This window comes from Podarcis raffonei, chromosome 2 (assembly GCF_027172205.1).
Source record: "Podarcis raffonei isolate rPodRaf1 chromosome 2, rPodRaf1.pri, whole genome shotgun sequence".
Taxonomy (NCBI): domain Eukaryota; kingdom Metazoa; phylum Chordata; class Lepidosauria; order Squamata; family Lacertidae; genus Podarcis; species Podarcis raffonei.
Genome location: NC_070603.1, coordinates 120,280,682 through 120,343,822, shown reverse-complemented (window position 1 = coordinate 120,343,822; position 63,141 = coordinate 120,280,682). Strand labels below are relative to the sequence as shown.

Below are 63,141 nucleotides of genomic sequence, written 5' to 3'. Positions count from 1 at the left end.
TCGGCCCAGTTATACGTGTTTAGGGTTGATGCATTAACGTTCCGTATTTACAGGCTGGATTCTGTATATCAGGCAGCAAATGGGGTGTCCTCTGGATAATGCTGGACTCCAACTCCCCTCTGACCCATCCAGCATGGCCAGGGGTCAGAGAGGATGGGAGCTGCAGTCCGGCAGCTTCCGGAGGAGGCCCCATGGGCTGTGCTGCCCTATACATTTCGCAGGACACCTTCCCTGTGTTCCTCAGCCCCACCCCAAATGCACAATGCTCCCCCAAGGAGGGTCTTTTCAGCACCAGCTGCATCTGATTTCTCTCCTGGGATACTAAGAGCTAGAACAACAAATGCCTGTGGAATTGACCTCTCTCAAAGATCAGGCAGGACTCTCCCTGACTCCACTATCAGGGCCGCCGACTACTGACCGGTGCAGCCTGCTCTCCTTTTCCTGCATTTCCCATGGGGTGGTGGCACATGCCTGAGGGCCACCTTCCCCCCCGCCTGAGGGCCACCTCCCTTTGCTCCATCCCCTATATTATGTTGGCGATGTTTGTGTGTCATCATACGTTTCCCTGTGAGTTTCCACTCACCCCATGGAAGGACACAAAAGTGGCCCATTTGGTCCAGCGCCCAAGAGGGGCCACCCAGATGCCTGTGGGACACCTGCAAGCAGAACCAGAGAGCAAAACCAGCCTCCCTCCCCTCCTTGCAGTTTCCAGCAACTGAGATTTAGAAGTCTTCTGCCTCTTTACTGTGGAGGCAGAGCAGAACCGTTGTGCTTCACAGCCTAGTGCTCCATGAATTTGTCCCCTTGTCTTGTCCCCAGCTCAATGGGTGGAGCATGATAGTCTTAATCTAAGGGTCACTGCCTTGAGCACCATGTTGGGCAAAAGATTCCTGCATTGCAGAGATCTGGACTAGGTGACCCTTGTTGTACCGTTCAGCTCTGCAATTCCATGATTTTAAGTTGGTTGCCGTCTCTGCCTCCAGTGGCAGTGAGTTCCATAGTTCATTTACACGCTCCACAACGAAATGCTTTTTTCTGTCCTGGATCTCCCAACATTCAGCTTTGTTTGGGGGCCACGACTTCTAGTGCTATGAGAATCTGCAACGTGGATATAATGTGTCTCTGCCTCCCTGCCTCCATCGTAGGGACCAGAGCAGAGGGTGGGCAGTTTTGTTTGTCCCCTCCTGGGGCAGGAAGCCTCAACAGAGAACTTTCTTGAATTAACAACAACAACTGGACATCCGCCTATGTCTTGTGACATAGAAAAGGTGTGTGTTCTCCACTGCAAATCGGGTTGTAACCAACATTTCTCCCTCTTTTTTTCTGTGGAATGTGGCACTTTTCAAGAATATTAGCTGGACATGTTCCCTAAATGAATTATCTGGTGTCCAATTAATCCCTTCCTCTGCATGAAGCTTTTTCCGCACTCGGGGCATTCATTAGGTTTCTCCTCCGCGTGGGTCCTTTGGTGTTTGATCAGCGTATCTCATGGAGAAAAGTTTTTCCTGCACTCAGGGCATTTGTGAGGCCTCTCTCCCGTGTGGATTTGCAGGTGACTCACCAAACTGGTCCTCTGGCTGAAGCTTTCCCCACAGTGGGAGCACCTGTGTGGTTTCTCTTCCATGAGGCCTCTCTGATGGCTCACCCAGATCTCTCACTGGGGAAAGGGTTTCTCGTCCTCAGACTATTCGTACGCTTCCTCTCTCATGTGCATCCTCTGCTGCTGAGTCAGGGCGGATCCTCGCTGGAAGCTCTCCCCACACATGGAGCATTCATGAGGATGTCCTTCGGCATTCAGCCTCCCCAGACGCAAACTGTGCTGGCCGTTCCTCCTTTGGGCTTTCTGCTCCAAAGTGCACTGGGCTTTCACGAAAGGGAACTGGACTTCTGGGTGATGGCTGCGTTCATTTACTCCCTGGTGTCCTGTTATGTACTGAGTGGAATAGGATCCAAACTGCAGCAGTCTGATTGGTCCTAGAACAATAGGATCCAAATTGCAGCAGTCTGATTGGTCCTAGAACAATAGGATTCAGAATGCAGCAGTCTGATTGGTCCTAGAACAATGCAGCAGTATGATTGGTTGGCAGGAACCACCCAATCATACTCCAGATATAAGTGAATCCACAACCTGATTGGCTTACAGTAGAATTCCAGAATTAGCCAATCATGTGCAGCCCATTGTGCAGCTTTTCGCCGTTCTACCCAGCATCGGGAGACTGGGAAGCGTACGCCTCCCGTTTCACCTTCCTCCTAGAAGCCAAAGGGGTCACCGATGAAGAAGACGCCAAGAAGAGGGCGATATTCTTCAGCGTCTGTGGAGAGGAGACGTTTGAAATCGCCCGGGATCTCCTTGCACCTGAAGACGTCGCTACTGTTCCATACAAAACAATAATGGAACAGCTGAAGGGGCACTTTTCGCCGCAGCCCTCAGTGGTGGCTCGCCCAAATGCCTTCTACGCAAAGCGGCAAGCCCCTGGGGAAACCATAACTGGGTTTGTGACCTCTCTCCGCCAAGCTGCCCGGTTCTGCAACTTCTCAGAGCTGGAGAACATGCTTCGTGACCGCCTCATCGGTGGCCTGAAGGATGAGAAGCTGCAACGACGCCTCTACGCTAAGAAGGACCTAACGTTCCAGGTCGCTCTGGAGGAGGCCCTGGCAACGGAAGCTGCCAAGAGGTCGATGCAAGAGGCACGGCCAAGCCTGCCATCCCAACCGAGGGTCCACCACGAAGACCTCACCGACGACCCAGGATCTGACAGGGAGGAGGTGCACCGAGTACAGCAGCGCAATCAAGCAGCCCACATACCACAGCTGCCTCGACGAGAAGGAGGGAACTGCCGTTTCCGCAACGCAGAGTGCAGGCAGTGCAGAGAATCGGGACACATCGCCCGGGTGTGTCGAGCTCGGCCCACCCGATGCCAGGCATCAGATGACCAATCCAAGAGCCCCAGGTCCCGGGGCCCAATGCACCAAGGCAACACGACAGAGCTCACGGACTTCCAGGTATACCAGTTGCCCCACCCCAACATAGAGAAAATTTATGTAGAGGTACAGATAGAGGGGGCCCCATGCCGCATGGAGCTTGACACGGGTTCAACTCTATCCATAATCTCGGCAAGGACCTTAAGGAAACTGTGTCCTACTGGGGGTCCCAAACTCAGGCCGGCCCCATTCACCCTCCGGGACTTCCCTACAATAGCTTACTGGGATTGGCATGTGTCAGCGCTGCCCAAGGTCCCAGCTCACACAAGACCAACGCTGCTTCTTTCTCAAGTTAAAAGGTCTTTATTGAAGTTCAGTTTCATTTCCAGACGCGCAGCGCGCAACGCTACGTCTATGCCCTAGACCGTAGAAGTCCCATCTGAATCTCCTCCCCCCTGACACCAGCTGAAGATTCTAGCCTTACTCCACCTCTTCCTCTGTTCCTTCTTTCTCTGGGTCCTCCTGCTAGTCGGAGTCTCAGCCCTCCTAGACTCCTCTGACGCTGAGTCCCCTGACTCTTCCCCCCCCTCCTTCGGGCTTTCGGACCTGGCTCCCAATCCGGGTTTTCTGCTGTCCCGCGCTCCTCCACATTTGAACTTGGCGCGCGCGCGCAGCCTCCCACTTTCCTTCTGACCGTTACACTTGTGTCACTGCTCCCTCTTTTGGGGAGGCTAGCTGGACCTGGCCTTCCCTCCGTTTCCCCACTTCCCGATGGGGGCGTGGTTACCCCTGACTCATCTTCTCTCCCCGCTGGAGGAGAAGCTGGTCCTGACTCATGTGACTCTTCCCCCCCACAGTGCTCTGGTGGGGGAACTGGTCCTGATCCTCCGCTGCTCCCTTGGGAGTCCCCTCTGGTCCCTTGTTTATGGAGCGTCCCCCCTGGGACCCCCCTCGCCCTTACCATAGGCGCCCCCTTCTGGGAATCTTCTGATTCGCTGGAGAAGCTCATGGAATCTCTCGGGTCACTGTCATATTCCCCTACACTCCCCTCTGATTCCTCTCCTCAGCTCTCTATTTGCTCTCTCCCCTGCTCTTCTGCTCCTGAGCCTCTGACATCCATCCCCCCCTCGAAGCCCCCCCTTCCCCCCTCCCCCTCTTCGGGTGTGGGTTCCGGGTGCTCCAGCGCTGGGGGTGTGAGTGCTGGCTTCCGTTCTCTCCCCCTGGTGTGCAACCGGCCAGCGGGATCAGGCCCCCCCACGATGGGTTCATCGACGTCGACTTCCTCTGCTTCCATTTCTCTGCTGTCGTGCTCAAAACCAGGATCCTCCCCCCACACGTCCATGTCCTCCTCTCCACCCGGTCCCTCGGGTGAGGCTGTGTGCAAGGGCCCCCTCAGCAGTTCCCTGCTCCACCCCACTTCTGGTTGAGTGTCCCACCAATAGGAGCGGTCCGTGACAAACCCCGAGAGCGACCCCTCCTGGGAGCTCGTCCCAGGCGTCGGCTCCTCATCTGATGAGAAACCCTGGAACGTGCTGGCTGACAGTGTGGGTGTGAAAAGCCAGTTGTCGAAATACTCCGCCGGCATGGGTCTGTGTGGGAAGAGCGAATGGAACTCGTCTTTGAGGTAGTGCTCCTCCACGGCATAGCACGGCACCCACTCGTTGGCGCTGGCCGGAGTACCCTCCCTGGCGAGGTGATATTCAACTCCCTCTTCCCCCCATCTGGAGTCCAAAATCTCCGTGACCTCGTTGAGTGGCGTCGCCCTCTGTGGTCCCTCCCCTGTTGGCGATGTGCTACGTGGGGCTGGTGCGTTCCCTGGCGCCTGAAACCTGTGGGGTGCCTTGTAAGATGTGAGCACTGACCTGTGAAAGACTGGGTGCATTCTGGAGCCCTCCGGGAGTGTCAACCGGTAGGCCACTGGATTGATTTGTGCCGCGACCTGGTAAGGTCCCAGCTGCTTGTGTCCTAGCTTCTTCTTAGCTAGCGTTCTGGCCGGCACTGCCTGAGCTGCTAACCAGACCCAGTCCCCTACCTGTATGTCTTCCCCAACCCTCCTGTGCCTGTCTGCCTGCATCTTGTAGGCGTGTTTCGCGAGTTCCAAGTGCCTTCGGAGTTGCTCATGGACCTCCTGTAACTCTGCGGCTAAGTGCTCTGCCCCCCCGTGGCTCCCCCTCTGCCTCGGTCTCCAACCCCGGGAAGGTTCTGGGGTGGCGCCCATTGTTGGCGAAGAACGGTGTCACCCCTGTAGACCCGTGCTTCGTGTTGTTGTAGGCAAACTCGGCTAGCAGTAGGTAGTCCACCCAGGTCGAGGGCTGTTGATTGGCGTAGCATCGCAGGTACTGCTGCATGATGGCGTTGACCCTCTCCGCTTGTCCGTTGGTCTGCGGGTGTCGTGCCGACGCTAAGTTGATCTTGACGTTCAGGATGCCCAGCAGCTTCTGCCAGAAGTTCGAGATGAATTGGCGGCCCCGGTCGGACAGGATGGACCGCGGCAAGCCGTGAGCTTTGAACACGTGGTCTATGAACAGCTTGGCGGTCTGTTCCGCTGTGGCCACCTTCGCGCACGGAATGAAATGCGCCATCTTGGTGAAGAGGTCTACGACCACGAGTACCGCTGTTTTGCCGCGCGAGCTGGGCAGATCTGTAACAAAGTCCAGGGCCACTTTCTCCCATGGTTCGAGCAGCGTCTGCAGCGGTTCCAGCAGACCCGCTGGCTTCCTGTGTACTGGCTTGGCCCTTTGGCAGGTGTCACACCTGGAAACGTAATCCGCAACTTCTCCCCTCACCTTGGGCCACCAAAAGTCCCTGGTGACTAATTCCGCCGTCTTGTCCTTGCCGAAGTGCCCAGCGCTGGGCGCGTCGTGCAGCTGCTGCAAGACTCTCACGCGAAGGTCGTCTCCCGGTACGTAGAGAGCCCCTTTGCGGAGGAGTAGTCCGTCGCGTATCTGGAACTCGTCGTCCCTCACTGTGCCGTTTCGCACCTCCTCCATCTTGGATTGTGCAAACGAATCCGCCTGTAGCGCGCGACGCACTGCGTCCAGGTCCACGGCGGCTGAAGCGCACGCCCACACCTCTGGTGCGAAAATGTGTTTGGCCGCTGCCGGTGCCGCTTCCTCGAGATACTGCGGCTTCCTGGATAGCGCATCCGCCATGACGTTGTTGTCTCCCGGGATGTATTCTATCCGGAAATCGAAATCCGCAAAGAACTCCGCCCAGCGGATGTGTCTCTGGTTCAGGAACTTCGTCGTGCGCCAGTACTCCAGGTTCTTATGGTCCGTGCGGACCTGCACTGTATGTCTGGCTCCGACGAGGAAGTGCCGCCACGCCTTGAAGGCTGCATGAATGGCCAGCAACTCCCTGTCCCAGATGGTGTAGTTCTGCTCCGACGTGCTGAGCTTCCTGGAGTAGAATGCGCACGGTCTCCAGTCCCCTTGCGGATCTTGCTGCAACAGGACCGCCCCCACCGCTCTGTCCGAGGCGTCCGTTTCAACCCTCATCAGTTTGCTGGGGTTTACGTGTAGCAGCTGTTCTTCGGACACGAAGAGACGCTTGAGCCTCCGAAAGGACTGCTCCGCCTGGTCCGTCCAGGTGAACTTCTTCTTCTTGGAGCTGAGGGTGTCCGTGATGGCCGCCGTCTCCTTCGCGAACCCCTTGATGAACTTGCGATAAAAGTTGGCGAAACCGACGAACTTCTGGACCTCCTTCCGATTGCGCGGGCTCTTCCAGTCCAACACCGAGCGGACCTTGGCGCTGTCCATGGCAAGTCCCTTGTCGGACAGCTTGTAGCCCAGGAAATCCACCTCTGTCGTGTCGAACTGGCACTTCTCCAGCTTGGCGTAAAGTCTGTGCTCCCGTAGTCTCTGCAGGACCTCCTTGACGTCCTCCTCGTGCGCCTCCTGCGATTCCGAAAAGATCAGGATGTCATCTAAGAAGCAGACGCACTTCTTGTAGAGGAGTCCCGCTAGCACGTGGTGCATGAAAGCTTGGAAACAATGGGAGCCATTTTGGAGACCAAACGGCATGACTCGGTATTCATAGGTTCCTAAAGGCGTAAACATTGCTGTCTTCCACTCGTCGCCCTCCCGCATGCGTATAAGGTTGTACGCCCCTCGTAGATCCAACTTGGTGAAGATCCGTCCCTTCCTCACCATCGCGAGCAGGTCGTCAATTTTGGGCATGGGGAATGCTGTGGGCTTTGTCCTGGAATTGATGATTCTATAATCCACTATGAGCCTCCGTTCGGGCGTGTCCCTCTTCTTCACGAAAAACACGGGACTGCCCCCCACTGCTTTGGATTCCCGGATGAATCCCCGCTTCAAATTGCGATCTATGAACTCCCTGAGTTCTTGCATTTCGTCTTCAGACATGGAATACAGTCTCCCAGTCGGCAGCGTCGCCCCCGGCAGGAGGTCAATCTTGCAGTCGTAGGGCCTGTGGGGAGGCAGCTTGTCCGCTTCCTTCTCGCAGAAAACTTCCAAAAAGGCCTTGTACTTGTTGGGTACCGCTTGCACCATGCCTAGGTGTAGCTGCGGTTCATCCTCTTGCCCCTCTTCTTCCTGGCAGGTCTGGAAGCAGTGCGCTGCGCAGTAGGAAGAGCAGAAGGTCAATTGCCGCTGGTACCACGCTAATGCCGGGCTGTGCCTATCCAGCCAACTCATGCCCAACACTATGGGCGTGTCCGACAGGTGGGTGACGTTGAAACTGATGACTTCGCGGTGGTTCCCAATTTGCATCACCAGAGGCGGTGTCTGCTGTATCACCTCTCCTCCCAGTATCTTCCTGCCATCTACCGTGACAACATTTAGGGGCATCGTGGCTGGCAGGAGTGCTATGCGATGCTGCTTGACGAAGTCCACTCCTACAAAGTCTGCATTGCTACCAGAGTCAATGGTAATAGGGACCTCCAGGGTGAGCCCATCGGGCAGCTGGAGCGATGCGGTGAGTTGCACCACTGGTTTGGGTGGGAGGGGGTCTGTGGGCTGCAAAATCTCTGGGGGCTGCTTCACTGACTCGCCTGGTTGACCCCCAGTGCTGTTGTCTCCAACCAGGCTCCTCCGTTTCCCTGGGGTTGCTCCTCCTGCTGAATTGCTCCTTTTACAGTTGCTGAGGCTGCAGTGTGCTTCTGGAGCCTCTGGGGACACTCTTTGGCCATGTGCAGTGCACTGTCGCAGATGTAACACTTCCTGCTCCCTCTAGGAGCCTTCGCCTTGACTGCTCCTGGTGTTTGGGCTCTGCTTGCTGTCTGAGCCCTGGCACCTCCTATCTCCATCGGCTCTTCTCCTCTCCCCAGCGGAGGCGTGGATTGAGCGCGCTCTGTCTCTCTGGGTAGGAAGGGAGTTGTTCTAGCTAACGTGTTTGCTCTTCGCCCCTCCTCCCTGCTCCACGGGCGTTCTTCCAGGCGCACCCCAATTGCGAGCGCCCTTTGGACTACTTCTGTGGTGCTTTGGGGTCTCTCCCCCCTCGCCAGCTCATCTTTCACGGCTCCATTCAGCCCCTCCCAGAACAGATCCCTGACGGCAGCTGAGTCCTTCTGCCAGCCCAGCACATTTACTAACCCAAAAAAGCGGGAATGATACTGGCGCACCGTTGCTTTTCCTTGCCGCAATCCATGCATTTCCCTTCTAGCCACATCCACATCTACCGTTGATTTAAAGCAAGCGTCCATAGCTTCAATAAAGGCGCTTGAATCTTTGAGGGCGGGGTCATTTTCGCGTAATAAGGTTCGCAGCCTCGACTTAGCTTCCCCATGCAGATGAGTGATTATGAAGCCCACTTTCTCCTCCTCATCCCTAAAGTCTTTCCGAAGCAATTTGAGCGCGAAAACTACTTCTGCTCTGAAGTTAGGGTACTGCTGCAGGTTCCCGTCGAAGTGGGTTACTATACTGGCCCCCCTTTGCCCGAGGCCAACTCCCTCCGGCTTGGCTCCTAGCTGCCCCTCCTTTCCCCAACTGTCCCACCTGGCTTGCAGATCCTGGCAGAGCGCAGCTGTTTCTCCTTCCTTTTTCTTAGATGCGGCCAATTCTGCGTAAAGCGCTGAGACTGCCTCCTGCAGTTGCTTCACTTTCTCCTCTGTAGTCATCTTTGCCTATCTTCGTGAGCTTGCAGAAGAGAGATGGAACTTACTGTCAGCGCTGCCCAAGGTCCCAGCTCACACAAGACCAACGCTGCTTCTTCCTCAAGTAAAAAAGTCTTTATTGAAGTTCAGTTTCATTTCCAGACGCGCAGCGCGCAACGCTACGTCTATGCCTTAGACCGTCGAAGTTCCATCTGAATCTCCTCCCCCCTGACACCAGCTTAAGATTCTAGCCTTACTCCACCTCTTCCTCTGTTCCTTCTTTCTCTGGGTCCTCCTGCTAGTCGGAGTCTCAGCCCTCCTAGACTCCTCTGACGCTGAGTCCCCTGACTCTTCCTTCCCCCCCCTCCTTCGGGCTTTCGGACCTGGCTCCCAATCCGGGTTTTCTGCTGTCCCGCGCTCCTCCACATTTGAACTTGGCGTGCACGCGCAGCCTCCCACTTTCCTTCTGACCGTTACACTTGTGTCACTGCTCCCTCTTTTGGGGAGGCTAGCTGGACCTGGCCTTCCCTCCGTTTCCCCACTTCCCGATGGGGGCGTGGTCAGCCCTGACTCATCTTCTCTCCCCGCTGGAGGAGAAGCTGGTCCTGACTCATGTGACTCTTCCCCCCCACTGTGCTCTGGTGGGGGAACTGGTCCTGATCCTCCGCTGCTCCCTTGGGAGTCCCCTCTGGTCCCTTGTTTATGGAGCGTCCCCCCTGGGACCCCCCTCGCCCTTACCATAGGCGCCCCCTTCTGGGAATCTTCTGATTCGCTGGAGAAGCTCATGGAATCTCTCGGGTCACTGTCATATTCCCCTACGCTCCCCTCTGATTCCTCTCCTCCGCTCTCTATTTGCTCTCTCCCCTGCTCTTCTGCTCCTGAGCCTCTGACAGCATGGTTTGGACCACTGGGGCTAGCCATCACCGGGGTGAACCACACTAGCTTATAAGTGGACGTGGATGCCATATGCAAGGAATTTCCAGGGGTTTTCGATGGGAAATTGGGACAGTATACGCCCCCCCCCATTGCTCTACAGCTTGACCCCGCAGTACGACCGGTCAGGCTCAAGGCCCGCCGGGTCCCGTTCGCCCTGAAACCCCGTATAGACGAGGAATTGGACCGGCTCGTGGAGCAAGGAGTGCTGGAGCCGGTGCCTAATGCCCCCTGGGAAACCCCAATCGTCACACCCGTCAAGCCTAATGGTTCGGTCCGCATCTGCGCAGACTACAAATGTACCATAAACAAGGCCCTCACGGCTCATGCATACCCAGTGCCAGTGGTCAGCCATGTCCTTGCCACCCTGGCTGGGTTGAAAATTTTTGGCAAGCTGGACTTGGCCCAAGCATATCAACAGCTGCCAGTAGATGAGGCCACAGCAGAGGAACAGACGATTGTGACGCACAGAGGAGCGTTCAGGAAAAAGCGGCTGCAATTCGGTGTCAGTGTGGCACCAGGCATATTCCAGAATCTAATGGACTCGCTCCTTAAAGGAATTCCTGGCGTCACCCCCTTCTTTGATGATGTGTTGATTGCCGGGCCCACACCAGAGAAGTTTGAGGACCGCCTCCGCACTGTTCTGCACCGTTTCCAGACAGCGGGTCTCAAGGTGAAGCGGGAAAAATGTCTACTAGGAGTGCCTCAGGTGGACTTTCTGGGATTTATGGTGGATGCAGAAGGGGTCCACCCGACTGGGGACAAGGTACGGGCCATTTGTGATGCCCCAGCACCCAAGAGCAAGACTGAACTTCAGGCCTTCTTGGGACTATTGAACTTTTACCATTCCTTCCTTCCCCACAAGGCGGCAGTAGCGGAGCCCCTACACAGACTCCTGGACAAGCGGGCCCCTTGGGTGTGGGGCCAGCGCCAGGAGGCCGCATTCCAGGCAGTCAAGGACTTGCTTGTCTCAAACTCGGTCTTGGCACACTTCGACGAGAGGCTGCCGGTGGTGCTAGCATGCGACGCCTCACCCTATGGCATTGGCGCTGTCCTGGGACACCAACTCCCGGATGGAAGAGAGGTACCGGTGGCATACTTTTCCCAGACACTCAACGCAACCGAGCGGAACTACTCGCAAATCAACAAGGCGGGTCTGGCAATCGTGAAGGGAGTAAAAAAATTCCATGATTTCTTGTATGGGCGGCCCTTCACCGTGGTGATTGACCACAAGCCGTTGCTTGGCTTGTTTGCCCCCAAAAAGCAGACCCCCCAAGTGCTGTCTCCTCGCGTCCTCAGGTGGTCAATTTTCCTTGCCAGCTACCAGTATGCACTGATTCACCGCCCGGGGAAGGCGATGGGCCATGCGGACGCCCTCAGCAGGCTACCACTACCGGAAACAGGCCCCGACCCAGCACCTGCACAAGAGGTTATGAGCCTGGAGCTGCTTCCCAACCACCCCATTCAGGCACAAGAAGTGGCACACCATTCCAAGAAAGATAGGGTCATCTCCTGGGTCCTGGACTGGGTGTGGTGGGGATGGCCCAGCAGCAGCCCCGGGCCAGAATTCGCCGGCTACACAACCCGCAAACATGAACTGTCGGCCTACAAGGGGTGCCTGTTATGGGGAAGCAGGGTCGTTGTTCCCCAGCCCCTCCACAAAAGGGTCCTCACAGCCCTACACGAGACACACCCAGGGGTAGTAAGAATGAAGGCCCTTGCCAGGAGTTATGTGTGGTGGCCGGGGATCGACGCAGAGATAGAGGCCTGGGTCAAACACTGCCAGGCCTGCCAAGAATCCCGCCCAGATCCCCCAAGGGCCCCAGTCCAGTCCTGGGAGTCCGCCCGAGCACCATGGTCACGCTTGCATGTGGACTTCGCTGGCCCCTTTCAGGGGAAAACATTCTTCATAGTGGTAGACTCCTACACCAAATGGCTGGAAGTCGCACTGGTACCGTCCACTTCTACGTCCGCAGCCATCCGGGTACTACGCAGGCTGTTTGCAACCCACGGGCTCCCTGACACTCTCGTCTCAGACAACGGGACTGCATTTACGTCAGGAGAATTCCAAACCTTCACAGCGCAGAACGCCATCCGCCACATCCGTTCAGCGCCATTCCACCCTGCCACCAATGGCCAAGCAGAACGCATGGTGTGGACCACCAAGGACACCCTTCGCCGCATGACGCAAGGGGATTGGGAGTACCGCCTTGCCACATTCCTCCTAGCACAGCACAGCACCCCCAGCTCAACGACTGGCCAGAGCCCCGCTGAACTACTAATGGGTCGGCGCCTTGCAATCAGATTGGACCGCCTTCACCCCGATAGAGCTCAGGATGAGGTAGTGGTGGGGGAAGGCAGGAACCCCCGGACCTTCGAGGCCCAGGACCCAGTGTACGCAAAGAATTTTGGGGCAGGCCCAGTGTGGGTACCCGCCACAGTCACCAGGGTCACTGGCCCCGTGTCGTATGAGGTGCTAACGGATGGGGGGCAATGCTGGCGCCGCCACTGCGACCAGATACGGCGACGATTCCCGGGAGAAAACCAAGGGGGAGGAGGAAAGGGCAGAGGAGTCCCAAGGGAACAGAGGGGCAGTGAGGCCCATAGAACAGGATGGGCCAGCAGGAGAGGCAGAATCAGTAAATACAGAGAGGACCCGCGAGGCCGAAAGGACACCGGAACCAGAACCACGACTGAGCGAGCCGGTTGCGCCAGACCAAACAGCCCCATCACAGCCAGCATCCTTGGAACACGAGCCAGAACCTGAACCCCGGACCACGGAACACCCCAGGCCGCAACGCACAGGTAGGCCGCCAGCGTACCTCGAGGACTATGAATGTGACCTCCCGGGCAGGACTGGAACTTAGAGGGGAGGGGTGTTATGTACTGAGTGGAATAGGATCCAAACTGCAGAAGTCTGATTGGTCCTAGAACAATAGGATCCAAATTGCAGCAGTCTGATTGGTCCTAGAACAATAGGATTCAGAATGCAGCAGTCTGATTGGTCCTAGAACAATGCAGCAGTATGATTGGTTGGCAGGAACCACCCAATCATACTCCAGATATAAGTGAATCCACAACCTGATTGGCTTACAGTAGAATTCCAGAATAACCAATCATGTGCAGCCCATTGTGTAAATAATGTATATAAAGCAGATACTTTGTGGGGACATTGATTCATTCCTCCTCACCACTATGAGCTGAATAAAGAGCATGAAATCACTTTGCGACTCTGAGTATATTTCATGTCCTTTGGACTCACCCTTTTGCTCTGCAATCTCAGCTAACAAAGGAATGTTCCTCAGGGATATTCCCTCTGGCACAGCTTTCCCTTGGTGGGAAATCTCCATCTTGAGCTCTCTCCTTTTACCTGCAGGTGAAACCAAAAACATTTTTTAAACATTATGTGTATGGGAAACCCCCAAGCAGGACCTGGGAATAAGAGCCCCTCCTGGAGGCTCCAGCAACAGCTATTCAGGAGGATTACCGCTTCCATCCACAGAGGCAGAGCATATAACCATCCAAAGTCTTCAGGTAAAGGTAAAGGGACCCCTGACCATTAGGTCCAGTCGTGACCGACTCTGGGGTTGCGACACTCATCTTTCTTTATTGGCCGAGGGAGCCGGCGTGCAGCCCCCGGGCCAGCATGACGAAGCCGCTTCTGGCGAACCAGAGCAGTGCATGGAAACGCCATTTACCTTCCCGCCGGAGCGGTACCTATTTATCTACTTGCACTTTAGCGTGCTTTTGAACCGCTAGGTTGGCAGGAGCAGGGACTGAGCAACGGGAGCTCACCCCATCGCGGGGATTCAAACTGCCAACCTTCTGATCGGCAAGCCCTAGACCCTGTGGTTTAACCCACAGCGCCACCCGCGTCCCCTACCAAAGTCTTATCCTCCAGGAATTGTATCTAATCCCCTGCTAAAGCCCTCCAGGTTTTTCAGCCATTGGAAGGCAGCACACTTTATTAGGAATATAGGAAGACTTTACACTGTGTAGTAATATCGATTAATAATAATAGCCACGTCTCACCAGGCATTCATATCTAGGGAAGGAACGCCATAACTGGGCTGCCACCATGCAGATGGTGCCTTCTGCCAGGGCCATCGAGGTCAGTCTTGCCTCCACCGACTGGCAGTGGCTCTGCAAGGTCTTCCCAACCATACCTGCAGATGTCCTGGCCAGGGATGATGGGAGCTGTAGTCTTAAGGAAACAGAGGGCACCAGGTTGGCAAGGCTGAAAGCGTCTGTTTCAATCTGAAGTTCTTTGCCAGCATGCTAAAAGGGGATAAAGTTAGAACTAGCAACCAGATTTTTAGGAGTTCTCTTCATCGAATCAAGTCCCGCCTGCTATGAATAAAAAAACCTACGAATGAAAAATGTTGCAGTGTGAATACCACAACTTACTAGGTACATGTGTGTTTGTGTGTATGGGAGTGAATCCAAAAGCATTGGCTGCTACTTGAGAAAACATTCAGCAAATGCAAAGACCTAGAGAGATGTGTGTGTGTGTGTTTTTAAAAAAATAAAGATCACATGATCACCGAGTCATTTCCAGGAAGGGAAACTCCCAGTGACTGAAAACTGAAAAAGCGAAACTTAACTCGGGTCTTCAGCACGAGGGAGCCATGGCTGCTGCGGGGGGTCACATCCAGCGTCTCCGTGATGAAGCCACTTGCTCCATCTGCCTGGATTACTTCAAGGATCCAGTGACCATCCCAGAGTGTGGGCACAACTTCTGCCGATCCTGCCTGGTCCTGTTCTGGGGGGAATCGGAGGCAGAGGCTTCCTGCCCTCAGTGCAGAGAAAGAGTCCACAGAAGGAGCCTCGTCTCCAACAGGCAACTGGCTAATATGGTGGAAATAGTGAAGAATCTCAGCCTTCAAGAGGGAAAGGAGGAAGGAGGGAAAGGGAGAATCTGCGAGAAGCACCAGGAGCCCCTCAAGCTCTTCTGCAAAGTCCACGAAGCCCCCATCTGCCTGGTGTGTGACAAGTCAAAGGCACATGAAAATCACAAGGTGATTCCTCTGGAAGAGGCTTTGGAGGAATACAAGGTAGGAGATCTCTGGATCTGGAGGGGGAGAAATAGCTGTGGATTCTTCTTGGGAGGTTTTCTTTGTAATTCTGAAGTCCAAAGTAGGCATGGCATAAATTGGTCGTTGTTTATCACCTTGGAAGCAGCCCAGGGGAAGCCTGAGGGCTCCTGGGATGGCTGGAGGGGGGAGTTGAAGTCTTTCTCTCTGCCAGGGGGACAAGGGGATCTTGAAATACTCACAGCAGCTTCAAAGATTTGAACTGGGACCTTGGCAGGGAGAGAAAGGGTTAACCTTGTCCACATCCCCCAGAAAGGCTGCTTTGTACATATTTAGAACAGTACAAATGTAAATGGCACATAGACAGCTAAGTACATGTCTCCTTTGGTTACCAGGATTCCTCCTCAATGCCCTGCAAAGCAGAGAGCAGCAAGGGATCAGCTGGGGGTGGGGCAGGGACTGTTAGCCAGGAATTGACCAGATGGTGCCGGATCCCACCCTCCAAGTATTTGTTGGAAGCAGATTTGGGAGTGGGGAGTGGAAGCACCTACTGGTGGCTTATTCTGGGGGTGATGTGGAGCCTCTGCAATGAGGTTTTGGGGGGGCTGAGGATCTCCTCCCACCCCAAATTTTGAGGTGCTCTGGTCTATCCCTGCATCTCTCGCCTCTTGGGCTGACCTCACTAGTATCTCTTTGACGCTTGACTGGTACATCCCAGGTTGGATCCTGCCTTAGCCCTTCCTCCTCCTCCTCCTCCTCCTCCTCCTCCTCCTCCTCTTCCCACTTCTCCCTGAGACCTCAAGGTGAGAAGTCAGGCTGGGACCCCCAAGGAGAGGGGAGGAGGCTGAGAGATCACTCCACAAGGGAGGGTGTTTGAGAAAAGGTGAGGGGCTGCCAGCTCTGCAGGCAAGGGGGGACCTAACTGGGATCCTGAGCCCCACACGGTGGTTGATCCATGGAGCCGTGGACCCAAAAAGGCTGAAAACCTCTGTACTTTTATTTCCACCAGGAAACTACTTTGCTATTCTAGCAAGGCCACTGGGCGCAAGAAGCCATTATGATTTTAATTTCTCTGTGTGTCTCAGTCAAAGCTGAGTTTTTCCTTTTCTCTTTAGGGAGAGATCTGTCGCCGCCTGGAGATTCTGAGGAAAGAGAGAGAGGAAATTCTGGCCTATCAAGCAGATCTGGACAAGGAAAGCAAAGACCTCCTTGTAAGTGTCTCTGTTGTTACTAGACAGGGAACAAGCACTTGAGACCTCCAGGTATAGGGCAGTATATAAATTCAATAGAGAGGAAGAGGAAGAGGAAGAGGAAGAGGAGGAGGAGGAGGAGGAGGAGGAGGAGAAGAAGAAGAAGAAGAAGAAGAAGAAGAAGAAGAAGAAGAGAGTCAGGACTGAGGAGGGATGGAGAAATCTGCCTGTTTCAGCTTCTCCACATTTCTCCTTTTTCCATATCGGTCTGTTATGAATCAGATGTTAGGGTAGCTACCTCCTTGTATAAATATTCTGATCTGTACTTTACCCTCATAAATACATTTTTTGTGAATATTACCTGGCTGGGTCAAGCTTGAAAATATCAGAATTTTAAAGCTCTGTTTTGGTCTCCATATTTTTTCAGCAATAGCGAATTAGGTAAGTTCACCTTGGAATGCAGCTAAATTGAGTTTATTTCCCCTTGTCATTTATTATGTGAATAGCAGTCAAGGAGAAGCTTGAGGACTTGTGAGCTGAAAGGGTGGAAGCAATTTAATCCAAATCCTGATTTACCATAAATAGTACTAAAGAACTGAATTCTAAATGTGCTTTCTTGTTCATTTTTAGGAAACTCAGGCTTTTTAAAACCTTTAAAGAAAACAGGGGAGCTATGGGGATGAACTCTGCACTTTGTTCTCCTCTGTTTCTGTTCCTTCCTACACCTAAATGGCCCCAGTCTAAACTGAGGGGTGTTTTATGTCCCTGGATGTTCTCTGAACAGCTCTGAACTCTGGTTATGCCATGCCCCAAAACATGCAGGGAAAATCCATGGCTAGGAAAAAAGAGCTCCTTCCTTTAGGCTCTATCCGTCTGCAAAATAGAAGTCAACAGAAACAGCAATGGAGAGGGCCTCCCCTCAAAATATAGGTTTACTTCTTTAGCCACTGGAGGTTTCATGTCTATAGAAAAATCAGAAGTGTCCTCCCTGTGGAATTCTCATAATTTTCTTTCTGCTGTTTCGAGGCTAAGGACCAAACACACTCAGACCTCCTCTTTTCTTGCAGAAATTAACAGAAACAGAGAGGCTGAAGATTGTGGAGAAGTTCAGAGAACTGCGCCAGTTCCTGGAAGAACAAGAAAAAGGTCTGCTGAATCATGTGGAAGAGGTGGAGAAGGAGATTGCAGGGAGAAGGGATGAGCAGCTGGCCAGACTCTCCAGGAAACTCTCCTCTCTTGAGAGGATCATCCAGGAGATGGAGGAGAAGCGTCAGCAGCCAGCGAGTGAACTCCTGCAGGTAAGACGGTGGCAGGAAGAGCCCAAGGCTCCAGGAAAAGGCTGCCTCCCATCCTTTATGTGCCCCTTTCATGTATACAAGGAGTGCAGGGGCTCAGATGATGGAGCCTCTAGTCAGGTATCTAATGGACAGGAAGACCCAAGAGACCTGGGATGCTTAACTCACCTGAATGCAGACTAGAGATTCTTCTGTGTTCTTGATGGAACAGGAGGTGGTTTTCTGCTCTTTGCTGATGATTTGTCTCCAAATGCCTTCCTTCTTGGCAATGCTGCCTTCCTGCCCTGGGCTGGGCTTCAGCGAGGTTGAGTTCAGGCCTCCTTCTGACATGAGCCAGTCTCTTGACCAAACTTCTCTTCCTGTTCCCTCCACAACTTCTGGGTTGATCCCCTTCACAGTGGATCCAGATCAGCCCAAAATGGTGCTCAGTCACAGTGACGAAAGAGCAAGACAGAGGGACTCATCCAGTCTGCTGCTTGTCCCACCCCTTTCCTCCAGGAAAACCCGCTGTTTGCTGCTGAATGAGAGCAAACCTCAGCCAGGTTTTCTCCAGATTGACGTTTGCTTTGATTTTGAACTAAGGAGCAGGTTTTCCCTGAGGGAAAGCGGAAGGGCAAAGGCAAAACCACTTGGACTTGTGTTTTCTGGGCACGGGGAAAGCAGAAGTGTGGAGGAGCCCAAAGAAACACTGAGCTGTTTTATTACCCCTTTGGAGGCATTTTATGCTGCAGGTGCTTTTTTATTTCCAGTTGGAAAGTAGAATTTGAAATTTGGGGACATCTGTGGAAGACAACTTGGGACAGTTCCCTGGTAGGAATATCCTGTAGGCTTACTTACGTCTGAATTGCACAATGCAAATGGGATTAAAGTTAATAAATTATAATCTAAGACAAGAGATGGGATGGAATCTTCTCCTGAACCCACAAATATTAAATTTCCCTAAAATGCTGGTGGATTTTCATAAGGATTCTTAAAAAATAATTGTAAACAGATGTGGAAATGTGGAGAACTTGATACTGGAAAAATTAATAATTTCAGATTGGAGAAATAAAAGCTGTGAGAAACCAAAACTGGCTGATTCCACCATCCCTGCCCACAACCTTGCCATGTGCCAGGCAGACTGACATCCAAGGGCCAGGGTCTGAGGGGGTATTCCTAGTGTGGCCTGTGGTGTGCAGTGAATTCCCTTCTCTTTTCCCCTCTAGGATGTGAGAAGCACCTTGCAGAGGTAAGTGGATCTGGCTCATTTCCATTAGCATCCCTCCATGAGGCCGGGATGCAAGAACCTCAGACATGGCCCTCCAGGGGCTGCAGGGGGGAGACTGGAGGACTCACTCCCTGAGGCACCTCACAGGTAAAAGCAGGGCCCCCTCTTTTGAACTTGTAGCCCCCCAATTCTCCCTCCAAGGTTCAAGGTAAGCTGCCTCCTCCCTCCCTCCCCACATCACTTCACACAGGGAAGGGGGCTCTTTTCTTTCTCTTCCACCTTCTGTTCATTGACTTTGGTAATTTCAAACATGTAGAAGAGAAAGTGCCAAAGATCCCTGGGAACAGCTTAGGACGTACCAATATATTTCCACGTCCCAAAGGAAGCCCCCCAACTCAGCCCCCTTGAGGCACTGAGGGAGAAAAGGCCTGTTGGTCTAGAATGGGTTGGTTCTTTTTCTTGGGAGTGTTTCCAATGTGAGAGGCTGAAGGTGGTCTTGAGTGGGGGGTGAAAGTCAGGTTGTTTGATGCCTCTGGAGGGAGAGTCCCATGGGGCATGGGGTTGCGCACTTCCTGTGTGAGAGAGGGGATGCAGGGAGGGTGGAGGTTGTTCTCCTTGACCGCTTGGCAGCTTTTGACATCACTAACTAGCCAGCGTGGTGTAATGGTTAAGAGCGGTGGACTCGTAATCTGGGGAACCGGGTTCGCATCTCCGCTCCTCCACATGCAGCTGCTGGGTGACCTTGGGCCAGTCACACTTCTCTGAAGTCTCTCAGTCCCACTCACCTCACAGAGTGTTTGTTGTGGGGGAGGAAGGGAAAGGAGAATGTTAGCCGCTTTGAGACTCCTTAGGGTCATGATAAAGCGGGATATCAAATCCAAACTCCTCCTCCTCCTCTTCTTCTTCTTCTTCTTCTTCTTCCTCCTCCTCTTCTTCTTCACATCCTCTAAAGAGGCTCAGGGAGGGAGGGATTGCAGGCACTCCATTTCAGGGGTTTGGCCCTTGTGTCCTGGGATCTTTCCAGAAAGTTGTTATGGGGCAGCATTGTTTGAAGCCATGGGAGCCCTGCGGTGATGTTGCACAGGGTTGCTTCTTGTCCCTTGTGCTGTTTAGCATCCTTATGAAGCCATTGACCAGGGCTTGGAGGTGGGTGTCAACAGATCACGATGAATTACCTGTTGGGAAATAAACTTCAACTTTGTTCATGTTATTGAGATCTCCTGCAATAATTAGGGAGACGGTGCCACAATGGGGCCATTCATTGTTTTTCTTTTCACCAGGTATGAGAAAAGAGAGAGTCCAGAGAACCCACTGCCTTTCCCTCCAGAACTGAGGAACAGGATCTTGGAATCCTGTGATGTAAATCACCTTGTGGAGGATGCAATGAAACAATGGAAAGGTAATTAAAATTGGCTGCCAGGATTTCACACTGGGAACTCTATTATTTCTTCAGAACTGAACATGCCAGGCTCTTACTGCATGGAATTGAGTAACCCCAGGATACCTTCCTTCTTGGGGCTCCAGCCTTCATTTCCTGTCCCCCAGAATGGCCCATGTATATTGTGACGCTGGATCCTGTAAAGGAAGCCTGAACCAGAGCGTATCTGTTTTCAATTATATTGAAGCTCCTTTTCCTTTTGGTTACCAGTCTTCACAATCTGGGGTTGTCCTTTTGGAGGTTCTCCTGCTCTGAATGGAGTCAATTAAAGGATGCTACATTATGAAGTGTTACTTTTGTATGGAGATTTATCTCAGGTGGAAGAGTGTTGCCCTTACACGTTATATCTTTTTGCTTCCTCAGATGCTGTGTTATACAGAAAACAGATTCAGAAAGGTAAATTTCCAGGGGAGGAACAATTTGACAGGAGGGATGGGGACTGATATTTCATGGGTGTTGAACCGTCTGTTCTGCAGACTTTGGGACCCCCATCAATGGCGTCACTCTGGGAAACAGTCCTCTAGGGGGTTTGGGCTCTTTGTCTGTCCCATGAATGAACTGGGAGAGGGTTTGAAGGCTTGGACTGGGGGCAGAGCTTGTCCCTGTGAAGAACCTGCACACCAGTCTGAGTTCCATTCCTGCCTATAGACTAGTATCCTGGTTTCACCCTCGATTTTATAGATTTTGCTTTCTTTCATAAAATGTATATACTGCTCAATTGTGGGGGGAAAGCCTCAGAGCCTTACAATATCTTACAAAACCCTGAAGGAAAATCCTGCAGGGTCAGTCCAGTGTCCCTGTTTTCAAGTTCTCGTGTATAGGGAATCTCCCTTGCATTTTGTTTTCCCTCCACACAATCTGGAGAAGTTCTTTTGAGGCTTCTTGAGATTTGCTTGGATTTCTCCCTTGTGAGGTGTGTTAAAAGGGGAAACCGCAAGCACCCAGTCCCTCCTCCACCTCCTGCCCAGGCCGGTCTCCCAGCAGCAGAGCCACGGCCATTTCACCAGCCATTTCTCGTGCTTCAGCCATCCCCATCTCATGAGAGTTCCCACAGTTCTTATGAGATCAGCCCCATTCCATGAGGGAGGACTTCCCATTGCATGAGACCCTTTGACTTACAGGGTAAAGCTCTGCTGATTCTTCCTCTGCAATCTGCTTTGTCAGCATGCTTGGAAATTCCGGTTTCAACAGCTTTCCCCCACCAGTTCACTTGGCGCAGATGTTAACCTTCCTCCAGTCCTCCAGTACAGATCCCCATTTCATTCGTGGATTTTGAATGGTTGTATTCTGCCATTTTCTAGGATGGTTTACCATTTCTGATTTCCCCCTGGAATCATGGAATAGTAGAGTTTGAAAGGATCCCAAGGGTCATCTAGTCCATTGGTAGGCAAACTAAGGCCTGGGGGCTGGATCTGGCCCAATCTCCTTCTAAATCTGGTCCGCGGACTGTCCAGGAATCAGCGTGTTTTTACATGAGTAGAATGTGTCCTTTTATTTAAAATGCATCTCTGGGTTATTTGTGGGGCATAGGATTTTGTTCATTCCCCCCCCAAAAAAAATATAGTTCGGCCCCCCACAAGGTCTGAGGACAGTGGACCGGCCCCCTGCTGAAAAAGTTTGCTGACCCCTGATCTAGTCCAACCCCCTGCAATGCAGGAATAATAGCTAAACATGTTAGTTGTTTTAATTCCTTAGGCCTACAGTTGTTGTCTTTCAATTACTTGTTTTATGATGTCATCTTTTGCTTGAAATAAGGAAACAACAGGTGCTATGTTATGGTGATGTTTTGTAAAAAGATTTTCTTTGAACTATTGCAGTGTAGACCATTAAGCCTATCTTTTTGCTTCCTCAGATGTTCAGTCATTCAGAAATCTCCGCAGAGGTAAAATTCACATGGAGACCCGAATTCACAGGAGGGGTGGGGACTAGTGTTTCATGGGGGGTCAAGAGTCTCTTCTGTACAGTTGAGAACCATCCACCGCTTGACTTTAGCCCTGCTGTTTGTACCACAAAGGCAGAGAAGGTGGACTTGAAGGGGGGAGAGAAACTTCCCAGAAGGATCAGGCGGAGGAGGGAAGAGTTTTACTCCTGGCTAGAGAGAGTTGGGTTGCTTTTCCATCATGTGACCTTTTTCAGGCCTGGTTGCCATGTGTTATCTTTTTCCCAGCCATGTCTTCTATTTTCATGATCAAAATTTCTTAAAATTTGTATCGGGGCAGATTTTTAAAATTTGGCAAAATGTCCCCAAGGTTTTTTGTTCGGTTTTTTGGTTTACAAGAACTCATGAAAATTTTAATATTGCATTAGAGCAGGCATAGGCCACCTCGGCCCTCCAAATGTTTCGGTACTACAATTCCCATAATCCCTGACCACTGGTCCTGTTAGCTAGGGATCATGGGAGTTGTAGTCCCAAAACAGCTGGAGGGCCAAGGTTGTTGATGCCTGCATTAGAGTCAGATCTAAGGCACCCGGTTAGGCTAGTCTGCAGCAGAGAATCACAACAGAGCTGCATCTTAAGCTAGTGGCATACTGTAAAAATCCCTTCTCTTGTGGCTGAACTAAAAGGACGCTAGCTCAGCTATAAGATCTTGGAGGAGGAGTCCGGGAGGGCAAGAGTTAAGATCCCCCTGCCCTTAAGGAGAGTCCACATGCAGATGTTAACAGGTTAATAAATTGTTATGTGCGCACTTACGTTCAGAAAGATGTGAACATGTGCCCAAATATTTCATGTGGCAAGTGAGGGAGCTATATGTGTTCTTACTATTCTTTTGTTGAAAGTTAAGAGCATTGCTACTAGCAATATATCACACCTACTACAGCCTACATATAGTAGGGGTATTTAAAATGAGAGTCGTCATAGCGATCCATGGTTAAAAGTCAAAGTTGGCAAATGTGTCCTCTTTCTTGCTCTTCAAAATAGGGCAGCCCTACACTTGCCTATCATGACTGTCTCAGCCCCAAACTTGTAACCTTTTGAGTTATTCCCCGCTTCCCCCAGGGCACTAGTCTTATGGTATATATATGAAATCCCAAAGAGAAGCATGGAATAAGCAGTCCTTTGTAAAATTGGCCTGCCACCTGCAGGAATAAACAGGCTCCCCACTTAACGCCATTTTCACTTGTGGGCACGAGGGCCCAGAATGTGACCCCCGCGAAAGTGAGGGGAGGCCTATATGTGGTTTTATGTTGTAGTTTTATGCTGTGAACCACCCTGAGACCTATATATGAAGGGAGGTGCAAATGTTGATATTATTATTATTATTATTATTATTATTATTATTATTATTATTACAGGGGAGTTCTCATCTCCCAGCCCAACCCAGAGGTCCCCAAAGGCCAATTCCCACAGAGATTGTCAGAGGAAAGCAGCTTCTCTCCTCTCCTGCCTCCTCCAATTCTCCTCTCTTTCCTCTTAGATAACACAGAAGAGCTGAGTAAAAGGTTTACTGGGTGGTTTTTCCCCTTTGAAAATGCCTGGGTTGAGAGGAGGGCAGGCACAATGGACATTGAATATAAGAAAGTGAAGGAAACTGAGTTAAAAATCAACAAGGAAGTTATTTATTCTGATGAGAGTCTGCAAGAAGGAGTCTCAGTCTAGCATGCGAAGCAAATAAATCCCCTTGATCTGAAAGGGAATCTGGGTTTTTCGGGTGTTTCTTGGATTAGGATGTCCATCTCTCTATCTCTGCTGACTCTGCCTCTCTTCTCTTTCCCTCATCTTCTCCCCAACAGCAAATGTCACTCTGGATCCAGACACAGCCCATCCCCAACTCATCCTGTCCAAGGATCGGAAAAGCCTGAGATTGGGAGACAAACCTCAAGCCCTGCCTGACAATCCTGAGAGATTCAACTTCTATTTTTGTGTGTTGGGACGTGAGGGATTCACAGCAGGCAGACATTTCTGGGAAGTCACTGTGGAAAGTGGGGAATGGTGGTCTGTGGGGGTTGCCAGGAAGTCTGTGAAGAGAAAGGGCCGCTTCTCCTTTAGCCCTGAGGAGGGGATCTGGGCTGTGGGGAGGTCGAGAGGGGAGTACATGGCCTGGACATCCCCTAAATACTCTCTTCTGTCCCTGAGGAAGACGCCCAGGAGGATCCGGGTGACTCTGGACTATGAAGGGGGACGTGTGTCTTTTTCTGTCGCTGACTCAGGAGCCAAACTCTACACGTTCTCAGGAGCCTCGTTCTCGGGAGAGACCCTCCTCCCTTTCTTTCATCTGTGGGAAAATAAAACCCACCTCAGTATCTCCTGAGGAGACTAAATCTGCCTCTCAGGCCCAGCAGGAGTTTCTCTCCAGACCAGAGTGACTGACATAAAAATCATTTACCCACCAGGAGAACCTTGGGCAGTTTTTCAAGGGCCCTTTGAGAAGATTCATTTTCATTCCTTTCTCCAGAATTCCCTCTGCAGCTTGCTTCTTCTTAAAGAGACAGTCACACTTTTAACAGTCCCAATAAATCATCTTTTCCTCACCTTCAGTCTTGTTTTCCTTTTGAGATGTCTGATTTGGAAGAGCATGAGACTCTTAATCCCAGGGTTGTGGGTTGGAGCCCCAGATTGGGAAAGGTTTCCTGCACTGCAAGGGGTGGGACTAGATGACCCTCAGGATCCAGCACAACTCTGCCCACAATATCTTATACAGCTGTGAAAATGCATGCTTCATTGGATTACTAGAGGACTAAAAAATGAACCCCGTCCCCCGCATCAGATCCTTACTCTGGAGACCTCAGATGGGAAGAAAATTAAAAAAAAATTGAACAGGGTGTCAGCTTCAAATGCCCTCTGCAAATACAGCCTCCCCATCTCCACACGTTGCCAGAAATGAACCTCATTGCATTGAGTGGGGCTTCGGCCCAGTTATACGTGTTTAGGGTTGATGCATTAACGTTCCGTATTTACAGGCTGGATTCTGTATATCAGGCAGCAAATGGGGTGTCCTCTGGATAATGCTGGACTCCAACTCCCCTCTGACGCATCCAGCATGGCCAGGGGTCAGAGAGGATGGGAGCTGCAGTCCGGCAGCTTCTGGAGGGGGCCCCATGGGCTGTGCTGCCCTATACATTACGCAGGACACCTTCCCCGTGTTCCTCAGCCCCACCCCAAATGCACAATGCTCCCCCAAGGAGGGTCTTTTCAGCACCAGCTGCATCTGATTTCTCTCCTGGATACTAAGAGCTAGAACAACAAATGCCTGTGGAATTGACCCCTCAAAGATCTGGCAGGACTCTCCCTGGCTCCACTATCAGGGCCGCCGACTACTGACCGGTGCAGCCTGATCTCTTTTTCCTGCATTTCCCACTGGGTGGTGGCACATGTCAAAATAAAGACACCTCCCCCCCCCACCTGCCTGAGGGCCACCTCCCCTTGCTCCATCCCCCATATGATGTTGGTGATGTTTGTGTGTCATCATACATTTCCCTGTGAGTTTCCACTCACCCCGTGGGAGGACACAAAAGTGGCCCATTTGGTCCAGCGCCCAAGAGGGGCCACCCAGATGCCTGTGGGACACCTGCAAGCAGAACCAGAGAGCAAAACCAGCCTCCCGCCCCCCCTGCAGTTTCCAGCATCTGAGATCTGTGGATATTTCACCCCTCCCATTGCAAGAATCTGCTGACAATGTTTCAGAAAGGAGGGTGGGATTTGCTCATCGCTTCCTCAGCTCCAGCCTGTGGGTGTCTGAGTGTTATCTGTACAGTGGTACCTCGGGTTAAGTACTTAATTCATTCCAGAGGTCCGTTCTTAACCTGAAACTGTTCTTAACCTGAAGCACCTCTTTAGCAAATGGGTCCTCCTGCTGCTGCTGCGCCGCCGGAGCACGATTTCTGTTCTCATCTTGAAGCAAAGTTCTTAACCTGAAGCACTATTTCTGGGTTAGCGGAGTCTGTAACCTGAAGCGTATGTAACCCGAGGTACCACTGTATAGAGATAAGGTGACCGCTCAAGCAACTGTAACACTCATGCAGTCCAGCGTCTCCGATAGTCTTTAGTAGTTCACAGTGGTGCCCCGCAAGACGAATTCCTCGCAAGACGAAAAACCCGCTAGACGAAAGGGTTTTCCATTTTTCGATGCACTTCGCAAGACGATTTTCCCTATGGGCTTGCTTCGCAAGACGGAAACGTCTTGCGAGTCTTGCGTTTTTTTCCGCTCCCCCCCCCCTTTTTCTAAGCCGCTAATAGCCTTTTAGCCGCTAAGCCGCTAAGCCTTTAATAGCCGCTAAGCCGCTAGTAGCCTTTTAGCCGCTAAGCCGCTAAGCCTTTAATAGCTGCTAAACCGCTAATAGCGCTAATCCGCTAATAGGGTTGCTTCGCAAGACGAAAAAACCGCTAGACGAAGAGACTCGTGGAACGGATTATTTTCGTCTTGCGAGGCACCACTGTATTTTAGTTTTGCAGTAGCTGTAAAAGAATAAGTTATGCTTCAGAGCCGTCGTTCGTGTAATATATACTCTGCTGTGCTTTGGAACTGAGTTTGGTGCTCACAGCTCCGAGTTGTGAGTCCACAGCACTTAGACGTGCTCCCTGCAGTGGAAGGTCTCTGGGAGTGCTCTCCCAGCTCACCTGGCCCAGTCGGGGCTGAAGAGGTTGAGCCCAGTCGTTGGCACCGGCTCAAAGGCGAAGCTGACAAGATTTAGAAGCCTGCTGCCTCGACTGGAGGCAGAGCAGAGCCACTGTGCTTCACAGCCTAGTGCTCCATGAATTTGTCCCCTTGTCTTGTCCCCAGCTCGGTGGGTGGAGCACGATAGTCTTAATCTAAGAGTCACCGGCTTGAGCACCACGTTGGGCAAAAGATTCCTGCGTTGCAGAGATCTGGACTAGGTGACCCTTGTGGTCCCTTCTAACTCTGCAGTTCCATGATTTTAAGCTGGTAGCCATCTCTGCCTCCAGTGGCAGTGAGTTCCATAGCTCAATTATGTGCTGCACAACGAAATGCTTTGTCCTGGATCTCCCACCATTCAGCTTTCTTGGAGGGCCACAACTTCTACTGCTATGAGGATCTGCAATGTGGAGATAATGTGTCTCTGCCTCCATCATGGGGACCAGAGCAGTGGGTGGGCAGTTTGTTTGTCCCTTCCTGGGACAGGAAGCCTTGACAGAGAACTTTCTTGAATTAACAACAACTGGTTTCTTGAGGCAGCAGAAAACAAATCAGGAAGGAGCAGGCCTCTCAAACACAACACAACATCTCTCAGCTCCGGTCTCCCTGAACTGTGGGAACAGAAAGTCAATCCTGGAGATGCCATGCACTGGTGTGTGTGTGTGTGTGTGTGTGTGTGTGTGTGTGTGTGTGTGTGATTGAGCTGCATTGGTGCTTTAGATGCAGGGACATCTTGCTCTGCAGTGTCTACTTACACTAAGTGGCTGTGGCTCTACTGGATTTCAGACCGGCACCTTTCCCAGCGGAGATGAGGGGGTTGAACCTGGAAAAAGCAGACACTGTTGCCCTGAGCTGCAGCTCTTCCCCATTTTTGAAGTAATGCTCATGACCTTCTTTGTGCTATTCGTTTAACTTTCTGAAGACCCAACTAATTCCTGTCTTAGGTGAAAAGCAATTAATAAGGAGTCCGACAAGTTCATATATTCACATCCAAAAGTCACACTCAAAACAAGACCCCATTTAGAGCCCCAGAGAGAAACATGCAGCTGAATGATACAGGCCAGTCATGATGTTACAATCACTAAACCAAGATTGCATCGTAAGAGTTGAACAGAAAATGGCGTCCTCTTATCTTAAACGGTCTTCACGACAAGGCAGTGCAGACCCAGAGGCCCATCTAGTCCAGATTCCTCTTCTCCCACTAGCTGATCAGGTGCCCCAGTGGGAAGCCCCCAGAGGACAAATACAGTGTGAGTTACTGGGAGCTGTGGTTGTCAGTGTGGGTCTGTGGCTGCCCTTGTGATGTGTCCCTGGCCTTGGTTGGGAGCCATCAAGTTGAGATGCTTCATAATGGAGTCTAGAACATTTGAGGACTTAACTAATTAACCTGGGGTGGGGTCTTGCTTCTTTTAAAAAAATAATAACTATTCATCAACAAAACACAATCCATTTTGTTATTAACTGCAGCTGGTGCAACACAGAGATAGACTCTTCAAAATAAACTTTCCTCCCACTCCATCCATCAACCCCATTATTTTTCTAATCAGATCATCTATATCTGCTAGATCAGGCACGTCCAACCACAAGTAGCCTGAGATCTACCATCCAATATCAAAAACTGGCAGTAATCTACCACACCTTCCCTTTGTCATTCTTCAGCTTAAACATATTTGCCTGAGGGAGGGAACTGCCAGAAGGCCCTTGGTGCTGGACCTCAGTGTCCGGGTTGAATGATGGGGGTGGAGACGCTCCTTCAGGTATACTGGACCGTGGCCATTTAGGGCTTTAATGGTCAGCACCAACACTTTGAATTGTGCTTGGAAACGTACTGGGAGCCAATGTAGTGCAGAAAGAGGGGGAAGGAAGTCAAATTTTGAAATGTTAAATTGATTGTAATACTAATTAAATTTATAAATTTGAAAAGTATAAATAAAAAACTTTTTAAAAATACACTGTTGAATTTATCTTAATGCTGCCAATGTTTTCAAGTGTGCACAATCCCCCACCCATATATTCAATAAACATTTTCCAATGTGGCCCACCTTGTCAAGTTTCCTGTTCTCACAGGACTCAGCTATACAGCTGCAAATATAACGTTTTAATGTGTTTTAAGTGCATTATACAAATGTGACACTAGATGGCAATGGTGAGCTTATGGCAAATTCAATATATTTTTTAAAAAACTTTTTCTTTAAAAAAAAAAGCATTTTTATATGTGTCTAGATTCCACCACAGTCGTCAAACAGATTCTTGTGGGAAGCCCCTAAGTGCCGCAGTGCCTCTCCCCACCTGCAAATTCCCAGAAACTGGTATTCCAAGATAGACTGCCTCTGAGAATGAAGGCTCCATTCAGCCGGCCCAAGTAGAGCCCTGCATCTGGACGCAGCCAGTGGCCCACCCAGTCCAGCCTCCTGTTCTCACAGTGGTCCACCAGATGCCCCGATGGAAAGCCGGCAAGCTGGACCGGAGGTCAACAGTGACACTTAAAAGATTCCCTGAGCCTGGTATTCAGACGCATCTCTTGTCTCGACAGTGAAGGGGAAACTGAGCCAGGGCTGCTGACGGCCTCGTCCTCTCGGGAGGATGCTTAATCCACTTTTAAAGCCTTCTCAAAGGACCACAGCTTTCCCCATCCATCCAGGCACCTGACTTTGCACCACAGCACCCGTTCCCTTCTCTGCCCCCCTAATGCAAAGGTTTAAGGGGTTGGGGGAAGGGGGAAAAACCATTGCAATGGACGTTTGGGCCCTGCTTTTCTGATGTTTTGCAATTGCATGCAGAAATCTATACAAGAAAACCAGAGCTGGGAGGTTTCTTTCCTGTCTTCACCCTCCCGGCCACCTCTATTGCTCAAAGAAATTCACCAATTCCTCCAAATGGGGAGCTGCCTGCAGCGGCCTTAGACTCACACAGAAAAACGGGGCACAAAAGAGCAATGCAGCACGCACTTCCGGACCTTATTCGACATGCGGTTGTCTCGTCCATCAGCTCCGTACCTCTTTGGTCCTCCGGTGCTGTTTCTCTTGGCATCCGCGCTGGCAGCACCGAATGGGAACCTGAAGTGTCTCAGGCTCCTCGGAGGGGCCAAGCCGCAGAAAGAGTTCCTTCCCCCACTCAATTTGAGGGCAGGCGTAGGTAGAAGATAAGATGTGGGGTGTTTTGCTTTGCTTCTCCTGCTTCTTGTGGGCGGGAAAAGGAATGCCAGGGGATATCCCACTAACTCAGAGGAGACTAATTAAAACCAATGCACGCCCGTGGAGCGATTGCTGCAGAGTCAAATCACAGCCACCGTTGCTCATCTCCTCCATGATTTTGTCGTCTTCGTCTTCGTCTTCTTCTTCTTCTTCTTCTTCTTCTTCTTCTTCTTCTTCTTCTTCTTCTTCGGTCTCCAGTGGGAGGGAGTTCCATAGTTTAGCAATGCTTTCTTTTATCAGGCTCTGAACCTTCCAGCAATTTCCAGTGTTATGAGAGAGGGAAAGAAACGTTTCTCCATCCGCTTCTCTCCATGACACGAGTAGTTTTTAATAATGTAATAGATCTATGGTGCTAAAATGTTTAGGTTGTTAAATATTAGGATTTAATTAGAACTTGTACGTTATAAAGGGACGCGGGTAGCGCTGTGGGTAAAACCTCAGCACCTAGGACTTGCCAATCGCATGGTCGGCGGTTGTCGTTCGGTCCCAGCTCCTGCCCACCTAGCAGTTCGAAAGCACCCTTAAGTGCAAGTAGATAAATAGGTACCGCTTTATACTGGGAAGGTAAACAGCGTTTCCGTGTGCTGCGCTGGTGCCAATTCGCCAGAGCAGCTTCGTCACGCTGGCCATGTGACCCAGAAGTGTCTGCGGACAGCGCTGGCTCCCGGCTTCTTAAGTGAGATGAGCGCACAACCCTAGAGTCTGTCAAGACTGGCCCGTACGGGCAGGGGTACCTTTACCTTTTTACCTTGTACGTTATAACTGGGATATGCTATAAGACAGGCTCAATGTGTATTGCAACATAGCCTCCAACATTTCTCCAATGAAGACAGGGATGTCCTATTCTATTATAGGGGTACCTCGGGTTACATATGCTTCAGGTTACAGACTCCGCTAACCCAGAAATATTACCTCAGGTTAAGAACTTTGCTTCAGGATGAGAACAGAAATCGTGCTCCAGCGGCACGGCAGCAGCAGGAGGCCCCATTAGCTAAAGTGGTACCTCAGGTTAAGAACAGTTTCAGGTTAAGAACAATTTTTATTTATATCCTGCCCTCCCCAGCCGAAGCTGGGCTCAGAGCGGCTAACATCAAATGTATAACACATTAACATAAAATCAGACAATCAATTAAAATACATCCTCACCTGAGATATTTCCCAGGAGCTGGTAAAGTGAGGGGGAGATACCCTAAAACGTTTCACTAATTGCCCAAAGTCTTCTGGATTGTCTCAACTCTCCCCAAAAAGTGTTTTCCCTCTTATAATTTTATTTTTGATCCTAGTCCTCATTGCTGTTTCAGGTAAAGGAACGAACTGCAGAGGCAGGAGGAGATTTCTCTGAGGCCAAGGAAACGTTCCTTGTGGTGGCCTACCAAACAGGAAGGTGACGGAGAAACCGCCTTACGGAGTAAGCATAGATGGGGCACCTTCGACCAGAAGAATGGCTCCTTGCAAGTTCAGGATGAACATGATGTGGCACTTGTCTGAGTGCCAGTCCCTCAGGTTGCAGGATCCAAGGGGATATATGAAATAAGGCCATCCATCTGCTAAACCAGGGGTAGGCGACCTAAGGCCCGGGGGCCAGGTGCGGCCCAATCGCCTTCTCAATCCGGCCCGCGGACACTCCAGGACTTTGTCTTTTCTTATTATTATTATTATTTCTTTGTTTCTTATGTTTGCTACTTCTTTATTTTTTCTTTCTCTATAAATTTTCTATTTTATATAAAAAAAAATTTTTACCTGTTAAGAGATAGTACATGTTTGTACAGACATGTAAGTTTTTCAATCAATAAAGAATATTAATTTTAAAAAGGAAGAAGAATGTGTCCTTTTATTTGAAAAGCATCTCTGGGTTATTTGTGGGGCCTGCCTGGTGTTTTTACATGAGTAGAATGTGTGCTTTTATTTAAAATGCATCTCTGGGTTATTTGTGGGGCATAAGAATTCATTCATTACCCCCCCTCCCCCAATATAGTCTGGCCCAGCACATGGTCTGAGGGACAGTGGACCAGCCCATGGCTGAAAAAGGTTGCTGACCCCTGGGCTAAACTGATCCCAAACTTCTTGTGCAGGGAGACGTTCATCCAAACATAGCAGAGGAAAGCTCCCTCAGAACCACCCAGCCAATCCGAGCACGTTTCCTCAGTGAAGGTCATGCCGCTCTGCTTGGTTGCTAAGCAGCAGCTCCGCCCACCCCTCTTGGCCAGCTCTCTTTAAACACTACCAGATTTAACCCTTAGCTGATAAACTGCATGATCCCTGCTGTTGACCTTCCAACATTCCTGACCTCTTTGTCTCTCGCAGGTGATGAAACCGTGCTGACAATTCGTACTCAGCCATTTCTCCTTGGGATGGAGGACAAGCTCTTTCTGGGTCACCAAATCAGGTAGAGGGAATCAGGACCGGGGACCCTGCCAGTACCGCTATCTTGCTACCCACTAGGAAGGCTGTCAACGCCACTCATGAAGATTTGAATCAGGAGTGGGGAACCTCAGGCATCATAGTCAGGGGCACTAACTGCGGCCCTCCAAACCTCTACCTGGCCCTTGAGACTCTCCCCAGGCCACCACCCCCTTCCCAGCAACACAGAAGACACTCCTTGAGTGTTTTTGCCTAGCCGAAATGTGCCCTTGACTCTGCTCATGCCTGTTGTTTCCTTGGATGGAGGTAGCAAATTTTGCCTCTGGATCTGCCCCCAATATTGTCTTGAATGGAAAGAGGCTCCCAGGTGGGAAAAAAAGCTTCTGCAGTGGTACCTTGGTTCTCAAACGCCTTGGTACTCCAACAACTTGGAACCCAAACACCGCAAACCAGGAAGTGTTTGCAAACTTTTTTGGGAAGCCGAATGTGCTCAGTTTTGAGTGCCTTGACTCAATTTTGAGTGTAATGCTTCTGTTTTGAGTGATACGCTGAGGTCTGTCTGTGTTTGCTATTTATTTTGCATTTTTGTTTTTGCGGCTCTTTTTTGTGTGACTGTGTGGAACCCAGTTCAGCTACTGATTGATTGTGTGGTTGCAGTACATTGTTTATTGCTTTCATTTTATGGATCAATGGTCTCATTAGATAGTAAAATTCATGATCAATTGCTGTTTTAGGGGTTGTTTTCAGAAGTCTGGGACGGATTAATCCATTTTGCATTACTTTCTATGGGAAAGCGCGCCTTGGTTTTGGAATGCTTTGGTTTGGGAACAGACCTCCGGAATGGATTAAGTTTGAGAACCAAGGTCCCAATGTATATTAATCCTGAGGTTAATGCCCATTCACCTCCCCTTAACAAGGCTTTGGGATTTTGCTTGTAGGCCGGTCTATTTGCCGGATATTTGCAAGGAAGCATTTTCCCCCCTCCCCCCTCTCTCTCAGGACTCAGTTGCACTGAAGAGGAATGGGCTCTGCTGGGTCCTGACCAGAGAGCCCTGAACAGCCAAATTATGAAGGAGATTTGCAGGATCGTGTCCTCTCTCGGTAAGGTTCTCTTTTACTCTGCTTGATGATAATATATTTTCAGAAATGCAAGTAACTTAATTGGCAATACTCAATGAGTTTAACGCCTGTGTGTCAGCATCACAAGTCTTATTATTTTGGTCCAGCGAGAATTATCTATTTGTGTATATCCTCCGTATATCTCTTTCTATAGCTCTGCTTCTGTTTATCTACCGTTTTCCCATTTAACAAAAATCCACAGGAGGATTAACCCTGGTCAGATGCCAGTAGAAAAAGTAACAATTATTATCATATTATTTGTAACAATGATTTATTGATTGCCTTAAATACGATTGCCTTCTATGGCGAAACTTACCAGAAGAATAAGGAATCAAAATAACATTTTTTTAAAATAAAAGAATGGAAATGGTTTATTGAATATTTACAGATACATTGTAAACAGATAAAAACATTGGTAGGATTATTGTAATAACCTGCAGTTTCATACGAGTATATATTTAAAGAAGATGAATAAATGAGCAAATTAAGTTAATTTGGATATGCAGAAGATATTAAAAATAAATTTAAGGAACCGCAGAAAGAGGGGGAAGAAAGTCAAACCTTGAAATATGAAAATGATTGTAAAATTATTGAAATGTACAGTGGTGCCTCGCAAGACGAAATTAATTCGTTCCGCAAGTTTTTTCTTCTTGCGAGTTTTTCGTCTTGCGAAGCACGGTTTCCCATAGGAATGCATTGAAAATCAATCAATGCGTTCCTATGGAGACCGTCCGGGGACAGAGGGGAAGCGCTGCGCGCCTTCCCCTCTGTCCCCGGACCTGTTTTAAAGCAAGGGAAGGGGCAGCGGGGAGAATTGCATCTCCCCGTTGCCGCCCCTTGCTTCAAAAGAGGTCCGGGGACAGCGGGGAAGACGCACTGCGCTTCCCCACTATCCCCGGAGCTTGCGGGCCAAGCTTCGTTTTGCGAAGCAAGCCCATAGGGAAATGCGTCTTGCGAAGCGGCTAAGAAAACGAAAAACTCCTTCGTCTAGCGAGTTTTTCGTCTTCCGAGGCGTTCGTCTTGCGGGGTACCACTGTATAAACATGAAAAGTATTTTTAAAAAATAACTGATTGCCTTCTAAACCACCGTCTCAAGGCAATTTATATAAAAAATGTTTTAAAAAGCAGTTATATACACAAAGGCAACAAATAAAAATAAGACTAAAACCGTAACAAGTGGACACCCATTTATTTATCCAGCTCGAAAAGGTGGAAAATGTCCCAATTCCCGCCCCCCCCCGAAAGGGATGCCATTCCACAGAACACAGACAGTGACACTAAAAGCCCCATTCTGGGTGTGTGCTTTGGAGATCTTTGGAACCTGCAGGAGAATCTCTGCTGTATATCTGGGACTGAGCAGAACAGGGACTTGCATGTGAGTACAAACACCTTGAACTCAGCCCAGTAGCAGATTGGTAGCAAGTGCAAATCCCACTAGCAGGCTGTTCTATGCTGGCAGTAGTTTCCTCCCACAAGCCTGACATGGATGGCACTGTGGTCTAAACCACTGAGCCTCTTGGGCTTGCTGATGGCAAGGTTGGCGGTTTGAATCTGTGCAACAGAGTGAACTCCTGTTGCTCTGCCCCAGCTCCTGCCAACCTAGCAGTTTGAAAGCACGCCAGTGCAAGTAGGTAAATAGGTACCACTGTGGCGGGAAGGCAAATGATGTTTCCATGAGTTCTGGTTTCCATCACGGTGTTCCATTGCGCCAGAAGCGGTTTAGTCCTGCTGGCCACATGACCCAGAAAGTTGTCTGTGGACAAACACCAGGTCCCTCGGCCTGAAAGCAAGATGAGAGCTGCAACCCCATAGTCGCCTTTGACTGGACTTAACGGTCCAGGGGTCCTTTACCTTTTTTACCTTGCTCACACAAGCCACCTGGCTATTGTGTTCTGCACCAGCTACAGCCTGTGGCCCAACCTTCAAGGGTGGCTCTTTGTACAGTGCATTGCAGTAAACTAACCATAAGGGATGTGAACAGATCCCATTATTTTTTTCCAGTGTAGGTGGGACTCATGAGTTTTTTGAAATTTTCATAAAGATTTTATTTTCGTAAAGCTTTTTCTGTTTCATTTTATGATGTACATGAAACAAAGATAGCAGCTATAAGTATAGTGATCAGACGGGATTACTATGAGGAATGATATGCATCAAGCCATTGTGTCCGCGATGAAAGCATTGCGTTGACTGGGTTTGATTCATTGACAATAATTTCTGATCAAATCCCACAAGCCTCTGCACCTATGCCCTTTTTCTCTACTGCCATTTCTCTATGTCTGACAAACCCGTATAAGCATTCTAGGACACAGACCAGTTGCTGCACCAGGCATCCTAGGCAATAAAGTTAATAGGTTACTTTGATGTAGTTTGTTAATCTTTAGATAGATCTTAGGGCCAGGAAGAGAGTGCAGGAAGAGAGTTCACAAAGAGATGGTGAATACTACCCTTCCTTCCTTCCTTTACTGATCTAACTTTGTCCCACGTGGGGTTTTTTGAAATGCTCAGAGGAAATCTGATTGGTTCTTACGAACACTGTGTAAAAAGTTCTTTTGTGAATAAAACGACCTGGGCCAAGGGGTGGGGAGAGAATTATTATACACACTCCTCCCAAAGTCTTGCTGGTCAAGCCTCGTGTGTATTTTATTAATCAGAGTCCAATCCTTCTTGCTTTGGGAACGCTACATAGAACAGCAGATGAAAATTAGGATATGAAAAGCAAAACTATAGAATAGGCACCTAGACTTGTACATGGGTTCAAACAGCACAGTCCAAGTGAATAATATTGGCATTATCTGATGATCAAGTATATCTTCGGATTTGCCAAGCTTGTGATAACAGTTGACTAGCAGATGATGGTTCTGTTGTATATAGAATCATAGAACTGTAGTTATAAGGGACCCCAAGGGTCAACTAGTCCAACCCCCAGCAATGAAGTAATCTCGGCTAAAGCATACATAGCAGAAGCCCATCCCACCTCTGCTTAAAAACCTCCAAGGAAGGAGAGCCCGCCACCTCCCGAGGGAGACTGTTCCATTGTCAAAACAGCTCTTACTGTCAGAAAGTTCTTCCAATCCAATAATGGCTGTCCTGGGGGCACCAGAACACGATCATTGGTTTACTCTCTGTAGGAGTTATTTGATATGATTAAAGATCTTCCCACACGCCAACCCTTTCTAAGATGTTTCCCTTGTACGAGTTCTTTACTGTTTAGGAAGGGAGCCCCTGTCACTGAAGTTCTTTCCATACACCAAACATTTCTAAGATTTCCTCCCTGTATGAGTTCTTTGATGCGACTTAAGGGAGCTACTGCACCTGAAGCTTTTTCCACACTCCGAACATGTATACGGTTTCTGTCCTGTATGAGTTTGTTGATGCAATGTAAGGAAGCCACCACGACTGAAGCTCTTCCCACACTCGAAACATTTATAAGGTTTCTCTCCTGTGTGCAATCTTTGATGCAAGGTAAGGCTGGAACTCTGGCTGAAGCTCTTTCCACATTCCAAACATGTATATCGTTTTCCCCCTGTATGAATCCTTTCATGCGAGGAAAGGGAGTCGAGGCGACTGAAGCTCTTGCCACATTCCCAGCATTTATAAGGTTTGCTGCCTCGATGAGTTTGTTGATGTCTAGTAAGCCCATTGCTGCGAGCGAAGCTCATTCCACACTCCAAGCACGTATGCGGTTTCTCCCCTGTATGAGTTCTTTGATGCAACCTAAGGCTGTTACTATAAATAAAGCTCTTTCCACACTCGGAACATGTATACGGTTTCTCCCCTATATGAGTTCTTTGATGCGAGGTAAGGGTACCACTTTGACTGAAGCTCTTTCCACACTCGGAACATATATATGGTTTCTCTCCTGTGTGCACTCTTTGATGTAAAGTAAGAGTTGAGTGACTACCCAATATCTTTCCACACACGGTGCATTCATGCTTTTTCTCCTTTTTGTGAATTTGATTTTCACCACCCTGAGACGTACAAGAGTCACCCTCCGGCTTCTGCTTTCGTCTCCCCTCTCGCCTGCTGCCTCCATCTTGAACCCTCAGCTTCCTTTGTTCTTTGGATCCTTTTGGTGACATTTCTGATTGTTCCCCTTCTGCCAGCATCCCTTCAACATCTCCTGATGGAATAAAAAGGCAAACTGATGAAATGCTAAAGGAGCGTCTTCAGCCCAATCATTCAGTCAGGACACAGAGATTCAGGTCCCAGGGCCTTGTGGCAGTTCCCTCACTGTGAGAAGGGGAGTTACAGGCAACGAGGTGGAGGGCCTTCTTGGTAGTGGTGCCCACCCTGCGGAACGCCCTCCCGTCAGTTGTCAAAAAAATAACTATGCAACTTTTAGAAGACAACTGGAGGCAGCCATGTAGCGGGAAGTTTTAAATGTTTTATTATACTTTATTATTTGTTAGAAGCCAGCTAGAGTGGCTGGGGCAACCCAGTCAGATCCGTGGGGTACAAATAATGAAAGTATTAATATGGTATTATTATTTATTGAGTTTATATACCGCCCTATACCTGGAGGACTCAGCGTGGTTCACAGAAAAGATCACATCATATATAATCAGAATAAAAACAACCCAATAACACTCCCCAAAAAAGAGCCACGTTTGAAAATGACTATAGGATGTCAAAGATATCTAGCAAAAACCTGGTTGAAAAAAGAACATGTTTGCATGGCACCTAAAGGTGTATACCCCTTCATGGATCACTGCCTTGTCCTGGTGAAGGGGCTTGAATAACTCAGCTATGACCTATGCCTTGCAGGGCCACCTAAGACAGACAGGTCAGCCAAGAGTTTAGACTAAATGTGATCCACCTGGAGAAGAAACTGGCAACCCACTCCAGTATTTTGCCATGAAAGCTCCATGGACATAAAAAAGCTTTGAGAGGAAAGTGAGTTTCCAAGGCATGCTCTGATTCATGGGCTCACAGAGAGTCGGACACGACTAAGACGACTAAACAACAACAAAGGTGTATAAGGAAGGCGCCAGGTGAACTTCCCTGGGGAGAGCATTCCAGACAGACAGCCACTGCAGAGAAGGCCCTGTTCTCGTGTTGCCACCCTCTGGACCCCCTGAGGAGGAGGCCCACGAAGGAGGACCTCAGGATACGGCTAGGTTCATATGGAAAGAAGCAGCCCTTGAAGTATTGTGATCCTGAGCCATGTAAGGCGTTATAGGTCAAAACCAGTACTTTGAATTGAGCCCGGAAACTCCATGATAGATAGATAGTTTATTACGGCCATAAGCCCATATTCAATACATCATACAGCAAAACAGGTAAAAAACAGGTATAACAAGATAAAATTAATTAATTAAAATACGTTTAAATCAAGTACATCTCAAACCGTAAGTTTCTGAGTTTTATTAAAATAAGAGCAATATAGCGCTTAAATATCAAATTATCAGTATAAATCAATATTATTTATGCAAAGTCAATAATCATAAAGTAATCCATTTTCCCTGTTATAAGCTAATACTGTTATCAGAAATCTGGCAACAGAAAGGGACCTACTCGGATCAGAATCTTGCAATAAATGTGTTAGCTGTGTTTGCAAGGAGTCACCTGAAATTTCCAATAGTAAAGGGGACAAAAATCTGATCCGAGAAACTGAATGTAGTGAACAACAGAATAGTATATGTTGTAAAGATTCTATAGATCTATTATCACATACACACACCGCTGAGATCTGACCATTGGAGAATCTATTATTCAAGACATTGGAAGGAAAGGCGTTAAATCTTGCCTTAATAAAGGCATATCTGTGGGCCGCTACAGACAAAGAAGTCAAATAAGATGGTATCTGCTGTGAGGGCACTATGCCAAGATTTAATGGTGAGCAAGTGCCACTACCCAAAATGGTGTTTTGTTTTAGGTCAATCTCCTCAAGTTTTTGGGTGAGGGTTTTTTTTGCTGTGGCTAGGTCCAATTCCAATAATTCTGGTGGAGACAATCCATAGGTCACTACTTTAGAATGGATCTCTTTTGCCCCTAGGACGGGAAAATCATCTCTCCAGAGACATTGGATCAGATACAGATTCGGGAGTCTATGTCTTAGGGACAACCAGTAACAAAGGCTGCGCCTCCAAAGAGTATTTTCTAAAGATGTAATTTTTAATTCTAAGCTAATAGCTGCGTTACTAACGCACTGAGGAAGTTTTAGCAGTCGTCTTAGAAATTGATTTTGAGTTACCTCCAAGGGCATCAAGTTTATTGCGGTCCCCCATAAAGGAACAGCATATGCCAATGTTGCAATTACTTTAGCTTTGAATACTTTCAAGGCGGATGGAACATGAAGAGCCCCGTCCGAAAAGAAAAAGCGCAAAAGCGCAAAGGATAGGGCCTTGGCCTTGTTTAAAATATGTGCAATATGCGCCTTCCAACCCAGATTATATTGGAGAAAAACTCCCAGATATTGAAATTTATAGACCTGTTCAATAGGTTTTCCATCTAATTGCTACTTATAGGATTTCCGACTTTTTGAGAAAATTAGTACTTTTGATTTAGATTGATTTATAGTGAGGGAATTTGTTTTACAATATGAAACAAAGAGTTTTAATGCTCTCCTGAGGCCAATTCTTGAGAAGGATAAAATCACAGCGTCATCAGCATAGAGTAATAATGGGCAACGATAGTTTGCGAGACGGGGGGCATGGATGGTTTCCTGAAATTCAGCCAATGGTATCCTCATGTCACTAATGAATAAACTGAAAAGAAAAGGAGCTAGGATACATCCTTGCCAGACTCCTCTGTTGATGGGCACAGAGTTTGTGAGATCGCCGGCTGGGGTTATTCTCACCCTAGCAGCCGACCCCTCATGCAGCTGGATTATTAACCATAAAAGTCTTCTATCAATTCCCCATCGGGCCAACTTTTCCCAGAGTAACCTTCTGGGGATGCTGTCAAATGCAGCCTTAAGGTCAATAAAAGCCGCACAAAGTTGGCCTCGGTTTGAAGAGGAATATTTCCGGGCTAGATGGTGCAAGACTAAAACATGGTCCGTAGTTGACTGGTTTGGTCTAAATCCTGCTTTCTCGGGGCCTATCAGTTTCTTTTCTTCAGCCCAATGGGTAAGTCTGTTCAGCTGAGGCCGGAAACTAATTGCTAGCCAGTGCAGTCGGACCAAGATGGGGGTAATATGCTCACCTGCCTTACTCCGGTGAGCAACCTGGCCACTGAATTCTGCACTAGCTGAAGTTTCCAAACTGTCTTCAGAGGCAGCCCTACGTATAACACATATCTGTATCTAACCTTGAAGTTACCAGAGCATAGACAACGGTAGATAGGCTATTCCTGTCCAGATAGGGGTGTAGCTGGGCTACCAGCCAAAGGTGATGCAAGGCACTCCAGGCCATCTGAGCCTCGAGCAACAGCAAAGGATCCAGGATTACCCCCAAGCTACGAACCTGCTCCTTCAGAGGAAGTGTAACCCCATCAAGAGCAGGCGACCTTCCAGCCATCTGCTCTAGGGAACCACCCACTAACTGAGCCTCACTCTTATCTGGATAGAGCTTCAATTTGTTGGCTTTCATCCAGTCCATTACCGAGGCAAGACACTGGCGGGAGAAGGTGCTCAGGGGTATCAGTAGTAGTAATAGTGGTAGTAGTAGCATTAGCCTGTCTAAGTAAGGCCTCAGCCACACTTGGAATTTTAATGTGGACTTGAAGTTGCTTGTTTCTCCTTTTTTAAAAACCTCTTCTGCCCAGAACTCCTCTTGCAGAAATTGCTGTAGTTAATTGAAACACAAATGTTTTAAAATGTGTGTGGTTTTTTTTTGGGGGGGGGGTTATTGGGTTGATTTTGTTTATGTTTTGATTATGTACTTTGAGGTTTTTATATTGCAATTTTATCCTGTGAACTGCCCTAAAGCCTGTGGGTATAAGGAGGTATACAATTTTAATAAAATATAATAAAATCAGGCCGGATAAAAATTATTACAGGTTCCAGGGGGGAGCCCCTGAAGAAGGTTTCCCAATGCTTAAGGGTTTGCCTTGACCCCAAGCCCTATGGGGAGCCCAAGGAAGGTCCCCCACCTGCCCAAGTTGGCCTGCAGGGAGGAGAGGAGGAGAAAGATCTGCCCCTCCATGGGGAAAAGATGTCCTACCCCCATACAAAGGGGGAAAGCCCTATAAATGCATTATTTTAGCGGAATTTTATACAGAATGCATTCATTATGGGAAATGTAAATATTTGGGGAAATACCCTTTGCAAAAGCGTGTCCATTAGGCGAGATCTTCACCAAAATGCTGAACAATTTTCAAGAGGTTTTTAAAAATAATAACGTGAAAATCTGGATAAATTGACGACGAGAAAAAGGAGACGCAGAAAAAAACTTACATTAAAACGGTTTGCCTAACAGGGTTTTTTTTTTAATCCCTCCCCACAACTCCCTCCAGCAGCACCCCCAGTCTCTCCCCCCGTTTTAATACATAATAATATGGCGCACCTCCAGCGCCTCCGCCGGGAAGGAGAGCCGCCGCCATGTTCGGCATCTTCCCCCACAAAAGCGGGACAGGAAGCGGAAGCTGCTATTCTCCCGACAGCCCTTTTCTCTCCGCTCTAGGAATCTCAGCTCTGTTGCCGCTGCTCTTAACCGTTTCGGAGCCGAGCGGCAGGAGCCTCTTGGCTTCTCCGGACAGAGAGCGAGGAGAGGCGCTGGTCTCGCCTCCGGAAAGCCCCGCTGAATCAACTGCGCGGGCGACCCAAAAAGTTTTCCAAACTATTTTAAAAAATATGTATTTTTTGTTTTCAATTTTCAAAATAACATTTTTCCAAATTTGCCATAAATGGCTTCCCCCCCTTTATTCTCCTTGCATATAATTATATTTCTCCAATTAATTTCAACTTCCTTCCCCCCTCCTAATTCTATTCTTGGTTCATAAATGTTACATCAAACCTGCTAATGTTTTGACGTTTTTACAGATTCTCTAAAATAGTCTATAAAGTTTTCCTATTGTTGATTGAATTTTTTCTCATCTTGGTGCCTGATCTTTACGGAAAATGTAGCCATTTAGGCATAGTCAATCATCTTTCCTTTCCTCTTTCTTTGGGACCTTTTCTTCTTTCCACATCTGGGCTAGTAGCATTCTGGCTGCTGTAGTCGCATAAATGGTCTCCTTTGCTTCCTTGGCAATTCTCCTCCTATTACACCTAGTAAAAAAGCCTCTGGTTTTTTTTAAACAAATTTAATTTTAAGAATTTTAAAAAGTTCATTGTATATCATTTCCCAGAAGCCCTTTATTTTTTTACACGTCCACCACATATGAAAAAACAGTTCCTTATCCTTACATTTCCAGCATAAATTAGAGATATCTTTATACATTTTAGCAAGCTTTACTGGAGTCAAATACCATCAGTACATCTTCATATAATTTTCTTTTAATGAACCACAAGCCGTGAATTTTAAAATCTCTTTCCACAGCTTTTCCTATGATTCAAGTAGTAAATTATAACCTATGTCTTTTGCCCAGTGTATCATTACAGCTTTAACCTCTTCATCTTTCGTCTCCCATTCCAACAGTGGTTTGTACATTCTTGATAACAATTTCTCATTATTTTCTAATAATTCATTTTTGAACTTTGAGAATTCCTTCCCAAAGTCCTTCTCTTTGTCACCTTTGAATATGTCATTTATTTGGCACTATTGTAACCAATCTGTTAACAGAGCTTTTTTATCCTCATATTCTTTCACCTTTAATTTGTTTTCTACTTCTGTTAACAGATCATTGTATGTTGCCCAGTTTTGTGTTTACCTCTTTTTACAGATATGGTTTCTAATGGGGAAAGACACAAAGGTGTCTTGTTCTCTAATAAACTCTTATATTTGTCCCATACTTGGTAAATTGATTTCCTTATAATGTGGTTCAGGAATCCCTTGTGCACCTTTGTTTTCTCATACCAAAATTAAGCATGCTAACCAAATCTATTACGTCCTTCCAGATCTGATACTTCAGTATTGTTTAACTGTATCCATTAGCCAATCACGTGCAGCCCATTGTGTAAATAATGTATATAAAGCAGATACTGTGGGGGAACATTCGTTCCTCCTCACCACTATGAGCTGAATAAAGAGCATGAAATCCACTCTCGACTCCGAGTATATTTCACACCTTATAAACAATAAAAGAACAATTCTGCATTTGTTATCTTTTTCTGTTCTTACTTTAAAAAAACAAAACGAAACAAGAAATCAGTCCCTGGGGAGAAGATGCTCCATGATGATTAGTAGGCCCTGCTTAGTGAGGCCTTTGCAGGAGACATCCAGGGCTGGTTGTTCTCCACAGCAAAACAAAAGAATTGAGGAGCATAGAAAGGCGTGCTTCTTCATTTTAAAAGCACTATATGTACCATTTATTTTGGTTGTGCAGGTCACGAGAGTCGTGGAGCTCTGCCGCCGCCGATTTACCATGTTTTCCAAGTCCTGGGGAGGGACAAGCCCCGCTCTCTGACCCCTGGCCACCTTCCTCTCTGTTTTCAGAGATTTCACATCCACGCTGAAGTGTCTGCTCTGCTCTTCGGGGCTGGAAACTTCCCTCCCCCCCAAAAGGGACAAATGAGATTTTCCAGAAGTTGTACTTTGCACCCAGTGGTCCCAACCCCACCTTCAGAAAAGGGCAGCCCAAATTATCGAGGGGATGGAGGAACTCCACCGTGCAGAAAGGTCGCGGAATTGGGAACTTTTTAGTTTAGAGAAAAAGCAAGTAAGAAGCGACACGATTATAAAATTGTGCATTGTGTGGAGAAAGTAGGTAGAGAAAAGCTTTTTATTTCTCCTAGCGCTAGAATTCAGGGGCGTCAAAGGAAGCTGAATGGTGGAAGAGTCAGGATATATAAAAGAAACCCTTCGCACAGTGAGGAATTAAGCTATGGAACTCACTGCCACAAGAGGCAGCAATGGACTGCTGTAATAGAGGATTTGAGGAACCATTAAGGAGTACTCTTTGGGTTCAGTCAGTCAACCGGCTTGTAAACTATGCTGTTTGCAATGTGCATTTTATAGTTGGCTTCACTTAGCAATGTTTTCTTTTGAAATGTTCAAGTTGTTGTTGTTTTTTGTTAACTTTGTGTTAAATATGTATTCTGTAGTCGACCTCCTTTGTAATGTTTTATTTTGAAAGATTTTAATATATTTTAGTTTCCTGTTAAATATGTTGCTTTGACTGTATACTTTATATTTGACATTCTTCAGAAATGTTTGATTCTAGATTGTTTTATTGATGTTAAATATGCAGTAAACCGCTTTGAGATTTTTTAAAAAAATATCAAGCGGTATAGAAATGAATAATAATAATAATAATAATAATAATAATAATAATAATAATAAAAAATTAATTTGGGGGGAAGTCTAGATGGCATCAGTGGACCTCACTACTCTCCCTTGTCAGTACTCCCTCTCTCCTTATGCCCCAAACTTGCTGGGCCCAATTTCCCTAATGGCAGAGGAGCTAGCAGCTTGGCTCCCTCTCCTTGCTGCTTCCACACATTTGGAGAGGGCAGGTGAGGAAGCAGACAGAGCTAGAAAAACAAAGAGGAGCCTGGCTGAAGGGAACTTCCTCCCGAGTAATACTAATTTATACCCCTCCCACTTGGCGGGATTTCCCCAGCCACTCTGGGCGGCTCCCAACAGAAAAATAATTAATAATTTATTATTTATACCCCGCCCATCTGGCTGGGTTTCCCCAGCCACTCTGGGCGGCTTACAAAAGAATATTAAAATACAATAACCTATTAAACATTAAAAGCTTCCCTAAACTAGGCTGTCTAGCAGATGATGGTTCTGCTGTATATAGAATCATAGAACTGTAGTTATAAGGGACCCCAGGGGTCATCTAGTCCAACCCCCAGCAATTAAGTAATCTCGGCTAAAGCATCCATAGCAGAAGGCCATCCAACCTCTGCTTAAAATCCTCCAAGGAAGGAGAGCCCGCCACCTCCCGAGGGAGACTGTTGCATTGTCAAAACAGCTCTTACTGTCAGAAAGTTCTTCCAATCCAATAATGGCTGTCCTGGGGGGACCAGAACACGATCATTGGTTTACTCTCTGTAGGAGTTATTTGATATGATTAAAGATCTTCCCACATGCCAACCCTTTCTAAGATGTTTCCCTTGTACGAGTTCTTTACTGTTTAGGAAGGGAGCCCCTGTCACTGAAGTTCTTTCCATACACCAAACATTTCTAAGATTTCCTCCCTGTATGAGTTCTTTGATGCGACTTAAGGGAGCTACTGCACCTGAAGCTTTTTCCACACTCCGAACATGTATACGGTTTCTCTCCTGTATGAGTTCTTTGATGCAACGTACGGGAGCTACTGCACCTGAAGTTCCTTCCACACTCTGAACATGTATACGGTTTCTCTCCTGTATGAGTTCTTTGATGCAACGTGAGTTGGCTACCGCGACAGAAGCTCTTGCCACACTCCAAACATTTATAAGGTTTCTCTCCCGTGTGCAATTTTTGATGCAAGGTAAGGCTGCAACTGTAGCTGAAGCTCTTTCCACACTCCAAACATGTATATCGTTTCTCCCCTGTATGAATTCTTTCATGTGAGGAAAGGTGGTCGATGCGACTGAAGCTCTTGCCACATTCCCAGCATTTATAAGGTTTGCTGCCTCGATGAGTTTGTTGATGTCTAGTAAGCCCATTGCTGCGAGCGAAGCTCATTCCACACTCCAAACACGTATGCGGTTTCTCCCCTGTATGAGTTCTTTGATGCGACTTAAGGTGGCTACTCTGACTGAAGCTCCTTCCACACTCTGAACATGTGTACGGTTTCTCCCCTGTATGAGATCTTTGATGCGAGGTAAGGGTACCATTGTCACTGAAGCTCTTTCCACACTCTGAACATGTATACGGTTTCTCCCCTGTATGAGATCTTTGATGCCTAGTAAGCTGGCCACAACCACTGAAGCACTTTCCACACTCTGAACATTTATACGGTTTCTCTCCTGTATGAGTTCGTAGATGCAAGGTGAGGGAACTACTTTCACTGAAGCTCTTTCCACACTCCAAGCATTTATACGGTTTCTCCCCTGTATGAGTTCTTTGATGCGACTTAAGGGTGCTACTTTGAGTGAAGCTCCTTCCACACTCTGAACATGTGTACGGTTTTTCCCCTGTATGAGATCTTTGATGCAAGGTAAGGGCACCATTGTCACTGAAGCTCTTTCCACACTCTGAACATGTATACGGTTTCTCCCCTGTATGAGATCTTTGATGCCTAGTAAGCTGGCCACAACCACTGAAGCACTTTCCACACTCTGAACATTTATACGGTTTCTCCCCTGTATGAGTTCGTAGATGCGTAGTAAGCTGGCCACATTGACTGAAGCTATTTCCACACTCGGAACATGTAAATGGTTTCTCTCCTGTATGTACTCTTTGATGTAAAGTAAGAGCTGAGCGACGACCAAATTTCTTTCCACACACTGTACATTCATGCTTTTTCTCCTCTCTGGGAATTTGATTTTCACCACCCTGAGACGTACAAGAGTCACCCTCCGGCTTCTGCTTTCGTCTCCCCTCTCGCCTTCTGCCTCCATCTTGAACCCTCAGCTTCCTTTGTTCTTTGGATCCTTTTGGTGACATTTCTGATTGTTCCCCTTCTGCCAGCATCCTTTCAACATCTCCTGATAGAATAAAAAAGCAAACTGATGAAATGCTAAAGGAGCGTCTTCAACCCAATCATTCAGTCAGGACACAGAGATCCAGGTCCCAGGGCCTTGTGGCAGTTCCCTCACTATGAGAAGGGAAGTTACAGGGAACGAGGCGGAGGGCCTTCTTGGTAGTGGTGCCCACCCTGTGGAACGCCCTCTTGTGAGATGTCAGATAAATAACTATACAACTTTTAGAAGACATCTGAAGGCAGCCATGTAGAGGGAAGATTTAAATGTTTTATTATGCTTTTATATTTGTTAGAAGCCAGCTAGAGTGGCTGGGGCAACCCAGTCAGATCCGTGGGGGTACAAATAATGAAAGCATTAATATGGGATTATTATTTATTGATATGGGATTATTATTTATTGAGTTTATATACTGCCCTATATCCGGAGGACTCAGCATGGTTCACAGAAAAGATCACATCATATATTATCAGAATAAAACCCAACCCAATAACACCCCCCAAAAAAAGAGCCACGTTTGAAAAAAACTATAGGATGTCAAACATATTAAGCAAAAGCCTGGTTAAAAAAGAACATGTTTGCATGACACCTAAAGGTGTATACCCCTTCATGGATCACTGCCTTGTCGTGGTGAAGGGGCTTGAATAACTCAGCTATGACCTATGCCTTGCAGGGAAACCTAAGGCCCTGTTCTCGTGTTGCCACCCTCCGGACCACTTGAGGAGGAAGCCCACGAAGGAGGACTTCAGGATACGGCTAGGTTCATATAGAAAGAAGCAGCCCTTGAAGTATTGAGATGGTACTTGAAGTATTGTGATCCTCAGCCATTTAAGGCTTTATAGGTCAATACCAGCACCTTGAATTGTGCCCGGAAACTAATTGGTAGCAACCTGGCTGCTGAATTCTGCACTAACTGAAGTTTCCAAACTGTCTTCAGAGGCAGCCCTACGTATAACACATATCTATATCTAACCTTGAAGTTCCCGGAGCATAGACAACGGTAGATAGGCTATTCCTGTCCAGATAGGGGTGTAGCTGGGCTACCAGCCAAAGGTGATGCAAGGCACTCCAGGCCATCTGAGCCTCGAGCGTCAGCAAAGGATCCAGGAGAACCCCCAAGCTACGAACCTGCTCCCTCAGAGGAAGTGTAACCCCATCAAGAGCAGGCGACCTTCCAGCCATCTGCTCTAGGGAACCACCCACTAACTGAGCCTCACTCTTATCTGGATAGAGCTTCAATTTGTTGGCTTTCATCCAGTCCATTACCGAGGCAAGACACTGGCGGGAGAGGGTGCTCAGGGGTTGCTCAGCGGATAAGCGGTAATTGACGGATAAGCGGCTTAGCGGCTTAGCGGCTAAGCGGCAATTTACAGATAAGGAGCTTAGCGCCTTTCAGAAAAGGCAAAAAAAAAGGGAGACCTTGGAAAAAAATTCGTTTTGCGAGACAGCCCCATAGAAAACTTCGACTTGCGAAGCGGAAAAAATATCGGAAAGCCCTTTCGTCTTGCGCGTTTTTCGTTTAGCGGGGCATTTGTCTAGCGGGGTACCACTGTAATAGCATTAGCCTGTATAAGTAAGGCCTCAGCCACACTTGGAATTTTAATGTGGACTTGAAGTTGCTTGTTTCTCCTTTTTTAAAAACCTCTTCTGCCCAGAACTTCTCTTGCAGAAATTGCTGTAGTTAATTGAAACACAAATGTTTTAAAATGTGTGTGGGTTGTTGTTTTTTTTTGGGGGGGTGTTATTGGGTTGATTTTGTTTATGTTTTGAATGTGTACTTTGAGTTTTTATATTGCAATTTTATCCTGTGAACTGCCCTAAGGCCTGTGGGTATAGGGAGGTATACAATTTTAATAAATTATAATAAAATCAGGCCGGATAAAAATTATTACAGGTTCCAGGGGGGAGCCCCTGAAGAAGGTTTCCCAATGCTTAAGGGTTTGCCTTGAGCCCAAGCCCTATGGAGAGATCAAGGAAGGTCCCCCACCTGCCCAAGTTGGCCTGCAGGGAGGAGAGGAGGAGAAAGATCTGCCCCTCCATTGGGAAAAGATGTCCTACTACCATAAAAAGGGGGGAAGCCCTATAAATGCATTATTTTAGCGGAATTTTATACAGAATGCATTCATTATGGGAAATGTAAATATTTGGGGAAATACCCTTTGCAAAAGCGTGGGCATTAGGCGAGATCTGCACCAAAATGCTGAACAATTTTCAAGAGGTCTTTAAAAATAATAAGATGTGAAAATCTGGATAAATTGACGACGAGAAAAAGGAGACGCAGAAAAAAGCTTACATTAAAACGGTTTGCCTAACAGGGTTTTTTTTTTTAATCCCTCCCTACAACTCCCTCCAGCAGCACCCCCAGTCTCTCCCCCAGTTATAATGCATAATAATATGACGCACCTCCAGCGCCTCCGCCAGGAAGGAAAGCCGCCGCCATGTTCGGCATCTTCCCCCACAAAAGCGGGACAGGAAGCGGAAGCTGCTATTCTCCCGACAGCCCTTTTCTCTCCGCTCTAGGAATCTCAGCTCTGTTGCCGCTGCTCTTAACCGTTTCGGAGCCGAGCGGCAGGAGCCTCTGGGCGTCTCCGGGCAAAGAGCGAGGAGAGGCGCTGGTCTCGCCTTCGGAAAGCCCCGCTGGATCAGCTGCGCGAGCGCCCCAAATAGTTTTCTTAATTATTTTTAAAATATCTATATTTTTTATTTTCAATTTTCAAAATAACATTTTCCCAAATTTGCCATAAATGTCTCCCCCCCCCGGCCCCCCTAGTTTCCATTCCCCCCCTTTATTCTCCTTGTATATAATTATATTTCTCCAATTAATTTCAACTTCTTTTTCCCCTCCTAATTCTATTCTTAGTTCATAAATGTTGCATCAAACCTGCCAATGTTTTGACGTTTTTACAGTGTTCTCTAAAATAGTCTATAAAGTTTTCCCATTCTAGATTGATTTTTTCCTCATCTTGGTGCCTGATCTTCACGGAAAGTTTAGCCATTTCGGCAGTCAGTCATCTTAGTTATCCATTCTTCTTTCGTTGGGACCTTTTAATCTTTCCACACCTGTTTCTTCTGCGTCTTAATCTCTTCCTTTATGCCTATCAGTTCTGAAGACATTACTGAATGAAAGCATCATATAGCATTTTGTGTTTAACCATGTAGTAATTAATAATAATAATAATAATAATAATAATAATAATAATAATAATTGTATACCCCGCCCATCTGGCTGAGTTTCCCCAGCCACTCTGGGCAGCTTCCAATCGTGTGTTAAAAACAATACAGCATTAAATATTAAAAACTTCCCTAAACAGGGCTGCCTTCAGATGTCTTTTAAAGATAGCTGCTTATTTCCTTCACATCTGAAGGGAGGGTGTTCCACAGGGTGGGCGCCACTACCGAGAAGGCCCTCTGTCTGGTTCCCTGTAACCTCACTTCTCACAACGAGGGAACTGCCAGAAAGAATAAATGAGCATCTCCGACCCCATCATGCTGCTGCTGCTGCTGCTCTGGTCAGTGCTGGGTGGACCGCTCCCTTTCCTGCCGACTCCATCTGGCCTAGGGGGCGGGGCCTGTGCGGAGGCCTTGATGGAGGCCCTCAAGTTGTGGCGGTGAGTGCAGGCCCCGCCCCCTAGGACGGATGGAGTTGGCAGGAAAGGGAGCGGTCCACCCAGCACTCACCAGAGCCTCTCACCACCACAGCTTGAGGGCCTCCATCAAGGCCTCCGGGACACTGCTGCTGCTGCTCTGGTCAGTGCTGGGAGGACTGCTCCCTTTCCTGCCGACTCCATCCGGCCTAGGGAGCGGGGCCAGCACTCACCACCACAGTTTAGAGGCCTGAGCAGCTCCCTGCAGCAAGTGACAAAATGGTTTAAAATGTTTTAAGTGCTTTTAATTTGCTGCACTTTAAATGGTGGTTGTTGTTTTTTTATAATATTCTATAATTTTATTGTTTTATTTCTGCTTGGGTTTGGAGAAGTATTTAGTCAGGGTGGGGAGTAATTTAATTTTAGCACTATTGTTTCTTGCTTTGCTTCTATTTTTATTATTCTGTTAAGTTATTATATAGTTTGTATTTTGCTTTTTAAGGGGAAGGGTCAGGGCTGCCTGGGAGTGGGCATCAGTCAATAGAATGGCTGGGGCAGGTTCCACAGGGGGGAATGTATTGGGACACCCGATCTCAGTGATCACGGGCAGGAGGAGGAGTTACGCTAAGACCAGACCATGTCATTACCGAGGAGGCAGGCTTAGTCGTTGTTTGAGGACTATCCCTGCCTCCAGGTCTGGTCCTGAGTGGAAGGATACTGGAATCAGCAAGGGAAACCCACATGACCTGAAGGTGTTGCTGTGCAATGCCAGGTCAATGATGAATAAAACCACTGCCATCCACGACCTGATTGTGGATGGAGGATTTGACCTGGCATGTGTGACAGAGACCTGGTTGGAGGAAGCAGATGGGCCTGTCCTTGCCGCTGCTTGCCCACCAGGTTTCTCTTAAGCACAGCAACCCAGGTCATGTGGGCGGGGAGGGGGGGTTGCAATGATTTTTAGGAAGTCATTAGTCTACACCAGGCGTCCTATTGGGAAGGCCCAGTTCTCTGAGTGCATGTTCTGGAAGTTGGGCAATAGGGGCAGTACAGGATTCCTATTGGTGTACCAACCTCCCCGCTGCACCAAGGATTCCCTGCCCGAGCTGCTTCAGGTCGTGGTGGATATGCTCCTGGAGACACCTAGCTTGGTTGTCCTGGGGGATTTTAACATCCATGCCGACATGACCTTACAAGGGGCCGCTCGGGACTTCGTGGAAAGCATGGCCTCCATGGGGCTATCCCTGAATAAGTTTGGCCCAACTCATAGCCGCGGACATGCCTTAGACTTGGTGTTTACCTCTACGGATGTTGGTGATCTGACACTAACTAAAAGCAAAACAAAATAAGTGCCATGGTCAGATTATTTCCTGGTGCAACTGGACTTCTCCATGATCCTTCCCCTCTGCAGGGAGGTGGGACCGATTCGGATGGTCCACCCCCACTACTCAATGGATCCAACTGGTTTCCAGAGAGTGGTAGGGGATGTTTTATCCCAAGTTGATGGCCTCACAGCTGAGATGGCTAGAGCGCCGGTGGCGGAAAACTCACTCTGAATCAAACTGGACACGGGCTAGAGCTCAACGTCAAGCCTACCCAGTGGCAATGGCGACGGCGAAGAGGGCCTTCTTCGCCACCTCCATTGCATCTGCAGAAAACAGCAGCAGGAGACTTTTTTAGGTGTTTCGCAATCTATCAGAACCACCTGCACCACCGGGGCCTGGTAGGAACCCCAAGATCTCCTGCAATGCTTTTGCAAAGTTTTTTGCAGATAAAGTCGCTCAGATTCAGAAGGAGGTAGATTGCACAGTGGGAGCAGGGCCAGGGCGGGAGAGTGCTAGAGTTCTGTCTAGTCCTGTTATATGGGATCAATTCCAATCTGTTACCTCCGAGGATGTGGACAGGCTGCTTGGACAAGCGAAACCGACCACCTGTCTCCTTGATCCTTGCCCATCCTGGCTGATAAAAGCGAGCCGGGAAGGGCTGGGCGATGGGCTCTGCGGGTGGTGAATGCTTCCCTCTGTGAGGGAGCCTTCCCAGACCCGCTGAAAGAGGCGGTCATTAAACCACTTCTTAAAAAAAACATATTTAGACCCAGCCAATTTGGCTAACTATCACCCAGTCTCAAATTTAACATTCTTGGGCAAGGTGATTGAGCGGGTGGTTGCCGAACAACTCCAAGCACGCCTGGAGGATGCGGACCATTTGGATCCCTTCCAATCGGGATTCAGGCCTCACCATGGGACTGAAACTGCCTTGGTCATGCTGGTTGATGATCTCCGGCGGGCTAGGGACAAAGGTGAGAGCTGTTTCCTAGTTCTGCTGGATCTCTCAGCGGCGTTTGATACCATCGACCATAACATCCTTCTGGACCGTCTAGAGGGGCTGGGAGCTGGGGGCACTGTCATACAGTGGTTCCGCTCCTTCCTCCTGGGCCGTGTCCAGAAAGTGGTGGTGGGGGATGAGTGTTCAGACCCCTGGGCTCTCACTTGTGGGGTGCCTCAGGGTTCTGTCCTCTCCCCCATGCTTTTTAATATCTATATGAAGCCGCTGGGAGAGATCATCAGGGGGTTTGGGCTGGGTGTTCATCAGTATGCAGATGACACCCAGCTCTACCTCTCCTTTAAATCAGAACCAGTGAAGGCCGTGAAGGTCCTGTGTGAGTGCCTGGAGGCGGTTGGAGGATAACTATGCTTTCCTCTGCTTAAGAAATTTCTTGACAGTAAGACCCGTTTGAGAGTGGAAAGTTTCTCCAAGCAAAATTACCAGGTTTGTCCTTGTTTTCCTGCTCATTGTTTAGAGAGAAACAGACTGCAAGCCGGGTTCGGACATCCCAGTAAGTCAGACTCTGGTGTCTTCTCAATGGAGCAATGTCAGAAATCCGGGAGCAGCCGAAAGGTGTTACCGTATTTTAGCAGTGTATATACCTTGGGGCTTCCAGTTCACACGAAGCCATCACTTTTTTTTAAAAAAAAAAAGATTTTTATTTGATTTTACAAATTCATTCACACTCAAAATAACAAATAATAAAAATTATACAAGATTCTTCTGAATCTCAAGACCTCCCTCCTCCCCTCCATGGGTTCTTTAATTAACTTTTTCAACTGCATACTATAAATCCTAATTTTTCAGTCCTCCATTATATCCAAAGTCTATGTAACATTACAAGAGTTATTTAAGACCTGCCAAAGAATTCAAATATTTACAGCAGTCTGCCAAATATGATATAAATTTCTCCCATTCTTTGTTGAAGTTTGATCTTCCTGGTTTCTGATTTTCCCAGTCATTCTTGCCATCTCTACATAATCCAGTAGTTTGCCTGCCAGTCCACCCTGGTAGGGATTTTATCGTTTTTCCAACTTTGGGCAGGCAGCTTCCTTGCAGCTGTTGCTGCATACATTAACAGTCTTTTCAAAAAGGCTTCTGTTGTTGTTTTTTAACAAACATTATTTTAAACAGTTTCCCCCCAAATTCATTATATATCATTTCCCATATTTCCTTTGTTACTTTATAGTTCCACCACACATGGTAAAAGGTGCCTTCCTTTTCTTTACATTTCCAGCAAATATTTGAACTTGTCCTGTACATTTTTGCTAATTTACCCAGGAGTTAAATACAAGCTGTACATCATTTTCATATAATTTTATTTTGATGTATAAGGTAAAGGGACCCCTTAGGTCCAGTCGTGGCCGACTCTGGGGTTGCGGCGCTCATCTGACTTTACTGGCCAAGGGAGCCGGCGTACAGCTTCCGGGTCATGTGACCAGCATGACTAAGCTGCTTCTGGAGAACCAGAGCAGCACACGGAAACGCTGTTTACCTTCCCGCCGGAGTGGGAAGCACTTTGACGTGCTTTTGAACTGCTAGGTTGGCAGGAGCAGGGACTCACCCCGTCGTGGGGATTCGAACCGCCAACCTTCTGATCGGCAAGCCCTAGGCTCTGTGGTTTAACCCATACCGCCACGCGCATCCCTATTTTAATGTATAACATGCTGTAAATTTCAAATCCCCTCTCCATAATTTTTCCCATGCTGAAAATGGAACAATCACTTATTTTAACTGTGGTTTAACATGGCATGTGAACCTCACCAATGTCACCGAAGCACCAATCTGCTGCAAAATGTAAGTGAAAGTAGAATGATGGGTGATGTTTCACCTTAATTGGAATATTTACAATAACGTATATTTACGACTGGGTGGTCTATGGAAACTGAGCACAGAGCCACACCATTGAAAGCATATCCAATGCACATTTAAAGCAATTTCTTCCAAATAATTCTCGGAACTATGGTTCCCCCATCACAGAACTACAATTCGCAGTACCCTTAATGTTGTTGTTATATTTATATCCCACTTTCCCCCCACAAGAGGGTACTTTCTTCCATATGTGGTAGTTATGTAAGGTAGCAAAAGCTTTCTGATAAATGATTTATAATGAGCTGAAAAAAATGTTGAAGATAACTTTTGTTAAAAATACACAGAAGCTTTACTTTTAGGAATATTTGGGGGAGAGGTACCCAAAGAACAGAAAAAAATATATATATTTATATACATTACAGTCGTACCTCAGGTTACATACGCTTCAGGTTACAGACTCCGCTAACCCAGAAATAGTACCTCGGGTTAAGAACTTTGCTTCAGGATGAGAACAGAAATCGCGCAGCGGCAGCAGGAGGCCCCATTAGCTAAAGTGGTGCTTCAGGTTAAGAACAATTTCAGGTTAAGAACAGACCACCAGAACGAATTAAGTACTTAACCCGAGGTACAACTGTACTATAGCTGCCCAAATGATTTATGTCCAGAGATGGAAAGAAGAAACAGTTCCGACAAAGGAGGACTGGAAAATAAAATGGATGGAATATGCAGAAATGGTGAAACTAACCGGAAGAATACGAAACCAAGAAGAGAATTTTTTTGAAACAAAATGGGGAACATTTGTTGATTATTTGAAGATACATTGTAAAACTTGAAATATTAGCAGGATAGACATAAATTTGTGCAGTAAGAAATAATTAAAAGAGAACATAAGGGCAAATCAGTTAACAGGTTTGAACTGGATATGCAGTAATAAAAATATACAAAGTAAGTAACCGCAGAAAGGAGGGGAGGGAAGTCGAAAGAAACGCAGATCAATTTTGCTACAAATTTTTGTAAAAATATTTGTAAAAGGTGAAAACAAAAAATAAAATTATATTAAAAAGTAATTAAACTATAGTAGAATTAAAACAATATAAAAACAAATCTATTAACACACAGGTAGTAAAACAACAACAGCCCAGCCCCATTAAAAGCCCTTTCCTTAAAAAACAAAACAAAAAAACCACACCCCTTAATAATCTACTTTTCCCAGGATTTCTGAGGGAAAGTCATGTTCTTTAAATGTGTTGGATGTGCTTTGAATCTATGGTGTAGATCTGGCCTAAGAGGCAACGCATGGCATGTGGTTTCTCCTGGGTGTGAAATCTGAGAAGTTGTACTTGGATGAACGTTCTTTCTAGGCGTAATGCGTTTCTATACTTCCTTCTCTTCATGAGTTCTCTGATGCTTACTGAGGTATGATCTCCTTTTAAAGCATTTTCCGCACTCGGAGCATTTGTAGGGCTTCTCCCCGGAATGAGTCACTTGGTGCTTACTGAGGTTTGAGCTCGAACTGAAGCACTTCCCGCACTCGAGGCATTTATACGGTTTCTCCCCCGAGTGAATTCTCTGATGACATGTAAGGTGTGTGCTTCGACTGAAGCTCTTTCCGCACTCCGAGCATTGATACGGCTTCTCCCCTGTGTGGATTCTTTGATGAAACGTGAGATTAATCTTCTGATTGAAGCTCTTTCCACACTCTAGGCATCTGTAGGGCTTCTCCTCTAGGTGGATTCTCTGATGAGAAGTGAGGTCTTTGTTCAGGTTGAAGCTCTTTCCGCACTCCGAGCATTTATAGGGCTCCTCCTCCGAGTGAGTCGCTTGATGGTACATGAGGATTGTGCTCGAACAGAAGCTCTTTCCACACTCCAAGCATTTATACGGTTTCTCTTCGGAGTGAGTCCTCTGATGCATACTGAGGGTTGTGCTGTTGTTGAAGCTTTTCCCACACTGCAGGCATTCGTAGGGTTTCTCCCCCGTGTGAATCCGGTGATGGTTACTGAGGCCCGTGCTCAAACGGAAGCTCTTTCCGCATTCCGAGCACTTATATGGCTTTTCCCCTGTGTGGATTCTCTGATGGGTAATAAGGTCGGCGTTCTGACTGAAGCTCTTTCCACACTCGGGGCATTTGTAGGGTTTCTCGGCCGTGTGAATTCTCTGATGTGTGGAGAGAGCTGAGCTCTGACTAAAGCTCTTCCCACACTCTGAGCACGTATACGGTTTCTCCCCTGTGTGAATCCTTTCGTGATAAGTAAGACTAATTTTGATGCTGAAACTCTTTCCACATTCCGAGCATTTGTACGGTTTCTCTGCCATGTGAGTCCTCTGATGCATTGCTAGGCTTGAGTTGTGACTGAAGCTCTTCCCGCACTCTGCACACTTATACGGTTTCTCCCCTGTGTGAATTCTCTGATGAGCAGTCAGGCTCGTCCTCACTGTGAAGTTCTTCCCACACTCCGCACATTTATAGGGTTTCTCCCCAGTGTGAATTCTCTGATGACGAGTGACATACATCTTCTGACTGAAGCTCTTCCCACACTCCAGGCATCGGTACGGCTTCTCCCCAGTGTGGAGGCTTTGGTGCATGATGAGGGTTGTGCTGCGACTGAAGCTTTTCCCACACTCCAGGCATTTATAGGGTTTCTCCCCCGTGTGGGTTATCTGATGCTTCCTAAGGTCCAAGTTCGAACTGAAGCTCTTTCCACACTCCAGGCATGGGTGCACTTTCCCCGCCGTGTGAGTTCTTTGATGCCTGCTGAGGTTTGTGAACCAACTGAAGCTCTTTCCACACTCCGAGCATTTATAGGGTTCCTCCCCTTTGTGGATTTTGCAATGAGCTCTGAGTTTAGACCTAGAACTGAAGCTTTTCTGACACACGAGGCACTGACTAGTCTTCTTCCTTTGATCGGTTTTTTCTGGGGTTGCGATTTCAAGGCAGCCACTCCCCTGGGAAGCAAAGGGTTTTTCCCTCCCCTGATTTGCTTTTGTTTTCCTTGCTGGCTGTTTCCTCTTTCCACACTGTTCTCTTCCCAGTGACACCCCCCATAGTTCTTCCGTTTCCTCAGTTGCCCCTTGGTCACCTGTTGCAATGAAGACAAGAAAACGATAAGAGTCCATATCAGAAATGGGAGTTCAAATAATTGAAGGATCTCAGGTAATTGTTAATTGGGATGTGCCACATAATTTCTCTCATAATGTCTGTCCTGCACTTGCAAAGAATTCTCTGCCCCTTGATATTAGGCAAGTGCCTTCGCTGTGCTGTCTTCAGGGCCTGCTAAAAGCTTTTTTTACACAGGTAAATCTGAAAAGTACCATATTTTTCAGTGTATAACACGCCCCTGTGTATAAGACAACCCCTATTTTGGGGACTCCTAATTAAGAAAATGGGGGAAGATTGCCCAGAGTTGTTAAGCTTTTTTTGGGGGTGGTTGCACACGTCGCCAAAAGTTTGGATTTGGATTTGATATCCCGCTTCATCACTACCCTTAGGAGTCTCAAAGCGGCTAACATTCTCCTTTCCCTTCCTCCCCCATAACAAACACTCTGTGAGGCGAGTGGGGCTGAGAGACTTCAAAGAAGTGTGACTGGCCCAAGGTCACCCAGCAGCTGCATGTGGAGGAGCGGAGACGCGAACCCGGTTCCCCAGATTACGAGTCCACTGCTCTTAACCACACCACACTGGCTCTCGCCGACAGCAGCCGCCAATCGCCCGCCCAATTGCCTCAGTGGCAGCCAGTCAACACCAGGCCTTGCCACAACCAACAATCACCCACAAAATTGACACAGAAGCAGCCAATCGACAGCAGCCACCAATCACCCACCCAATCGCCGCTGACAATCTCCTGCTCACGGCTGCAACCAATCGCCCCCCCCCTCTACACTATCCGTGTATAAGACGACCCCCAATTTTTAACATTATTATTATTATTTTTTAATCGTCTTATACACGGAAAACTACGGTATACTACTCTGTGATTTTATTTTGGAAAGTGTATTTTTAAGATTTGCTGATTTTCTTTTAAAAACCGTTTCCACTCATTTGTTTTTAAGCTTCTGGTTTTATTGGTAATTTTAATGTCTCTTTTATATTATAAGCATTATTATTATTATTATTATTATTATTATTATTATTAATTGCATTTATATACTGCCCTATACCCAGGGGTATCTGGGTGGTTCACAGAATAAAATCAAGATATAAAACCACAAAATATCTAATAAAAATAAAATCAACAACCCAATAAACACCCCTCTAAACTGCTTAGGGGTTCTGATAACTGAAAGGCACATCAATCCTGTTAATAAATATATAGAAATAAGATGCATTTGTGGAATATTGATTTATAGTTAATTATGTCTGTTGGCTGACAAAGTGAAGAGTAACTCTACCTGACATTTGGGGAATCTGTTATAATTAAATGCAAGTCTATGCAGGAATTGAAATATGTAGTCGATGAGAAATGAAGAAGGGGGGGAAACGAATGCTAAAATATTTTTAAGCACTGAAATGGAATTAATAAATGTATGTTACGCTGAGCAGCAAATAAGGGAGGGAAGAGAAACATTGTGGAAGCGGGATGGAAAGTCCATTTTTAAATTTGTATTAAATTTGAATTAATTTTATCAAAACAATAAGGACCGAAAACAATGATTTAGTTATTTGCTTGTTGTTCCAGCTCTCAGCTATTAAATGTGTCCTGCAACTGAGTATTAAAAATGCCTATTTTGATGATGCAAAGCCTTTAATATTTTGCACCAATGTATAACCATGGAGGGGACGCGGGTGGCGCTGTGGGTTAAACCACAGAGCCTAGGACTTGCTGATCAGAAGGTCGGCGGTTTGAATCCCCGTTGCTCGGTCCCTGCTCCTGCCAACCTAGCAGTTCAAAAGCACGTCAAAGTGCAAGTAGATAAATAGGTACTGCTCCGGCGGGAAGGTAAACGGCGTTTCTGTGCGCTGCTCTGGTTGGCCAGAAGTGGCTTAGTCATGCTGGCCACATGACCCAGAAGCTGTACGCCAGGTCACTCGGCCAATAAAGCGAGATGAGCTCCACAACCCCAGAGTCGGCCACGACTGGACCTAATGGTCAGGGGTCCCTTTACCTTTACCTATAACCATGCATAACACTCTACTGCAGGTATAGGCAAACTCTGGTCCTCCAGATGTTTGGGACCACAATTCCCATCATCCCTAGCTAACAGGACCAGTGGTCAGGGATGATGGGAATTGTAGTCCCAAAGATCTGGACGGCCGGAGTTTGCCTATGCCTGCCCTAGTGTATTTTTTTAAAAATTAAATTGAAAGGTGGGAAATAAATGCTCTTAATCGACGAAGAGAGATCAAATCACACTAGAAAAGGAGAATGGGATTTGGGGCACGAAAGCATAGGAACCGTTCAGCAAGTAGGTTTCTTAACTGCTCTTTTAGACAGACACCCTCACCGAGCGAGTCCAGGATCCTGCCCTTTTCCTCCTTGACTTCTCCATGCAGAGCCGCCCGGTCAGGATCCAGGGGTGCCCAGACCTCCTCCTCTTCCTCCTTTTTGAAATGCAGAGCCATCTCTTCAGTGGGTCACCGGATCCTGAAAGGCAAGATTTCGCTTTCACGCAAAACGCAAAGACCACCAATGGCAGAATCAGGAGACAGGGCTGAAACAAACCTGGTTCTTCTGGTCAGTAGCTGGAAATGAACCACTTGCATGATCCTTTGGCTTCACTGCCAAGGCTCAGACTTTTATAATCTGGCTGTCACAGCCCCCCCTCTGCCCTTCTCCTCCTCTCGCCAACCCCACTAACGATTTTAGCTGTTTACAACGGTTTATATAAAAGAAGATTGGGACGCGGGTGGCACTGTGGGTTAAACCACAGAGCCTAGGACTTGCGGATCAGAAGGTTGGTGGTTCGAATCCCTGCGACGGGGTGAGCTCCCGTTGCTCCTGCCAACCTAGCAGTTCGAAAGCACAAAGTGCAAGTAGATAAGTAGGTACCACTCTGGCGGGAAGTTAAACGGCGTTTCCGTGCGCTGCGCTGGTTTGCCAGAAGCGGCTTAGTCATGCTGGCCACATGACCCAGAAGCTGTACGCCGGCTCCCTTGGCCAATAAAGCGAGATGAGTGCCGCAACCCCAGAGTCGGTCACGACTGGATCTAACGGTCAGGGGTCCCTTTACCTTTACCTATAAAAAAAGATTATAAATTTTCCCCATTCCTTATTGCAATTTTGGTCTTCCTGATTTCTGATTCTTCTGGTCATTTTTGCCATTTCGACATAGTCCATCAACTTAGACCTGCTATTCTTCTCTGGTAGGGACTTTATTTTCTAATCCACATTTCTAGTACATCCTTCACACAAAATACTGAGAGCCTGGAAGCAGGACCTAGTTTAGCCAAGTCTCACCCCCAAACCACCTCGAACGTGGTTGAAATCAAGGTTTTCGCTCGGCTGCAGTCAGGCTGCACAACCGATTCTTTAATTTGCAGGTGGTGTTTTAATCTACTGGGTGCACAAAACCTCACTTCCCTCCTTTATTTCAGAAATATTATTTAACATACGGTAAATTTAAAAGAGGGAAGAGCCTTTTCTGCTGCTGCACCTGAAGTTCAATATGCTGCCGCTGCACATGGAGGCTTTAATAATAATAATATTTATACCCCACCCATCTGGCTGGGTTTCCTCAGCCACTCTGGGTGGCTCCCAACAAAATATTAATATTAATGCTACTACCTAATGGTCAGGGGTCCCTTTACCTTTTTACTGCTCGGACACTGTGTTCTGCCCGGATGCTGAGGGCCAGCACCGAGGGCCTTCTGGCAGTTCCCTTGCTGTGAGAAGCCAAGTTACAGGGAACCAGGCAGAGGGCCTTCTTGGTAGTGGCACCCGCCCTGTGGAACGCCCTCCCACCAGATGTCAAAGAGAAAAACAACTACCAGACTTTTAGAAGACATCTAAAGGCAGCCCTGTTTAGGGAAGCTTTTAATGTTTAATAGGTTATTGCATTTTACTGTTTTGTTGGAAGCCACCCAGAGTGGCTGGGAAATAAATAATAATAATAATAATAATAATTATTATTATTATTATTATTATTACTACTACTACTACTACTAAAGTTTTATTCCGTGCACGTATGAACTGCTTTGATGAGGCAGACCATGAGATGCACCTCCAACAGCCTCTTTACAGAAGTGACCAACCTTTGCAATGCTTTGGACCCCAAAATCTACCAGCCAGCGTCGTTCTGTTTCCAGGTTCTTCTTCAGTTTTTCTCCCTCCCTCCCTCCCTCTGCCTGATGTACCTTTCCATCCTTTCACCTGAAAGATTTAACCAGGCGGCTGAGGGCTTCACCAACTCCCCTTTTGAAGGAAAACCGATGACACAGGCGCGATCAAAGAAAAGCCACCCATCTTAATCCCGTGGCTGTGGGTTTGAATCCCGCATTGGGCAACAGATTGCTGCATTGCAGGGGGTTGGACTAGATGACCCGCGGGGTCCCTTCCAACTCTCCGGCATAGCTGTCAACTTTTCCCTTTTCTTGCGAGGAATCCTATTCGGAATAAGGGAATTTCCATTTAAAAAAGGGAAACGTTGACAGCTATGCTCTACGATTCTATGGGCGGGAAACAACGCCAACCCGGGATGGAGTGATGGACTCCAACTCCCATCATTCCTCATTGCCGGCTGTGCTGGCAGGGGCTGATGGGAGTTGGAGTCCTGTCGCAGGATCCCCCCCCCTGCAAAAGGAGCCTAAGATCCCATTGGGGGGGGGCAAGTAGGGGGTGGGAGGGCCAGCAGCAACCCCGCATCTCCCTGTCCTGCCTTGCAGTGCCCCCCCCCCGCACCCTCCTCCCTCCCTGCCACCCCAGGGCTCCCCTTCAGCCCCCCATCGCCCCATGCACAGAGCTATGGGGGGGCAGACGACTGACCAGATCCTGGGGGGTCTCCGATGCAGCGCTTGAGAGAGGCTGGGCTGGAGCTGGAGGAGGGAGCTGTCTGCACAGGCTTGCGTATGCTCCGGAGGACCCCCGCCCCACTCTCCTCCTCCTTTTGCACCCCCACCCCCAATTCACATCCTCTCTAGGAACCGGAGTCAGTTCACTTTAACCCTTTGAAGGCAGGATCGCTTCCCTGTCTGTGCGCCTCTCTAAGCTAAAGAGAAATCAGTTCTAATTGCGCAGCTCTGGTCTGATTGATTGATTGATGCTTATTCAAAGATGTACCAAAAAAGGGAAAAGGAGCGAGGTCCCAATCAAAGAAGAGTGGCAACTTAAGCAGACAGAATATGCACAGCTTGCAGACTTAACATATAGAATAAGAGAACAAGAAGAACATACGTTTAGAGAAGATTGGAAAACGTTTATTGAATGTATGGGGAATAACTGTGTACAGCTGAAAACGCTGGCAGCGTTAAGATAAATTCAACGGTGTAAATAAGTATTGATGGATGCAATAATGGAATACTGAAT

The 63,141-nt window shown here is 47.9% G+C and overlaps 3 protein-coding genes across 6 annotated transcripts; 1 reads left to right on the top strand and 2 right to left on the bottom strand.

Annotated features, from left to right (window-relative positions):
* The first annotated feature begins 14,457 nt into the window (after positions 1–14,457).
* Positions 14,458–24,543, top strand: LOC128409392 (zinc finger protein RFP-like). Of its 2 annotated transcripts, XM_053379839.1 has the most exons (8): positions 14,458–14,964; positions 16,059–16,154; positions 17,201–17,431; positions 18,634–18,656; positions 19,916–20,034; positions 20,437–20,469; positions 21,926–21,955; positions 23,806–24,543. In XM_053379839.1, exons 1-8 carry the CDS (start codon positions 14,539–14,541, stop codon positions 24,321–24,323), a joined length of 1,476 nt encoding a protein of 491 aa, XP_053235814.1. In that variant the 5' UTR covers positions 14,458–14,538; the 3' UTR covers positions 24,324–24,543. The 2 variants fall into 2 exon arrangements, with proteins under 2 accessions (XP_053235814.1, XP_053235815.1); XM_053379840.1 differs by lacking the exon at positions 21,926–21,955 and having other exon boundaries at positions 14,459–14,964.
* A 9,843-nt stretch (positions 24,544–34,386) lies between these two features.
* On the bottom strand, positions 34,387–49,193 carry LOC128409466 (zinc finger protein 239-like). Of its 3 annotated transcripts, none has more exons than XM_053379982.1 (2): positions 49,118–49,193; positions 34,387–37,460 (listed from the first exon to the last, which is right to left on the bottom strand). In XM_053379982.1, exon 2 carries the CDS (start codon positions 37,444–37,446, stop codon positions 36,598–36,600), a length of 849 nt encoding a protein of 282 aa, XP_053235957.1. In that variant the 5' UTR covers positions 37,447–37,460; positions 49,118–49,193; the 3' UTR covers positions 34,387–36,597. The 3 variants fall into 3 exon arrangements, with proteins under 3 accessions (XP_053235957.1, XP_053235955.1, XP_053235956.1); XM_053379980.1 differs by lacking the exon at positions 49,118–49,193 and adding an exon at positions 41,788–41,894; XM_053379981.1 differs by lacking the exon at positions 49,118–49,193 and adding an exon at positions 41,375–41,560.
* Positions 44,091–62,703, bottom strand: LOC128409505 (zinc finger protein 11-like). Its single transcript, XM_053380029.1, has 4 exons — positions 62,602–62,703; positions 60,125–60,264; positions 56,077–57,762; positions 44,091–46,712 (listed from the first exon to the last, which is right to left on the bottom strand). Exons 2-4 carry the CDS (start codon positions 60,240–60,242, stop codon positions 45,517–45,519), a joined length of 3,000 nt encoding a protein of 999 aa, XP_053236004.1. The 5' UTR covers positions 60,243–60,264; positions 62,602–62,703; the 3' UTR covers positions 44,091–45,516.
* Between the last annotated feature and the right edge of the window lie 438 nt (positions 62,704–63,141).

Bases quoted from the DNA above. Each gene is read 5' to 3' on its own strand.
- LOC128409392 (XM_053379839.1), top strand. From the start codon at position 14,539: ATGGCTGCTGCGGGGGGTCACATCCAGCGTCTCCGTGATGAAGCCACT. The intron at 17,432-18,633 runs GTAAGACGGTGG...TTTCCCCTCTAG, and splicing joins CAGCGAGTGAACTCCTGCAG to GATGTGAGAAGCACCTTGCA. The intron at 21,956-23,805 runs GTAAAATTCACA...TCTCCCCAACAG, and splicing joins ATTCAGAAATCTCCGCAGAG to CAAATGTCACTCTGGATCCA.
- LOC128409466 (XM_053379980.1), bottom strand. From the start codon at position 41,833: ATGCCGAACATGGCGGCGGCTCTCCTTCCCGGCGGAGGCGCTGGAG. The intron at 37,461-41,787 runs GTGCGCCATATT...TTATTCCATCAG, and splicing joins TCCCGGCGGAGGCGCTGGAG to GAGATGTTGAAGGGATGCTG.
- LOC128409505 (XM_053380029.1), bottom strand. From the start codon at position 60,242: ATGGCTCTGCATTTCAAAAAGGAGGAAGAGGAGGAGGTCTGGGCACCC. The intron at 57,763-60,124 runs GTGAGGGTGTCT...TCATTGCAACAG, and splicing joins CAGGATCCTGGACTCGCTCG to GTGACCAAGGGGCAACTGAG. The intron at 46,713-56,076 runs ATGAAGAGAAGG...ATCAAAGAGTAC, and splicing joins CAGTAAGCATCAGAGAACTC to ATACAGGAGAGAAACCATTT.